Source organism: Eleutherodactylus coqui, chromosome 6 (assembly GCF_035609145.1).
Source record: "Eleutherodactylus coqui strain aEleCoq1 chromosome 6, aEleCoq1.hap1, whole genome shotgun sequence".
Classification (NCBI taxonomy): Eukaryota; Metazoa; Chordata; class Amphibia; order Anura; family Eleutherodactylidae; genus Eleutherodactylus; species Eleutherodactylus coqui.
This window is the reverse complement of record NC_089842.1, coordinates 76,218,707-76,290,795: the sequence shown is the minus strand read 5'-3', so window position 1 is coordinate 76,290,795 and position 72,089 is coordinate 76,218,707. Positions and strand designations below refer to the sequence as shown.

At 45.4% G+C, this 72,089-nt stretch overlaps 2 protein-coding genes across 2 annotated transcripts in view; both read left to right on the top strand.

Annotated features, from left to right (window-relative positions):
- The window catches only part of ZPR1 (ZPR1 zinc finger), a 21,268-nt gene extending 4,423 nt beyond the window's left edge, over positions 1-16,845 (top strand). The window contains exons 4-15 of the mRNA XM_066606994.1: positions 706-796; positions 2,418-2,488; positions 2,987-3,073; positions 6,272-6,394; positions 6,504-6,557; positions 7,046-7,112; positions 8,443-8,513; positions 10,029-10,118; positions 10,653-10,763; positions 12,609-12,698; positions 13,399-13,464; positions 13,560-16,845. Coding sequence (XP_066463091.1) covers positions 706-796; positions 2,418-2,488; positions 2,987-3,073; positions 6,272-6,394; positions 6,504-6,557; positions 7,046-7,112; positions 8,443-8,513; positions 10,029-10,118; positions 10,653-10,763; positions 12,609-12,698; positions 13,399-13,464; positions 13,560-13,694 — 1,056 coding nt within the window. The 3' untranslated portion in view covers positions 13,695-16,845. The remainder of the gene's footprint in view (positions 1-705; positions 797-2,417; positions 2,489-2,986; positions 3,074-6,271; positions 6,395-6,503; positions 6,558-7,045; positions 7,113-8,442; positions 8,514-10,028; positions 10,119-10,652; positions 10,764-12,608; positions 12,699-13,398; positions 13,465-13,559) is intronic.
- A 3,382-nt stretch (positions 16,846-20,227) lies between these two features.
- Positions 20,228-49,703, top strand: BUD13 (BUD13 homolog). The gene is made up of 11 exons (XM_066606993.1): positions 20,228-20,384; positions 25,324-25,414; positions 25,872-25,956; positions 27,152-27,197; positions 37,858-40,013; positions 41,358-41,515; positions 42,882-42,981; positions 44,795-44,933; positions 47,449-47,633; positions 47,725-47,806; positions 48,558-49,703. Exons 1-11 carry the CDS (start codon positions 20,254-20,256, stop codon positions 48,649-48,651), a joined length of 3,267 nt encoding a protein of 1,088 aa, XP_066463090.1. The 5' UTR covers positions 20,228-20,253; the 3' UTR covers positions 48,652-49,703.
- The last annotated feature ends 22,386 nt before the right edge of the window (positions 49,704-72,089 follow it).

The window sequence follows — 72,089 nt, the reverse complement described above, 5'->3', positions numbered from 1 at the left end:
CAGGGTACTAGAGCCTCCATGCCACATGTATCACATCTTGTATCCAAGCTAGAGGCGGTACAACAGGGTACTAGAGCCTCCATGCCACATGTATCACATCTTGTATCCAAGCTAGAGGCGGTACAACAGGGTACTAGAGTCTCCATGCCACCTGTATCACATCTTGTATCCAAGCTAGAGGTGGTACAACAGGGTACTAGAGCCTCCATGCCTGCCTGTATCACATCTTGTATCCAAGCTAGAGGTGGTACAACAGGGTACTAGAGCCTCCATGCCTGCCTGTATCACATCTTGTATCCAAGCTAGAGGCGGTACAACAGGGTACTAGAGCCTCCATGCCTGCCTGTATCACATCTTGTATCCAAGCTAGAGGCGGTACAACAGGATACTAGAGCCTCCATGCCTGCCTGTATCACATCTTGTATCCAAGCTAGAGGCGGTACAACAGGGTACTAGAGTCTCCCTTCAGGTGTTCAGTTTTCCGCTATAAATTCTCCTTTTGCTCTGATGTTGGAATCTCTTACAATCACACATAAATGTCATCTGATTCTGACAACTCCTTCTAGGGGAGGGGATTGTCTTTGACAATAAGTGTGTATGTAATATATGGTCTTGCTCGCAGAGGACTTCTTGGATGTCTGTATCTGTCTTTTGGGTTGGGCATATTTAAAAATCAGATTTTTTTTTTTCTTTTCTTCTCTCCAGGATGTTAACCGTGAGGTGGTGAAAACGGACTATGCAACCACACGTATCCCTGAGATTGATTTTGAGATTCCTGCTTGTACCCAGAAGGGAGGTATGTATGTAGGTATAGAGTCTGTTCTGTGTACAGGGTGTAGCCTACAAGCTATGCTGTGGCTTATATATAGTGTATATAGGTATAGAGTGTTGTGTGTACATGGTGTAGCCTACAAGCTGTGCTGTGGCTTATTATATATAGTGTATATAGGTATACAGTGTTGTGTGTACATGGTGTAGCCTACAAGCTGTGCTGTGGCCTATTATATAGTGTATATAGGTATACAGTGTTGTGTGTATATGGTGTAGCCTACAAGCTGTGCTGTGGCTTATTATATATAGTGTATATAGGTATACAGTGTTGTGTGTACAGGGTGTAGCCTACAAGCTGTGCTGTGGCCTATTATATAGTGTATATAGGTATACAGTGTTGTGTGTACATGGTGTAGCCTATAAGCTGTGCTGTGGCTTATTATATATAGTGTATATAGGTATACAGCCTGTTCTGTGTACATGGTGTAGCCTACAAGCTCTGCTGTGGCTTATTATATATAGTGTATACAGTGTTGTGTGTACATGGTGTAGCCTACAAGCTGTGCCGTGACTTATTATATATAGTGTATATAGGTATACAGTGTTCTGTGTACATGGTGTAGCCTACAAGCTGTGCTGTGGCCTATTATATAGTGTATATAGGTATACAGTGTTGTGTGTACATGGTGTAGCCTACAAGCTGTGCCGTGGCTTGTTATATATAGTGTATATAGGTATACAGTGTTGTGTGTACATTGTGTAGCCTACAAGCTGTGCCGTGGCTTGTTATATATAGTGTATATGGGTATACAGTGTTGTGTGTACATGGTGTAGCCTACAAGCTGTGCTGTGGCTTATTATATATAGTGTATATGGGTATACAGTGTTGTGTGTACATGGTGTAGCCTACAAGCTGTGCCGTGCCGTGACGTATTATATATAGTGTATATGGGTATACAGTGTTGTAGGCTACACCATGTACACACAAGCTGTGCCGTGACGTATTATATATAGTGTATACAGTGTTGTGTGTACATGGTGTAGCCTACAAGCTGTGCTGTGGCTTATTATATATAGTGTATATGGGTATACAGTGTTGTGTGTACATGGTGTAGCCTACAAGCTGTGCCGTGGCTTGTTATATATAGTGTATATAGGTATACAGTGTTGTGTGTACATTGTGTAGCCTACAAGCTGTGCTGTGGCTTATTATATATAGTGTATATGGGTATACAGTGTTGTGTGTACATGGTGTAGCCTACAAGCTGTGCCGTGACGTATTATATATAGTGTATATAGGTATACAGTGTTGTGTGTACATGGTGTAGCCTACAAGCTGCGCTGTGGCTTATTATATATAGGGTATACAGTGTTGTGTGTACATGGTGTAGCCTACAAGCTGTACCGTGGCTTATTATATATAGTGTATATGGGTATACAGTGTTGTGTGTACATGGTGTAGCCTCCATCTGTGCCGTGGCTTATTATATATAGTGTATATGGGTATACAGTGTTGTGTGTACATGGTGTAGCCTACAAGCTGTACCGTGGCTTATTATATATAGTGTATATGGGTATACAGTGTTGTGTGTACATGGTGTAGCCTCCATCTGTGTTGCCCTGGCTAATGGCTTATTTTCTCCCAGCTCTCACGACCATTGAAGGAATCTTGGAAAGGACGGTTGTGGGCCTACAGCAGGAGCAGCCGCTCAGAAGGGTAAGGGTCTACCTCGTGATTGGGCTTATGTTAAAGTGCTTTACTGTAGGGATAGTGCAGCATTGCCTTGCGTGTAAAGGGGTGCTGCCACCATTGCATATATATGTGATTATGTAGAACACTGTTTTACACCTATGAAGAGAATGCTTACTTACAGAGCTGTTCACCCTAACTCTGCCGCTGGCACCTCCATATCAGTAAACCATGCAGGGGCCAGTTTTCTTGTAGACACAATTGCCGATTCGGTGTTGGTGACTAATGATCTCTGTACAGTCATGCAGTGGATTATAACCATTTTAAAGGGGTTGTCCCACTTCTTAGATTGTTCAGCGAGTCTCACTGAAGTGAATGGCCAATCTACAGTGCTTGTCTGCTTCCTCTAACAAAAACTTCTAGAACCCCGGCGATCAGCTGACTGGGGGGGACTGGGTGACGGACATCAGTTGATGACCTAAGTGTTACATGTGTTGGATGTTTTTTGTTTTTTTTTCCTTTTAGGCTGAGGATGCACAAGTTGCTGAGAAAATCGATGAATTTATCACAAAACTTCAGAGACTGAAAGATGGCGAGACTCCATTCACGTTTGTAAGTAGTTTGGTTGGGGCAACCCCCGACAGTATGCCTGATTTAGTACATATGGACATCGTAGCGTGGGGGGCTGCAGAGGCGCTAGTGGAGAGGTGTGCCGCTGTGCTTTGCTCTCTGGGTGAGAACAGAGCAGCGTTACAGTGTATCAGTGCATTTGAATGTACGGTGCCAACTTTTTTTCTAGATGAGTAACATCACAGGATCTCTACTGGAATGCAAAAATCTGCAGCGATCGCTCGCGTAGTGAAAACCTATTAAAAAGTGTACATGGGCTTTCTGCTAGATCCTAACTTTTCAGTACAGGATATCTTGTGGTGTATAAGCCAATTACACCTGCTGTTTAACCAATGCTGTCCAGTCAGAGCAGCATGTAGGGTCTTGGACTACCCATGCATACTAATATACAATGTGCATCAGGTAAGCAGAGAAGCAGTTCAGCCATCTTTATTTGTCCAGGCCTGGAGAGTCACTTTAAGCACACGGCCTAGTTAAGTACATTAAAATGATTGTTCTGAGTTGTACACGGACCCAATGAAATCAATGAGACTATTCATACATGTGATGCCCATCACATGTCCTATCACAGGTAGGACATGTAATGTACATTGACTAATGCCGCTTGCACATGCTTGTCTACATGAGGCCATAGGCGTACTCACAGGTCTGTTCTCTTACTGATCTTGATTGATGAACTGCAGCACCCATGTTCCATATACATACATGACTGCAGCCAGTCACTGACCTCAGCGGTCCCCAGCTGAACAACGCTGAAGCCAGTGATTAGTACTGCGGTCACATGTATATGTAACGTCACCTCTGCAGCAAGTATGGGAGTGGCGGTGCTGGACCAGCAGGGGAAATGGAGTGGTGAGTATGACTAGTGTTGTGGCTTTTTTTTTTTGTCTTTCTTCCCCTTAAAGGGGTGGTCTCGCGAAACCAAGTGGGGGTATACACTTCCGTATGGCCATATTAATGCACTTTGTAATGTACATTGTGCATTAAATATGAGCCATACAGAAGTTATTCCACTTACCTGCTCCGTTGCTAGCGTCCTCGTCTCCATGGTTCCGTCTAAATTCGCTGGCAGCTTGCTTTTTTAGACGCGCTTGCGCAGTCCGGTCTTCTCCATTCAGCACGAGCCGCTTCAGTGTGCTCCCCGCTACAGCTCTTCTGCGCATGCGCAGACGAGCTGTCACTGCTCGGGAGCGCGCTGAAGCGGCCATTCTGCACCATCCTCTGTTAGAGGAAGGTGCAGAAACTGGAGCTGCCCAGCGGAGAAGCCCAGCCCAGCCCAGCAGCCCCGAGAAGCCTCCCAGGTAAGTGATGGGTCGGGGGGCTGCCGCTGCGCCGGGCTGCGCCGGGGGGGCTGTCGCTGCGCCGGGGGGGGGCTGTCGCTGCGCCGGGGGGGGGCTGTCGCTGCGCCGGGGGGGGGCTGTCGCTGCGCCGGGGGGGGGCTGTCGCTGCGCCGGGGGGGGCTGTCGCTGCGCCGGGGGGGGCTGTCGCTAGGCCGGGGGGGGCTGCCGCTGTGATGGGGGGGCTGTCGCTAGGCCGGGGGGGGCTGCCGCTAGGCCGGGGGAACTAGCGCTGGGCTCCGGAACCTAGCGCTGGGCTCCGGGGCCTTCACCTGGGCTGAGGGTCTAGCGCTGGGGAGCCGGGGGCTAGCGCCGGTTACCTGCTGTCTGGTCGGCGGCTGCGGGGCGTCTGGTCGGCGGCTGCGATGCGTCCGGTTGCCATGGAGACACAGCTGGCGGCGTCTCGGGAGCGCGCACGTCGGGCTGCAGCGAGCGACGGGGAAAGAGCCGGCGGCCATCTTGAGGAAACTTTTATAAGTTGCTGAAACGCTGGAACGGTAAGTACGAACCAGCTAGAAATGTCATTTACAGGGGGGCTTTGTAATGTATGTTTAATGGGGGGGACTGGGCAAAAAAAAAAATTAACTGCTTCCTCGAGACATCTCCTTTAATCAAGTCTGCATTTTGAAAGCCATTACTTTTTATTTTTTCCTCTATGTAGCTTTCTGTAACCTTGCTCTTTGGATGAGATGTATTTTTAAATGGCACCACATTAGTGTACGTACAATGTATACATTTATTTATTTATTTTTTTTGAGAGTTTGTTTTCTGTGGCATTACTAATTTTATTGTGCGGTTATAAATTCAGCATCACTGTAATTGTATTTTTTTATTTTTTATTTTTTTCTTGGTTTGCACAATAAATTTGTTGTTTTTTTTGGAAAAATTCCTATGATTCTGCATTCAAAGATTAATATCTAGAGATGAGCGAGCGTACTCGGATAAGCACTACTCGCTCGAGTAATTTGCTTTATCCGAGTATCGCTGTGCTCGGGTCTGAAGATTCGGGTGCCGCTGCGGCTGACAGGTGAGTCGCAGGGGAGAGCGGGCGGGAGAGAGGGAGAGAAAGATCTCCCCTCCGTTCCTCCCCGCTCTCCCCTGCAGCTCCCCGCTCCGTGCCGGCACCCGAATCTTCAGGGACGAGCACAGCGATACTCGGATAAAGCAAATTACTCGAGCGAGTAGTGCTTATCGGAGTACGCTCGCTCATCTCTATTAATATCCCTTTTATTTAACTAATTGGGGTGTGTGAGGTTGAGTTCTGTGGGACATCTTGTAGTTTTCATCGCAGTCATTTTCTAGTATATAAGACTTTGTAAATCGCTGTTTTTCGGGGAGATGGGACAAAGAAAGCAGCAATTTTAGCATTGCTTACCTTTTTATTTCTAACAGAGTTTACTAAGTGGGCTAAAAATGGAGTTCATGTTATAGTAGGGGTCGTTATGAATGTGGCAGTGTATGTAGTTCAAATTCTCCCCACCCCCAAAGGTAAAGTTAATTTGTTTTGCTCTTTATTAGAGATGAGCGAGCGTACTCGGCCACGCCCCTTTTTCGATCGAGCACTGCGATTTTCGAGTACTTCTGTACTCGGGCGAAAAGATTCGGGGGGCGCCGTGGGTGAGTGGGGGGGGAGAGGGAGAGAGAGGGCTTATCCCCCCCCCCCCCCCCCCTGTTCCCCGCTGCTACCCCCTGCTCCGCCACGCCCCCCGAATCTTTTCACCCGAGTACAGAAGTACTCGAAAATCGCAGTGCTCGATCGAGTAATTACTCGAAATGAGTAGGTTCGTTCATCTCTACTCTTTATCTTTGTTCAGGGTTAATATACTTTTTCTTTCCTTCCTAGATCATTGATGACCCATCTGGGAATAGTTTTATAGAAAACCCATTTGCTCCGCAGAGAGATGAGTTGCTTACAGTCACACACTACAGGAGAAGCAAAGAGCAAGACTCTTTACTAGGGATAGAGGTGAGTCCCTACATACGGGGATGTGCCGCTGTACTCCAGTGCTATAAAGTTGCTGATTATTAGGATTTGCCATTTCTTTAAGACTAGTGATTTATTGTTACTTATTTAGAGCCTGGATGTTCAGAAGAACTCTGAAGAGAAGCTGGAAGATGTGAGGGATGAGGTAAGTGGTTGTTAGGGCAGTCCATATCATTCACACTTGGCATGCTTCATATTGCCGTAATACTGTTAACCCTTTCCAATCTGCTGTCTGACGTCTGAAGACATTATGATTTAAAGCTGTACAGCTCCGATGTTTGAAGATGTCCGTTACGGCTCTCTTACTGTATACTGTCAGCCTCTCTGCTGTCAGAGCCTATCCAACGTGTCACCTCATGCAGTACTGGCTTTAGCCAGCATATAGCGCCGTTGTATAACGGCAGAAAAGAGTAACCCCCCCCCAGGAAAACCAGGGTACGAATTGGAAAGGGTTGATATGGTCTTGGGGTACTAGTACCAACATTTCCTCTGAGTCCTTTTAGCTCTTCGTACGTCTTGTATATAGTGCACAGTGAGTGTTGTATCCTTATAGAAAAAAACCTTATATAGTTACTGATTTTTTTATTTATTTTTTTTTTTAATTCATTTATTTATTTTTTAATCCTCTTCCAGGTTCTTCAGTTCCAGACTAACTGTCCGGAGTGCAATGCTCCTGCAGAAACCAATATGAAGTTAGTGCGTATCCTTTAGGATTCTTTTGAAAAAAAAAAAAAACTCCATTATTCCCCCACCCTTTCCCCTTCCTTACACCTGAAAAAAATAAAATAAAAAAAGCACAGACAGTTTATATATAAACTCCTGTCCACCCAGACCGGCTCTTGGGTCACTCTCATATGCATACAGTTTACAATATGGGCAGTCCCTATCACTCATGCAGTGAGTAACATCAGACTGTCAAACACATCTATCGCTCATTGAGAGTGAATGAGGAGTACTGCCCACTTGACATATTGAGTGAGTCAGGCAAAGCAAGGTGGGGGGATAGGTGTGTGGGGGTGTAAGATAGGTTATGCAGGGCCACAACTGCAAAGCCATGCTGCTAGCTTCACTGGTTGGTTGTCTTTAAGAGGAGAGCTCAGAGTAGGCAGACTCGTCCTGATCAGTGCCTGTGCTTCCTGCAGGTCTGTTTACCTTGGGTGGTGATATGATGCACATCCATATGACTGCTTCAGCCAATCAGCATCCAGTCCTGCTTGATTGATGCTCCTCTGTGCTTGTGATGTCTGTTCTGCCCGCCCATGCTCTTTCCATATCCCTTTACTACTACACTCAGCATTGCACATATGAAACCGAGCTAGATACACCTCCATTCACTGCGCTTGACCATAATATACAATTGAATAGAGTGGGAAGCCGCATGGACAAGTTAGTGCTGGTGTCACGAGCAAAGGGGGGGGTGTCTATCAAGCAGTGACCCATCTCAAGTGCTAGTGCCGCCAACACCAGTCCAGCCTTCATCTAATTGTGAACCATTGTCCAGTGCTGAAACAAACCGTCGCTGATGTGCAAACATGTCACCACAGAGAGTTCAATGCTGCCGTGTAGCTAATGCAACTTGCATGACACAACGACAAGCCACGATGTGACCTCCGCCCCCAGCTGAAGTTTGTAAATCTTGCACAGTAATATTTTGACCAACTCCAATCCCTTTCATTATATTAGTAAGTGGTGCATTGAAACGCCACCAGAAACACTGATAATAGAAAAACAAATATGGGCTGGATGGATGTAGCTGTCCTGGGTTCATGCTGCCCGTGGTTCGGGCGGCATGAACCCGGTGGGAACCTCCTTTTTAAACAATGACTGCAGAAAAAAACTATGGCAACTGTGGGATGCATAATGTCCTGAGACGGTCTTGGGCAGATCACTGTTAAACTTGACTGTGTAGATGAAGCAGAAACTGCAGGGTAGTCTCATTATAAGTGCGTGACTGGGATTACATTTAGTGATGTAATGCTCTGTGTAGAATGTGAATCCACTAGTAGATAACTTCCTTAACTGATTCTCAGAAATCCCTCACTTTAAAGAAGTCATTATCATGGCCACAAACTGTGATGCCTGCGGCCACAGGACCAATGAGGTGAGTGTTACTTCTTATTTTACCTAATTAGAACTATGAAAACTCCAGTCAAAATAGTTTTATTACAGATGAGCTGATCAGCAGGTTAACCGCTTGGCATCCTTTTAGGCCAATAAGATGCCAAACTACTAGATTTCCTGTTGAAAACACTCCAAACTGCTGTGGCCAATGCCTGCACGACTTTGCCAATAATAGTGACCTTTAACCGGTAAAATCAAGTGGCCATGGTGTGTAGGCATTGTCTTGGAAACATGGGGCTGCTGCACTGCGGTCACCCAGTCTAAAGGAATCTTCCAGTGTTATACAACTATGGCAGCTTTGCCATGGATGTTTGACGGGCACCAGTCTGACCACTGGAACTCCTTCTGATTTGAGAAAGTGGATGTGCGCCTGTAACACAATGTCCGCTTAGCTGAACTCTGACACGTGGATGGGCGAATATAGCCAATTGTTTTGGCAAGTGATATGTTAAATGTGTCTTATTGAAAAGCCCCTTGGGCATATTCAAGTTCAATGGGAATTGTGGCCAACTATACGTCAGACACCAGATAATGTTGTTGGCTCTAGGGCGCTCTATCTTGGCTTTATCGATCTGTAAAGAAAATCTAAAACAGACTGAGCGGTAATCTTTTAGAGCTGCCCATACAATTTAATTAGATGTCGGCCAAATGCTCGTTCTCCTGACGACTGTTTCCTTGACTCCCCCAAACCTGTGAACGCTAGTCTTGGCTTGGTGTTCATGTGTTTAGGGAGGCAAGTTGCAGCTCTGGCAGTAGCTTATCTCTGCAGGAAACCAATTCATCATGCCTGATCCTTCTTTCCCCATCATGGGGGAAAATTGAGAGGCCCACATAAACATACAGGAGTTGGTGGGCTCAGACACCTATTCCGTAACCCCTTAGTGACCACCTTATTTTGTGCCTTAAGGACCAAGCGATTTCATCTTCGCATTGCAAGAGCTGTAACTTGTTGACCTTTTGGCAATTCCAGCATTACTTTTTTTTGGTGTGGCGCTCTCCCTGCGAGATAAATATAGAAATATTTTCATTGATCGCTAGGGTAGTATATTGTATTACTTATGTAGTGGATTCTACTATGCCTAGGACATTAGACTCTGCAAGAGGAAAGGACTAATAGGCTGAGTTACAGGGCAGAAACTGAGGTCTTTGTCAGGCTTCAGCTACCATGGATAACTATTGGTACCTTGTTATCGTATTATGGGGTGCTGATGGGTAGCAGGAGGAGCCCCCCTTCTGTCGTCTGCTTACATGCTGCAGTTTCTATTGATTCATGGCATGTGAGGGGCTAAACTGCCAGGATCTCGTGTTTCTCCATGCCTGGCTGTCAGCAGTCGGTCAATCCACCGCCTTAAAAAGATGTATGTGCAGGTTTAAAGCCCATTAGTAAGATCAGCGAAAAGGTGTACAGGCTGTCATAAAGGGGCCAATCTCTATGGGGGCCTTAAGTGGGGCTGTAAGCTGAAGCATTTGTAACTGTACAGCATATTTATTCTAGGTCAAATCTGGAGGAGCGATTGAACCTCTCGGTACTAGAATTACTCTTCACGTAACAGATCCGTCTGATCTTACAAGAGATGTCCTCAAAGTAAGTAAATAGTATCTTATCTGTACAACACTGGCAGACATGCAGTTACATTCTACGCTTTATCCTCAATTTTTTATTAAAGAGGTTTTCCCAGGGAGAATACTATTGATCTATCATCAGGATAGGTCATCCATAGTTGATCGGCTGGGGTCTGTCACTCGGGACCCCGACCGATCAGCTGATTCAGCGCATGCTGTCAGTGCCGCAATTACACAAGGGTCGGAGCGGAGGCAGCGGAATTCTCTGCTCCAACCTTTGTGAAGTGGCTGGTGCTTGTAACTGCAAGTGCAGTTCATTGGCTTGGTCTGACTGCAGCCTGTAAACAAACAGCACAGTGCTGACCAGTGGAGAGCAGCGGGTATGAGCTCTTTATTATGTTTACACACTGGGAGACCCCTTTGGAAAGAAACTCTCTCAGACAACCTCTTTTAACACATCTCTTGTATATTGGCAGTAGTCCCTTTACTGTAGTTACAACACCCATAAACATGGCATTTGTAAGAGGATAATTTTGCTATTTTTTTTACCCTACAGTCCGAGACCTGCAGCATAAACATTCCAGAGCTGGAGTTCGAAATGGGAATGGGAGCTCTGGGGGGAAAGTTTACCACTCTGGAGGGACTCTTAAAAGACATCAGAGACCTGGTAATGGATGACTTGTATTACTGTATGGTTTTGATTCATTAAATTAGGTGGCGTCCTATAAGGGACCCATTACTACAAAAGGGGTTTGCCAAGTTTAGCCCCTTAACGACCGCCCCATCGGGAAACTACGTCCTGCTGTTGCAGGGCGTGTATGGAGGGAGGTAGCGGCGCTATCTCCCTCCATACAGCTCGGGCGTCAGCTGTTTATTACAGCTGACACCCGCGGGCAATAGCTGCGCTCGGCCATTAGGCCGATCGCGGCTATTAACCCTTTAAATGCCGCTGTCAATTCTGACAGCGGCATTTAAATCCCCCGAATGCTAATCAAAGCATCGCATGTTAAAGTCCCCCAGGTGGACTTCAAAGTAATGTAAAAAAAATAATCAATAAAGTTTTTTTAATTGTTTAAAAAAAAAAAAGTTATAAAAGTTTAAATCACCCCCCTTTTGCCATATCCATTCTTAAAAAATCTAAATCATAAAATAAAAATATATGTATTTGATATCGCTGCGTCCGTAAAAGTCCGAACTATCAAAGTAGTGCATTATTTTTCCCGCACGGTGAACGTCATCTGAAAAAAAAAAAATAAAGACTGCCAGAAATACACTTTTTTTAGTTACCCTGTCTCCCAGAAAAAACTCAAAAAGTGATCAAAAAGTCGTATGTATTCCAAATTGATACTATCGGAAACTTCAGGACATCCCGCAAAAAATGAGCCCTTGCTCAACTACATCGACGAAAAAATAAAAAAGGTATTGCGCGCACAAAATGACCGCAGAAAATAATTGAAAAAAATTAAATATCTTAAAAAATAAAGTACTACAGCAAAAAAAATACTATACAAGTTTGGTATCGTAGTAATCGTACTGACCCATAGAATAAAAATATCAGGTCGTTTTTGTTGCAATTTGTGTGCTCTAGAAACAGGACGCACCGAAAGATGGTGGAATGTCGTTTTTTTTTCCATTTCTCTCCGCTAAGAATTTTTTAAAAGTTTTTCAGTAAATTATATGGTACAATAAATAGTGCCATTGAAAAATACAACTCGTCCCGCAAAAAACAAGCCCTCATACAGCGACGTCGATGGATAAATAAAGGAGCTACGATTTTTTTAAAAGGGAGTAGGAAAAAACAAAAATGGAAAAAAGCAAAAAAGCTCCGTCACTAAGGGGTTAAAACTTATCCCTTTTGTCTGTTGGATAGCTGCTAAGTGTTTTATCTGTATGGGTCCGACCACTAGGAACCAAATCGATCACAAGAACGGGGTCCCTGTTAGTGGAGAGAGGGTTGAACATGTGCGTTGACACTCCATTCATCTCTATTGACTGCTGAAGAGAAGTAGATTAACAAGTGCTTTGCTACCTCCTGCAGTGCCATAGAGATGAATAGAGTTGCAGCACATATGCTTGACTGCTGCTCCATTGACAGAGACACTCGGGATTCCCAGATCACGAGACTATCGGTCCTGCAGATGGAGAAGTGTGAAACTTGTAACGCTATAGAATCGCCATACAATGTAATGCTATGTGAGTCACTGCACTAGTGCACATTCACGCAGTCCGTAAAGCCCGTGTTATAGATCTATGATGATGTTGGGATTTTTGTCCGTAATACATATTGTGAAATCCGTCTTAAAATCTGTTGACTTAAAATAATGGGAAAATATTGTTAGCAGTATTCTAAATGGGGAACGGAGGTCGTTGGAATTCACTGATCCTACATGTCATTGCCTCTGCTCTCTCTGTAGTGTCATTAGTCATATGTGGTCTCGCTCACTCGATATCTAATGCAGAAAATTAGTTTTGTAACTTTTATCCTTATTTTGCTCATCTTGTGCTTTTGCAGGTGGTTGACAAAAATCCCTTCACCCTTGGCGACAGCACTACATCAGACAGGAAGGAGAAGCTGCAGGAATTTGGCAAAAAAATTGACCAGGTAAGAATATGGAGCGCCCGAACCTCCGCTATACATGTGGCTATGGCACCTTGTAGCTGGAACAGGACTCTGTTATATATGGGACCTGATTACAAGTAAATGAGATGTAATTTCTAGATGTGTCGCTCCTATTACTGGATGCCAGGATAATATGACCAGGTTAGGGCTCATTTATACTGGCAATTTTGTCCTCCATTTTGGAGCCGAGAGAAGGAATTAAACAAAAAAAAACTTTTTTCTTTTTAAAATGTGTATATATATTTTTTTTTTTTTTTAGTCGATGGAATGGTGGTAAAAACTGAACCAGTTAATTCCTTCTCTCTGCTACAAGATCGGAAGAAAACCGCTAGTGTGAATTGAGCTTTTAAGAGGCTTTATATTCATTTAGGGTTTTTTTTTTGCCTCTTATTACTGCCCTTTAGGTATTGCAATCTTAGTAATGCTCTTAGGGGTCTGACCATTTTTTTTTTACCCATTTTTGTATTGAGGAAGTGATCTCGCTGATATAGATGCTTGCTAAACCATGCAAGTAGCGTTAAAATATTGCGTCATGTGTTCAGTGAAAAAAAGGAAACCAGTTTTCCTATTCCTGAGTTCTGTGGCGTTTTCTATCATTGCAATTCAAGGGGGAAACAATACAGTATAATGGATCCATCATGGGTGTTAAAACAAAGCTGTTCTCCCTTTTTTCCCCCTGCAGATCTTAGAAGGACAGATGAAGGTTCATTTTGTGCTGGACGATCCTGCAGGGAACAGCTATCTCCAGGTAACTCCATAAACGTTCCTAACGTGTAACAATGCAGGTAGTTGATGATTTCTGGCTGTATCGAGCTTACAATGATGTAATTTATTTACTTGCAGAATGTTTACGCACCAGAGGAGGATCCTGAAATGAACGTGGAGAAGTACGAGCGATCATTTGAACAGAATGAAGACCTGGGACTCAATGATATGAAAACAGAAGGCTATGAAGAACAGACATTGAAGAGTTGTTAGCAGTCTATGATCATAACTTCAGTCTATGGTAAAAAGTAAAGGGCCATTGTTACTTCCTATGATCTGCTTCTATAGCAGAAGTCCAACAACTACCTCGCCTTGTGCCGGATGTCAAGAGGAATAGCTACTCGGGAGGAGCTGTTGACACTTGTTGTATAATATCCTATACATCCCTAAGGATAAGGGTGTGCTTTATTTTCTTGACCTTTTTCATACACCCCCCACCTTCACCTTTTTTTTTTAAGAACAGTAGAGCAAGATCATGGACTCTAAAATGCCCACAGCACTTGGGGAGGGTTTGTATTTTGTTTCTGTTCACCTTTTTTTCAGCAACTAAACACTCCTTCATTATAGCAATCAGCAGCGGTCCCAGAGATGAGCGGACATTGGTGGCATTTCTTAATGATGGGTCACTATGCCTTTAAGACATATTTGTTCTTTGTGTGGAGAATACAGTTGTTGGAGAGGATTCCCCATTTAACAACATTTGCTGTTGGACAGTGCACTTAATTTAGGGCATATTTTCTAGGACATTGAAGAGTAGACTGGACTGTAAAGGGAACTTGTCGCCTTCCTACAGCACAAAAAACTTAAGTTAGGGGAGGTGACAGGGAGCCGAGTGATGTATTTTTCTTTTGCATACTTGCCCACTCTCCTGATTCCGTGCTGTGATCATTGAAGTTCGTTCTTGGCACAAAAACCGGACTCTTCCGATTGCCATGTGTGCGCTCTCCTGTAGATGTCTATGGGAGAGCGCACACATGGCATTCTGGACAGCCAGATCTTTGTACTGCAGGTGGGCGAGTATACAAAATAGATCACCCAGCTCCCTGTCACCAGTCCTAAAAGCACCTTAACCTAAATTGGATGTTATAGGTTCCCTTTCAAGGTGTATTCCCATCTTGTACAATGATGGCCTATTGGTAGGATGCCCAGCAATTCTGCAAATCAAGGGGCTATAGCGCTTTAATCACTTTTTTTTTGTTTTTCTGGACAGATGTATAGCTAAAAGAATTACTCCATCCTCTGGATGCACCTTATACCTCGGCAACTTTGTTCTTTTCTCGCAACTATCCAGTATCTTGCGGAGGTGCCCCAACTTATCCATTCAAGAAGAGCTGTTAAGTATTCTTTCTAGCATCTTTCCTGCCCAGTGCAACCTTGCCAGGCAAGCACTACTTAAATTTGATCTTTGTGCCTGTTGCTTTTTGGTTGGTGGTCCCCTGCGCTATGAAGCACTTTTATTTCTATTCAGACACCCAGCCCCCCTTCCACCGATCAAGTGATGGAATATAGCTATTATATACTATCCCTTTATAAGATTCGAATACCCCTTTAGACAACCTTAAGACTGTGCGTTGGAGAACTATCTTTTTTCCCCCTCTTCGCTGGTCCACTACATAGCGTATCACAATCTCCTTGCCCTCTGAAGCCGGAACACTGGAAAGTCTGACATGAAGGGAGTGATGCTGGTGTGTGGGCAAGTTCACCTTCAGTCTACCCCATTCTGATTGGTGCCGTTTTCAGAAGCAGGAGGCAGTTTGATTTTAGGGGGCTTTTTCAATACATGAAGTCTTCAGTAAATATAAAGTGCGCTGTCTGGTAACAAATATATTGTTAGTATAAAGGAGATGCACTTGGTTTGTTATAGCAAAAAAAAAATGGTCAGCCAGGATTTCCTGCCGTTAATGGTCCTGGACTACTAGTGGTTCTTACTGCCTTAGTTTAAAGGGAACCTGTTATCAAGTACTTTACCAATGCAATCCATGATAAACCTTTAACGGTGCTGCTATGGAGATTTCCTCATCGCTATTTGGTTTTGTCTTCAAACACTTCACATGTGCGGCGGCACCACGATCAAAATCCCACCAGGGGAGAGCAGCAAAACTTTACCCTCTCTCGCACGCTCTGTAAACCGATCCGCTTTTGTAATATGTGTCCTTGTACCTTTTTACAATCTGCTTTTGAGGTTTTTCTGCGCTCCATTCTAATGAGCTTAAGGCTGCATCCGCACGGGCTACAAAGTGATCGCTACCATGTGAAGCTCATGGTTTACAGTGGGTTCTTTCACATGAGCGATATATTTTTTTATTTTTGTAGCCCATGCGGATGCAGCCTAAGAGTCAGATTTTTTTTCCTGAGCACCACACCAGGCACGCTCTCTTCTTGATTGGCATGCATACTAATTTCTGTTCTTCGCTGCAATCCCACACAGACACCACAAGCAAACCCTGCCTGTGCCTGCGCACATCAGCTGCAACTTATGCATATCCGTAGAGGATAGTTACTCCCAATGTGTCTGAAGTCAGATGACCGTTGGAGCAATGATCTTCAATGCGCAGTGCGCCGCTGAAGTCTCAGCAAATAAGGGAGAGCTGAGGTTCGCAGGCACGAGCAGGATTTGCTATGGCGCCTGCATGGGACTAGAATGAAGAAAAGAATCTGTATGCATGTCAATCAAAAGCTGGCACAATGCTGAGGAAAGTGTCAGACGCTGCAACTTCTTTTAATGGCCCGTATTGCAAAACTAATTAGCGGTAAGGAAATCTCGTTAGCAGCGCTGTTGGAATGGATTCACACAGGGCGTGCTTGCTGCGGAATTCGCTGCGGCAAATCTGCCTGTGGCTGCTAATCCTGGAATTAGCCAGCCGTGTGGACCAGATTTGTCAAAAATCTCATCCACACGGGGCAGACAATCTGTCGCAGCAAAGCTGCGTATCAAATTTTTTTTTTTTTTCCCGTTATGGCCTCGCTCCTCTCTGCGAGAGCCGGCTGGAACGGAAAAGCATGTGGCGAAGCCGCGGGTTTTGGAGCTGCACCTAACCTGTGGAAATCTCGCGGTTTTTCGCTGCGGCAAAACCGTGATATTTCTGTGGCGAAACAGTCCTATGGGAACCCAGCATTAAAGGTTTATTGTACATTTTATATTCAGGGTTTATTCTGAGGAGAGTCCATCAGTTTGTAAAACCTGGCTCAGCCCTTTGGCACATGTAGTAGCGGGGGTCCCACCTAAGTGTGACATGGCCCTGTGGAAGGTGGGTCTGTCACTCCCAGTGTGTACTGTCTGATGAAGAGGACGGATTATTTTCTTTTATGTACACAGGGTCATGTAACTTTTTGTGTTGAAATAATAAACAGATTTTTATGTTTTTGTGAGACTTGTTACAGTTTGTGGGCCATACCTGTATCCTCTGGGTAGTGCGTGTTTTGACCAGTTATGAGTGTTGAAGTATTTGGTTTTGTTACATGCAACAGGTCTTGAAATTGAAATAATTTACAATGTGTTTTTTATACGGTTTTCAAAGTTTCTTTGTTCAGTAGATTATCCCCCGTCACTAATAGTGACACAAGAATCCTCCAGCACCCCGTAGTTTGGGCCTCCCACCTATACTGCATCAGGTTTATTATTCATCTGGCACCTCCGGGCGTTGATCACACTTCTAGGATGTCACAGGTGTTAGCAGTTGATGTTTTAGGCTGCATTCACACACAGTAGTAGTCGGCTATGCAGCCACATGGGAGCTGTAGCTCTTCTGTGATGCAGGTTTTGGCTGCTTGATTTTTCCTGGTGCAACACGCTACATGTTTCTCCTGTGTAATCTGTGCACAAATGGCAGTAGTCTGTGCATCCAACCTTAAAGGGAACCTGTCACGTGCCCATAGCACCATAAACTAAATCATGGTGCTGGTAGGGGACGTGACAGGAAGCCAGGTTTTTTTTTTTTTTTTTTATCCCAGCCCCCCCCCCCTACTCTCATGATCCAGCGTGGTCACTGGGTTAATCTAACTCTTCCATGCATGCACTCTCTTGTAGACTTATATAGGAAAGTGTTCACAGATATAGATTAAAATATAATGACTTTTAATGAAATATTCTAAAAATGTGGGCTCACATATAACACTTATAAACGATATGTAGGAAAGACAGGTAACATATAGACAAAGAATAGGCCCTTGTTCATGTATATAAGACCACGTATCTCTCAAATAGATATTTAGAGATAACTACCACTCATACAAGTGAGAGAGAATAGAATTTCCATATGGTGAAAGAGTGGTCTCCAAGTCTAAAGATTGTTTGTACTTGGGTGTTAATGTGGTCCAGGAATTAGGGCACAAACTTCTAACGTGTATTCTTGTTGCTAGAACACTTTTTAATAAATTCCCATTGATAGCCCAGTTACCGTATGTACGGGCACTAGACACATGAGCTCGTTGTGTGTCAGTTATGCTGACCAGGACGTTTCGGAAAGCTCGCTCGACGCGTTTCTCTACCCGTGTAGGGGGCAGTTCTTCAGGAGCGCGGGTAATTATTGCCCGAAAAAGTATATTAAGATGGTAAAGCAACAGAATTAGTGTGTCAGGATTTAGTCCTGCTGCAGTTTAGTACTGTTAAGGTGATGTCACCTGTTCAATATTCCCCGTAAAGTTACGGTTACCCCTTCTTCCCTGTCAATTCCCCTTGCGGTATCTGTATTGGTACCGCAATCGGGTTCTCTCTTTGAGTAATTAGAGAAGGAGAGGGTCACTCATTCGGTCTGGCATATAAGATGGTATGTATCAGTATTCGAATGCGTCAGGTAGCACTTCTGCGTAGCAGATGGCGCCCTTAATTTTTGCTCCCTGACAACAGTAAAAAAAAAAAAAAAGTAACTGCAATTGTACAGTTTTTTTTTTTATTGTGCGCAAAAATAATGCATCACACACGTAAGAAAACAACAAGACCTGGCCCATATACAACACAAACGTTGCTGTTGGTCCATTTTTCAGGGTCTGACATCCCATATGTTTGAGTGAATAAACCCTAAATTACAAAAAAAATTAATCAAATGCATCTCGTTTCACCATGCTGTGGGCTGCGTTCACATGAACGTATATCAGCTCGGTTTTCACGCCGAGCCGATATACATCGTCCTCATCTGCAGGGGGGGGGAGGATGGAGGGGGGGGAGGATGGAAGAGCCAGAAGCAGGAACTGAGCTCCCGCCTCCTCTCTGCCTCCTCTCCGCCCCTCTGCACTATTTGCAATGAGAAGAGGTGGGATGGGGGTGGGGCTAAGGTCTGAGAATTAGCCCTGCCCCCATCCCGCCTCTCCCCATTGCAAATAGTGCAAATAGTGCAGAGAGGGGGCAGGAGGTCAGTTCCTGCTCCTGGCCCTTTCATATCCTCCCCCCCCCCCGAACACGAGGACAACGTATATCGGCTCGGCGTGAAAACCGAGCCAATATACGTCCGTGTGAATGCACCCTTAGACTGCAGCTCAGATAGCAGTACTTAGCAGTCACTGCATGTAATGCTTACACTATGGGCATTAGCCCCTTACCGCTCCAGGATGTACATTTACGTCCTGGAGTGTTGGCGTATGTATCTCTGCATACAGCAGGGGCATCAGCTGTTTACTACAGCTGACACCTGTGGGCAACAGCGCGATCCACTGCTGGCAATTCTGTAATAACATAATAAAAGTTTAAATCGCCCGCCTTTTGTCATATCTGTAATTAAAAAATCTAAATCATAAAATAAAAATACATATTTGGTATCGCCGCGTCCATAAAATCCGATCTATCAAAGTAGCGCATTATTTATCCTGCACGGTGAACGTCGTCCGAAAAAAATAAACGCCAAAAATGCATTTTTTCCAGTTACCCTGTCTCCCAGAAAAAAACGCAATAAAAACCGATTGAAAAAGTCCTATGTATTCTGAATTGGTACTGACGCAAATTACAGGACATCCCGCAAAAAATGAGCTGTAGCTCAACCACGGCGCTGGAAAAATAAAGTTATTGCGCGCAGAAAATGGCTGCAGAAAATAATTGAAAAAAATTAAATGTCTTTAAAAAAAAGTAGTATAGTAAAAAAAACCTTTATCAGTTTGGTATCGCAGTAATCGCACTGACCCATAGAATAAAGTTATCAGGTCATTTTTGTTGCCGTTTGTGCGCTGTAGAAACAAGACGCACCGAAAGATGGCGGAATGTTTTTTTTCCCATTTTTCTCCACCTAGCATTTTCTAAACGTTTTTCAGTACATTATATGGTACAGTAAACGGCACCATTGAAAAATACAACTCGTCCTGCAAAAAACAAGATCCATACAGCGACATCGATGGGTAAATAAAGGAGTTAAAAAAAAAAAGTTGTAAGGGTGGTGGGTGGGTAGAAAGAAAAGGGAAACAAAAGGGCCGCATCATTAAGGGGTTAAAAAAAAAAAAAAAACTCGTGGGACTACAACTCCCAGCCCTGTTTGAAGCTAAGACGTTGGAGAAGTGCAGCTTGCACAACCTCTCCTCTGTATACAGGGCGCACACAGTCGGCTCCCACACAGTAACCAGGCCTCTATGACTATACTATAACCATGGGGGCCCACACAGCGCCGTGGACTGTACCACTATGTAACCCCCTCCCAGTTTGTAATGTAACAGTCCGACGCACTGACTACACCACCTACGCCGGCTGTGACGTCATCAGTTCGCGCCGTGCACAGATAGAACCGGAAGTTATATTTTCCCAACCCTACTATGCCGGAAGTGTTTGTCAAACTTAACTTCCGCCCCAGGTAACATGGCGGCGCCCGCAAGTACAGTGCAGGGAATCTCTAAAGCCGAATACTTGAAGCGTTATCTGGATCCGGGGAGCTTAGATGATGGACCCGCCAAGAAGAAAAAGAAGAAGAGGAGGCCGGAGGGGAAGGGGTAAGGCGGGCAAGCTGGCCACATCAGTGTGTATAGAGATCCGTACAGTGACTGAGCTGCTTGTTATACAGACATGTAGTTTAGTTCCACCCAGACCTCGGCTCTGCCTTAGATCATTATATGATCTGTGTTACACATGAGGGCGCCCCCTAACGTCTGACTTTGTCACTCTGCAAATGTCCTCATCCAAACCATGCCAGATCCAGCAGGATTGTGGGTCCTGATTTTGAAGGGGTTTTCTGGGTCTTTTTGGTTTTCTTTTTTCTATTCATCACCTGTCTAGAGGGCAGATAATAGATGATTGGCGGGGTCTACCGCTTGGGATCCTCACCGATCAGCTGATCTCCGCTGTCACTACGGTCAGCGCAGGCAGTAGATTGCACGCTCCGTGGTTTGATACTGCAGGTGCAGCGCCTATTGAATTCACAATTGTGCCTGTAATAACAACCCAGGCCGCTGTGCTTGGTGCGATCTTGCTGCATGGTCCATAGTGATGGTGGCATTAAAAACAGCTGATCAGCAGGGATCCTGAGCGCTGGACCCTGCCAATCATCTATTGAGGACCCAACTTCACAGGTCATAAGGACAGAAACATCCAAAAAGTCCTGGACAGTCCTTGTGTCCTTGGGGTGGGGATCTAGTTGTATGAAATGGTGAAACAGGAAGCCGCCAGCAACTACTGCATCGTGCACCTCATCACCATCACCCATGGCAGCAACGTTCTCCTGCTGAGAAATGTAAACAATGCCTTTAAGTTCGACAATACCCAGAATGCAATTAGCCGGGATTCTTTATGTGTCACATACACTTTTTGTGTAAAAAAAAAAAACCAAAAAAAAAACCCCTCCTATAGAAGAAGTTGTTGGAATGGAATGAAACTTTCTATGTGGGATTGTAATATTGATTTAAGTAAGGCCAGGCTCACACGGGCGGACCGGATTCTGCATGCAGAGGCCGTGAGCCTGCCCCACATACCTTATTTTATTGCATTACCATGCTTCCCCGAAAATAGGTCCTACCCCGATAGTAAGAACTATCGGGTTTTTGGGGAAGCCTTGAAATATAAGGCCTCCCCTGAAAATAGGACCTATCAATACTCACATGGTCAGCCATGACATCACTGAATGGCTGTGATTGACTCGTCGAGCGCCGGCTGTGATTGGCTGCCAGCGCTTGATTAGCTAATCACAGCGCTCGCTTTGCTGCAGGCGGGGTATTCAAAGCCCCGTCGCCAGCAGAAGGCATCTGTGAGACGAGGAGGACTCCGCCGCCGCCGGACACCATCGGGAGACACTGTGCCCTTTTTGGGGCAAAAAAAATAAAATAAGGCAGTGTCTTATCTTCGGGGAAACACTGTATTAATAATCTATTTTTGTATAGCGCCAACTTTTTCCACAGCATTTAGTATTGCAGATGACTGCGGAGGCTCACCGTCGGTTTTTTTTTCCTCCACTAGTGGAATACACACAATTCGTATCCATGAGTGTGAGCGGAAAAGCGATTTTTACATGCTTTTTAATGCCTGCGTTTTTTCCACAAGTACTGCAATTTTAGTCCTCCCGTGTGAAGCTGGCGTAAGCGATTACAATGTCAGAGCAAATGGAGAATTTATTGTAGAAAACTGAACACTTGAAAGGATGCTCTAGTACCAAAAAGCATGGAAACGTTGCAACAGACAGAGGCCTGTAACCATGGCGCCCCCTGTCTCTGGATGGTGGACAATGAAACAGTTGGAGCTGCTCGTGCTTGTCAGATTATCAGACTATCCTCTCTACTGGTGGTCTGTGGAGGACATCCTGAACCCGGCTGCCTTGTGTGTGTGTCCTCACACATCCACTGGTCCTTACACCTACTAACAGTCTGGTCAGAACGGCCCAAGTGGCGGGGAATTCATGGATACGACCATCCAGCTTCTGACATTCTGATAATGCGCCCCTCCCAAACTCTGATAACTGGGCGAAATCTGTTAGATTGCATTGTAGAGGCGTCTAGTGGTCATCAAGCTCTACACAAGCGGAAGAAGGAGGAGCCTCTGAGAGCCTTTTTATAAGCCAAGGATGGAACCACCGTTATGGCTTCTTATGGCAAGACCGTTCATCTAATCATTTGCATATCTGCCTGAGATGTAACTGCATGCCGGGTCTTGCTGCAAAACGCTAACTCCTTGTATGTTCTTGACTTTCTTTTGACAAAGTGTACATAATGTATCACACATCTACTCAGTGATTTGCAGCTGGAGACTTCGGAGTCATTGTGCCACTACTACCACCATCACGCCTTCAGAGTTGAAGAATGATGAGATGTTGGAAGTTGTAGTTTCTATTAAAGCCTGAGAATGAATTTTCCGCCGCGCTGGTGTATCTCCGTCCTCTTCCATGGTTTTGCCTGTCCTTCCTTTGTACAGCATTACAGGGGTGGTCCAGTTACCAGTAAACATTCTCTCTATAGCTCCAACTGTGTTAAAATAACCACAAGAGCAGTGTTCACACCTTCTCTGCTGTCGTTGGGATCCAGCGCTCGTCAGCTGACCATTGCAGCCAATCATAGTCTACAACTTCATCCCCCATTTTCCTGACATCAGTTCCCACATTCTGGGCGTCATGCTGCCAGGAATCTAGAACGGTGACGCTGTAGCCTCTGATTGGCTGTAGTGGTTAAGGGACTTCTGGTGTCGTCTTCTTCCGCAACAAAGACCAGAAGGATGGCGGGGCTGCAGTGCTGGATCCCCGCAGCAGAGGAGGGTTAAGTATTGCTCTTTTGTTATTTTAGCAGTTAGTTATAGGGGGAATGTTGTCCAGTACCCCAACACTGTTTACATTAGTGCTGCGGCCTTTTTATTCTCAGAATTGTTGGGGGTCCCTAAAGTTCGACCTCCACTGATCATAAAGTTCGAGAATGTCCTAACGATGTGCCATCACTTTATCAGATGGGAATACTCCCATGACAAAGGGTCGTTAAAGCATTTTGGACTTAAGCATTCTAATTTTTTTTTTATTTTATAGTTTTCCTTTTTAGATCTTATAGGATTAAAAAGGAATTGATATATTTTTGATTTGTCTGCGGTTTATCGGAACTATGGACACAAAATTCGAAGAAATCTTTTTTTTTTTTTACTTTGTTCTCCCCCTTGTTTTTTGATGTAGTTGGTGTAAACAGTTATATTTGCCACATAGAATAATCCGCTAATGACGCTGAATATAAATGTACCATGTATACACAGGTCTCGAGGGGGCGCTTAGCGGGAAATTGCTCAGTGGGCGCTGTGTTTCACCGAAACTAAAGGCCTTTTTAGACACGATCATCGCTCAAAAGATGTCTTTTGAGCGATAATCGTTGTGTCATTTACATCGCAACATGATCGCTCAAACGTTGAGCGATTGCCTGTTTACAGTGAATGGAGATGGGCGGCTGGAAGAGATCTGTTGCACGCTACATCGTCATTCACTGAACGACTCACTCCTGTGGGCAAGCACAGAAGCGATAGTCGTTAGGACAACTGTTACGTGCTTATGCGCCAGGCAGTTGCCCTGTGCAAAAGTACCTTTTAGCCGAGGTTCACATGAGTGGGTTGGATTCCGCATGCAGGAGGCCTGCACCGGATTTCGGCTGTGAGCCTGGATGGTGACTCTGTGTACCTCCTGCAGAGGTTCACAGGCCGTTTTTTTTTTGTTTGTATTTCCTGTGATGACGCGGGTACCCGCAGCCCATACACAATGGTAATAGGTTGATAGCCTTCATTGACATCAATGGGTACAGATACTCTTGGGTTATGTTCGCTCAGGGTGGATTTGCCATGTACCATAGAAGGTTCACATAATTTACCGTAGCAGCAGAGTGGATGAGATTTTCAAAGTCCCTTTCACACGCACTGGGAAATCCATGCAGAAATTAACTTGCGATGTGCGTTTTAAAGCCGTAGCATGTTAATTATAGCAGTGGAAAATTCTGTGCGGATCCCACCTCTTCACATGAGGGGGGCATTTCCACACCAAAATCGATATTAAAATCTGGGCCAAAATTCCACCCCATGTGAACATAGCCTTAGGGTTTTGAGCTCGTCAGCTTATCGCCACAACAGACCAGTTCAGAGAATTACAGCATTCTGTTAAAAGTAATCAGCCATTAAACTTCTGACTTAAAGATTCAGATTGTAGACTTTAAAGGGTTAGAGGGCCACTCCAGGGTGGGTGGGGAAACATTTTCCCCATCTCTGCCCTCCCAACCTGATTGCCTGTTTCTGGACATTTCCTATATATATTGCAGTCACTTCCATGCAGTGCAGTGTCCTGTCTGATACTTATCAGCCATCGTCTTAATGCTGAGATTTCTCCCTGCTGATTTTCTCTATGCTCTGCTAAAACTCCCATGATGCATCAGAATAGCATTGCATGACCATTTGGAGCCAGTACCATCTATGCTTGCTGGGAGGACACTGACATTACCTTCTATATTCACCCACTGAGTAAATAATCATACCATAAACTATTAAGCAGTCATGAGGATGAGCTGTGATCTCCTTCATTATAACTGTGTAACAGAAACCTCTAATCATCATCAGTAACTGTGATAGGAGTTTCTGTTGTCGTGGCCTCCCACACCCCACACACACATTAAGATTTTGTGTGGTAGAGTCTATGTATTACACAGTAATAATATTGACTGAAAAACTGACTTTGTGAGGACCTAAACCAAGGTAAGACTAGCCGATATATATATATATATATATATATATATATATATATATATATATATATATATATATATACTGAGGAGCTAGTTACATAATGAATATATAATAAGGTAATACTTGCTCACTTTATAGATACTGGTGGACTAGTTACATCATGAATCCAAAAACATCACCACAGTGGCCCTTTAAATCAAACTCTGGTAATCATTTTAACTTTCGGTAGTGCAGTAATACTTCTCTTACATTTAGGATGCGGATAGTAGATGATGATCCAGACGACTGGAAGAAGGAACCTGCACAAAAGGAAGAACCTGTGGAAGAGGCTGAAGACCAGCCGGTGGTGAGTACCTGTGATTCTGTCCTCTATCGTGTTCTCTTCATTAGAGAACACAGGAAACCGTGGCTATAGGCTGCTGCCACTAGGAGGCATGACACTAAGGAAGAAAAATTAGCTCCTCCTACACAGACTATATGACTTCTTCAGTAGTCAACGGGCCCTTTCACCAACCTCTCTAATAATTGCTGTAGGTCCAACCCGCTGCCTTTTCCTTAGCTTCCCCATTCTCCCAGTAGTACATTAGGGCTCCTCTTCCCAGTAGTCACACAATGGTGACCTGGTTTGTCTAGACCTCCGCTAGAGGAAGTTTCCACATCTCAACATTTTACTATTCACAAACTTCCTTTGGTGTGATAAAATGGTCCACGTTGAGCCTTCCTTGGAGCATCCCAGACATATAATAAATTCCGACCTCATTATGTAGCTAATTGGCTGATATCATTCTTCTTGCACTGTGCAGGTGGCAGAGTTTGTAGATGAACGTCCGGAGGAGATCAAGCGTATGGAAGAGTTCAGGGACACCAATAAGTGGAGAGTGATAAAAGGTAAGAGACTAGAGTAATCATACACTAGAATAGGTCTTCTACATTGAATGACAACTTTATTTAGAGACACTAATAGCGAGTTGGGCCTCCTTTGTCCTTCAGAACCGCAGCAAGTCGTTGGGGCGACCATACACAGGTATCGGAGGACTCGAGCGTGCCAAAAAATTACTTCCCACACCATTACTCTACCTCCATCAGCCTGAAATGTTGACAGCTGACACGAAGGGTTCATCGATTCATGCTGCTTACGTCAAATTCTGCCCCTTTTATCAGCATCCCGCGACAGTAATCTGGATTATTTTGCTCACTAGATTTTTTTTTTACCGCTCAGTGTTGCAATTTTAGCACTTTTTCACCCGCTGGAGTCTCGGCTTTCTCTTTTAAAATAGACAACAATGACGCTGGAACTGGTCATTTTCTGTTAATGCCCATCTGTGCAAAGGAACGATGAGTTGTACATTCAGACTAGTTAGTTGGAGCACTGTTGATTGTATTCAGCTACAGTTTGCTTGACTGTGCATCGCTTGTTCATTAGATCGATCCTCCTCTGAATTCACTAGGAGCTGTACCTGCAGTACCAAATCGAGCCACTGTAATATGGACAGTACTATCTGCTTCCTGCAATGTCAGTACTGACAGCAGGCCTGGCGATCAACTGATTGGTGGGAATCCTGAGTGGCACACCCCCTCCATACTGAAGAACCCCTTGAAAGGGAACGTATCGCATCTCCACATCACCATAGATTACGTTATGGTGGTGTTAGGGAATATGACAGAAAGCCGGGGAGGTATTTTTTTTTATACGCTGTCACCCAGTGAAGTCGACATATGGCATGAAAATCTAACTCTTTTCAGAGTCCTGTGCATGTGCTCTCCCATGGGGGGTATGGGAACGAGCGCACACGGGATTCTGAAGAGAGTTGGATTTTCATGCCATTGCACCTATTTTATAGGGTGACCTCATGAGAGCAGGCGAGTATAGAAAAATACCTCACCCGGCTCCCTGTCACTTCCACTAACAGCACCATAACTGAGTTTATAATGCTGTGGGGACATGACGGGACCCTTTAAAGGGTCGATGTTCTCTACACCTAATGAGTGTATAGGGAAGAGGCTGAGGAGACCTCTACTTCTAGTAATACTGTACAAATGCGAATTATAAGGAAGATATTAACACTTGACTGATTTACTGTAGGTGATGAGTCTCCAGAAGATGACGGATCACGTGAGCAGGATCCAAGGTAATGTAACGCAATGTGTAAATAAAGCACGCAGCAATTATTTGATTCAAACATTGCAGATGTTCTCTAAATGTTAGTGCCGTATATGTGAACGGAGTGGAACAAACGTTTTTACAGACACGCAAAAAATTGCTGCAACATAAAAATTGAAACACTTTATTTTTCTACTAAAGCCATGCAATTACAATAAAAGAATGTGACCTTTAGAGATGAGCGAGCATACTCGGTAAGGCGATATACTCGAGAGAGCATTGCCTTTTTTGAGTACCTGCTGGCTCGTACCTGGAGATTCGAGGGGGGGGGGGGGGGGCTGCGGGGGTGAGCAGGGGGTTGCAGAGGGGATCGGGAGGGAGAGAGAGGGATCTCTCTCACTCTCCTCTGCGCCGCCCTCGCCCCCCGCCCCCCCACGAATCTTCAGGGACGAGCCAGCAGGTACACGAAAAAGGCAGTGCTCTCTCGAGTATATCGCCTTACCGAGTATGCTTGCTCATCTCTAGTGACATTCCCTTTAGGCTAGTCAACACAGATTTTGTTCATGCGGTATTGCAACATCGTAATGTTTGTGATGGCGTTGCAGTACTACAGGCGATGTGATGTCACTGTATCATTACAGTTGCAGAAAGTAAAATCTGCCAGCTTTGTGGTCTTACAACATGGCAGAGTTTTTCTGGGGTGGCGCAAATCCTAAATTGCATGTAAGTCGTAAGCGAATGACTTTCTAAAATAGTCATCAACTTCAATGTAACAGTGAATTGTAGACCAATCTTGCACTTTTTTTTTAGTGCGTGATGTTGCTCAATCAAATTTGCATAGTACCCTAGCCGCTGAGGGCTGTGCGCCACAAGAAAATCTGGCTCTTCAGATTGCAGGGCACGTGTGCTCCTATACAAGTCTATGGGAGAGCACGCATGGCAATCTGAAAAAAGTTAGATTTTTATGCGGCGAGCTACTTCAGCGGATGAGTATAAAAAGTACATCATCCGTCTCCCCTAACAGTAACATAACTTGGTTTATGGTGCTGTAGGGAGGTGAAGGAGTTCACAGACCCATGATGGTTATTAGAAAAGTAAAGGCCTATATGCCACAGTGGTAAAAAAAAGCAAAAACAACCCAATTAAAATGATGACTGACATCACTAAGCTTTGCTGGTTATCTGAAATACCCAGTGTTTACATGGTTTATTGCATTTCATAAATATATATCATTGCTATGATCTTTCTTTGCCACTAGATGCTGTAGTTGGACTGTAAAAAAAAATGTGTTAATGAGACACCATCTCTCTGATTTTTGTGCGAGGAACTGCACTGTAAAACCACACATTAAATACATTGACTTGAGCCGTCTGAACACCATGAGGTGGCCAAAGGTCTTCATCACTCTCCATTATAGTCTGAGGGACATTCAGAAACAGTCCAGTGAGTCACTCCGCTTTCACTATTTCACCATTCACCATGATGAACACAGTCACCTCTTGCTTAAAAAAAAAGAGGACAAAGGTGGGATAAGGGGGCTTTTCCATTAAACGGGGTTGTCCCGCGGCAGCAAGTGGGGTTATACACTTCTGTATGGCCATATTAATGCACTTTGTAATGTACATCGTGCATTAAATATGAGCCATACAGAAGTTATTCACTTACCTGCTCTGTTGCTGGCGTCCCCGTCTCCATGGCTCCGTCTAATTTCAGCGTCTAATCGCCCGATTAGACGCGCTTGCGCAGATGGCTCTTTTCCCTTCGGCTCGGTCCGGCAGCAGCGGCGTTCTGGCTCCGCCCCCTTCTACACGTCATCGCGTAGCTCCGCCCCGTCACGTGTGCCGATTCCAGCCTCCTGAAGTGTATAACCCCACTTGCTTTCGCTAGACAACCCCTTTAAGCCACTTACACTTCAGGATTATCAATCTGACCTGGAAGGATGCAGAAGCAATTGTGAATCTACAGCCTCAATTCCCAAAAACTTGGGACGCTGTGTAAGATGTAAAGAAAAAAAGAATGCAATGATTTCGAATTCTCATATAACTTTCTTTTATTCACAATAGTACATAGAGCACACATCACAAGGTGAAAGGGAGACATTTTTTTTAATTAAAAAAAAAAGTTAACCCATTTAGAAATCGATGGCAGCAACACATCTCACAAAAGTTGGGGCAGAGTTAACAAAGGGCTGGAAAAGTGACTATAAAAAGAGCATGTTAAAGAGGCAGAGTCTCTCAGAAGCAGAGATGGTTAGAAGTTCACCCATCTGAAAAACCACCTAAAAATTCTGGAACAGTTTTAGAAAAAATTTTCTCAATGTAAAATGGAAAAGTCTTTGAATATCTCACAATATACAGTCGATAATATCATCAAAAGATTTAGAAAATCTGGAGAAATTCACGTGCACATAGGGCAGAGCTCGAGAACTACAAGCCCTCAGGCGGCACTGCATTAGAAACGGGCATGATTCTGTAATGCAAATCACTGCATGGGCTCAGGAATACTTCTGGAAATTACTTTGAACATAGTTTACCATGTAAACCAAAAATGCAATTTAAAGCTGTATCATGCAAAGAAAAAGCCATATATCAACACAATGCAGAAACGCCGGCGTCTTCTCTGGGCCAAAGCTAATTTAAAATGGACTCAAGCAAAATGGAAAACTGTTCTGTGGTCAGATGAAATAAATTTCAAATTCTTTTTGGAAACCACGGACACAAAAGGACAGCACACGGTCTAAAAGCATATCTCTCTGCTGGTATAGGGTTGCATTAGTGCTTATATATCGTCAGCTTAAAGATCTTGATCGGCACTATCAGTGCTGAGCAGTATATAGAGGTTTTAGAACAACATATACTCCCATCCAGACAACGTCTCTTTCAGGGAAGGCCTTGAATATTTCAGCCAGGCGATACTAAACCACATACTGCATGCATCGCAACAGCATGGCCTCGCAGAAGAGTCCGGGTGCTGCACTGGCCACCTGCGGTCCAGATCTTTCACCAGTATAAAGCATTTGGCGCATTACAAATTGAAAAATCCTGCGAAGACGACCCAGGACTAGAACCCTACATCAGACAAGATGGGACAACATTCCTCTTCCAAAACTCCAGCACTTGTTCTCCTCACCTGCCAGATGTTTACAGACTGATGTAAACAGAGAAGGAGATGCTACACAATGGTGGACATGGCCCTGGCCCAACGTTTATGAGATGTGTTGCTGCCATCCATTTCTAAATTAGTTACATTTTTTAGTTTCATTTTTAAAAAATTATCACGGAGCAGATACCGGGACATGGGGCGTTACACGAGGAGAGGGACAGCGCCATAGAAAAGCATCAACCCACCATCAGAATCAGTGTCTACCCCTTTTTGTGAGGGGGAACAGGAGGAGCCCGGCAAAGATTCCTACAAAATGACCACCAGTGGACTACTGGACTGCATGTTTCTGACTGAACTGTCAGATATAGAGTCCATAAGGGGCCATGGTCCTGTAGTGGGACCTGTGCTCACAGCCCAGCACTGTGCAGCTCACTTGGCATTCGCTGGAGAACACCAGAATCATCAGGACCGCCATAGTCACATGATTTTCCTCACAAACGAGAGCAGGTTTACTCTGAGCACATGTGAAAGAGTCTGAAGACTCCATAGTTGACCAAGGTCCAGCTATGCTGTAGACTACATAAGTAATACAAACCAAAGGTTTTTAGGATATATATTTATGGTGTACATTATGAAGGACTTATCCACCACACAATCACAACACATGAAGGGTGTATGGAGCAGGCTCGGGAGCAGAGTCCGCTCTATACTCGGCGGCTATCGGCTGTTTTTCACAACCGACTGCTGCTGGCATCTGCCATGACTGGAGTTGGCTATGATCACAGCAGTTAGTGGTTTAGATGCCGTGGTCAAGCGAAACTTTCCTGAAGTATTGCAGTACATAGTACAAGCAATCAGATAAATAGCAAGTTCAAGTCTGCGGTTGAGCTAATTAAAAATGTACAGAGAGGTTCAACAGCGTTTTTGAACAGTAAAAATTTTTTTTAGAAAAGTAAAAGTTTTAATAAAAAACCCTTTTCCCATTTTTCTCATAAAATTTTTTTAAAAAGCCCCTGGTGGCCGAGTTCTTTTTCTGTCACATACAGGCACAGCAGTTCAGAAAGGATTTCTCCACCCAAGAAATATATTGCAAAAGAAAAAATAGTTTTCATTTAGGAAAAATAACTAAAATCTGTATCGATAAATTGAGAACAATAAAATTAATGATCGTGTCCATTAACCCCTTAGTGACGGAGCCACATTTTGAAAATCTGACGTGTCACTTAACATATCATAACTCCGTAAAGGCTTCACATATCCAAGTGATTCTGACATTGTTTTTTCGCCACATGTTGTACTTCATAGAGGTGGAAAAAATAGACTAGAATAGATTAGAATTTATGAATATTTATTAAAAGTGCCAATATTTGGAAAATTTTGAAAAAATTGTCTTTTTTTTCACATTTTTAACTGTAATTACGCAAATATGTGCAAACATACCGTACAAATTTTTGCTAAGGTATATATTTCCATCAGTTTACTTTATTCTAGACGCACATTTGAAAAACTTTCGTGTTTTTTTTTTTTTTAACCATTTAGGAGACGTACAAATTTAACATTACTTTTCAGCATTTTGAGAAACTTTGTTTTCCTGCACCAAGCCAAGATTGCAAAGGCTCATGGGTGTCAGAATGATAGATACCACCACAAATGACCCCATTTTAAAAACTACACCCCTTAATGTATTCACTGAGGGGGGGTCAGGAGTATTGTGACTGCACAGTTTATTTTCAGGAGCTAATGCAATTTAGAAGAGAAAAAATAAAAATTCACATTTTTGCAAATATGTCATTTTAAAGACATATTTTTTTTCTATAGTGCACATGAGAATAAGGAGTGACACCCCAAAATAAATACCCCTGTTTGTCCTGTGTTCAGAAACCTACCCATTGTGGCCCTAATCTTACGTCTCGATGCACAACGGGGCCCTAAATGAAAGGAGTAGTCTGTGGCTTTCAAAGCAGAAATTTTCCTTGAAGGCCTTTTCGGCCCCATAGCACACTTGTAGAGCTCTTGAGCGGCCAAAACCATTGAGGACCCCCACAAATGACCCCATTTTGAAAACTAGACCCCTTAACGAATTTATCTAGGGGTGTACTGACCATTTTGACCCCACAGTTTTTAAATGAATTCAAGCAAAGCAGAAGGAAAAAATTGGGATTTACATTTTTTTTGGCAATTCTGTCATTTTAAAAGCAGCTTTTTTTTTTCTTCAGCACACATATAAATGAAGACTAGCACCCCAAAATGGATACCCCTGTTTTTCACATGTTCAGAAACATACCCATTGTGGCCCTAATCTTATGTCTCGATGCACAACGGGGTCCAAAATGAAAGGAGTATTCTGTGGCTTTTAGAGCAGACATTTAACTTGAAGGCCTTTTAGGCCCCATAGCTCACTTGTAGAGCCCTTGAGTGGCCAAAACCATTGAGAACCCCCACAAATGACCCCATTTTGAAAACTAGACCCCTTAACAAATTTATCTAGTGGTGGACTGCATATTTTGAGCCCACGTTTTTTGAATGAATTCAAGCAAAGCAGAAGGAAAAAAATCAGTTTTAATTTCTTTGGCAATTGTGTCCTTGTAATAAAAAGTTTTTTTGTGCAGCACACATATAAATGAAGACTGGCACCCCAAAATTGATACCCCTGTTTGTCCCGCGTTCAGAAACATACCCATTATAGCCCCAATCTGTTAACTGGAGACATGGTGAAGCCTGTAATGGAGAAAACACCCATTGGATTTCAGGGCTCAACTGAATAAATTCCAGGCCTCATTGCTCACTTGTAGAATCATTAGGCCTCATGTCCACGGGGAAAATCAGGCCCGCTACGGATTCTCCATGGAGAATCCGTAGCGGGTCCCTCCTGCCCCGCGGACATGAGGCATAAAAATAAGAATAAACTCACCTCCCGCCCGCTCCGGATCCTTCCTTCGCCGCGGCTCCATCTTCTCTCCGTCGCAGCCGGATCTTCTTTCTTCGGCCCGGCGGATGCGCAGGATGACGTCGGTGACGTGCCCCGCGCATGCGCCGGCCCGAAGAAAAAAGATCCAGCCACGACAGGGAGAAGATGGAGCCGCGGCGAAGGGAAAAACCGGAGCGGGTGAGTAAATTCCTATTTTGGTCTCCCGCGGATCCGGACGACTTCCATAGGCTTCAATAGAAGCCCGCGGGAGCCATCCCCGCGGGAGACCCGCACGAAAATGGAGCATGTCCGGATTTTTTCATGCTCCATTTTTTTAAAAATCACTTTTATTGACCATCCGCGGGTATTTATCTACCCGCGGGTGGTCAATGCATCCCTATGGGATGCGGATCCGCGGGCAGGAGAAGAGTTAAAATCCGCTGTGGATTTTAATTCTTCTTTTGCCCGTGGACATGAGGCCTTAAACTGCCAAAAGCAAAGAGAACCTCTACAAATCACCCCATTTTGAAAACTAGACCCCTTAACGATTTAATCTAGGGGTGTACTGTGTATTTTGACTCCACAATTTTTAATGAATTTGAGTAAAGGAGGAGGAAACAAATCACAATTTTCATTTTTTTGCCAAGCATGTCATTTTAATAGAAAGGTTTTTTGTGCAGCACACATATGAATGACGACTTGCACCCCAAAATGGATACCCCCGTTTGTTCCGTGTTCAGAAACATAGCCTAAGTGGCCCTAGTCTTATGTCTGGATACACAATGGGGCCCAAAATAAAAGGAGTAATCGGTGGCTTTCAGAACAGAAATTTTGCTTGAAGGCTTTAGGCCCCATAGCACACTTGTAGAACCATAGAGGGACCCCACAAATGACCCCATTTTAAAAACTAGACCCCTTTAACGAATTCATCTAGGGGTGTACTGAGTTTTCTGACTTCACATTTTTTTGCAATACCCCCATTATAGCCCCAATCTGCATACAGGACACATTGCTAGGCCTATAATGTAGGGACCACCTATTGGATTTCAGGGCGCAACTAAAATAAAAATGACTCCCTAAAAAGAATACTCCCCCCCCCCCCCCCCCCCCCTCCTCCTTTTGGCGTTTCAGGACAATAAGTTATAGGGCGGCATCAGTGATAAATAAATTAAAAGAATAAATTAATAATTTAAAACGGTATGGTATGTTTCGAAGCAGGGGTAATTACAAAGGCCTGGGTGGGATGGGCACATGGGGCAATAAAATCGCGTATCCCTCCTCCTCCCTTGTTTGCTGCAGACGCGACACTTTTTTTGAGGGTATTTTTTACCGGCAGTTTCAGGGATGGGAGGCAAAAAACGGCGCTCTGTGAGCCTTCGCACCTCCTCGGATTGCAATGCATCTTGAGGTGCGGTGGTCTCAAATAAAAGAAATTCACTGAGCCCCTCCTGGAACTGGAGGAAGCTCAGCGTGCCCCCAGATGACTTATAAACGACGTGCGCGTTATAGGTAGCGATCTGTATTAGGTAGATCGCTACCTTCTTATACTACGCTCGCGTCTTGCGTTTTACAAGATATGGCTGTAGAGCCTGGTCGGACAAATCGATTTCCCCCTCCCCCAGCATGAATTTGTTATAGTCCGTGACACAGAGCGGTTTTCTTTTCTGCGTTGCAGCCCCCCTCTCCCGCTGTGTGCACGGTTGACAGCATATACACGGCTTTTTTTTGTCACACCATTTTATCGCAAGTAAGGGGTCGTTTGCCAGCGCGTAAGACGCTCTTCTGTCCACGCGTCTGGACGTCAGGGATTGTGGGAATCCCACCCTATTTTTGCGAACCGTTCCGCAGGCACCTGTGTCTGCGTCATGTAATGCCATGTAAAGGGGGATGCTGGTGTAATAATTATCCGTATATATGTGGTACCCTTTATTTAAAAATGGGCCCACAAGCTCCCACACGATCTTTCCACTTATGCTGATATTTTCGGGACAGTTGGGGGGATTCAAATGCGGGTCTCTGCCCTCATAAATAAAAAAATCGGATGTATATCTGGTCGCGCTTTCACAAATTTTTTAAAGCTTAATGCCATATCTAGCGCGTTTGGAGGGAATAAATTGGTGAAAGGCTAGACGGCCTTTAAAACTTATAAGAGACTCGTCCACCACCAAATTTTTCTCTGGGGGTATAAATGTTTTTTTAAAAAAGCATCTTTTAATAAAAAAATAAGGGGCCTCAACGTGGACAATCGGTCGTACTCAGGGTCATTCCTGGGGGGAATTTGTGTGTTATCGGCGAGGTGGAAAAATCGCATGGTATTTTCAAATTACTGGCGGGGCATTACAGACGCAAACACAGGTGTCGCGTGAACGGCGCTAGCGGACCAGTAGGACCGTATGGACGATTTTTTTAGCAGTCCCATTAAAAGGACAATTCCCAGGAATTTTTTTAGCCCTGGGATATTAATGGGGGTCCATATCCTGGAATATACTGACGTGGGGTGCGCTGTAATGTACTGTCCGCCATAGGTGTTCGTCTGCTGGACAATAAGCTCCAGGACGGCATCAGTAATAAATAAATTTAAAAAATTAAAAGGCGTAAAATTTGCGACCTCCGCATTGATGCCAGGTGTGGCGGTAAATTCGGGGATGCGGGGCAAAAATAAATCTACGGAACTCCACACAGTGACAGGCGCCGCATTACTTGGCCCTGCTGCCCCAAACCCTTCCTCAACCTCCATGACACTAGAGGCTGAATCGTCGCTATTAAAACAAACCTCCTCGTCTGCCTCAGTTGTGGTATCGCTACCAGAACTGGAAGCGAAGAGCAGCGCCTACGATCCATTTTATAATTTTTTTTTTTAATGGATGTAGACAAAATGAAAAAATAATATAACCCCCCCCAAAAAAACGGACGTGGGTATAGCGGGGTAATTAGGGTATGAGGGGCGGTGAAGACGGGGTGAGGAGGTAGACAAAATTGAAAAAACGTAATTTCCCCCCCAAAAATATAAAAAACCGGACGTGGGTGTAGCGGGGTAATAAGGGTACGAGGGGCGGTGATTATGGGATGAAGGCGGGGCTTTTTTTTTTTTCCACTTTCTATATCGGACACGGTTTTTCGCTGCTATCTCGCTCCTGTCATAAATCTCTCTCAGTGACAGGAGAAAGATACGCTGGACTAACCGTGTCCGATATTTACTAAACAAATGATATGGATGGCTGTGATAGGTGTATCACAGCCACCCATGTCAGCAGGGACCAATCACTTTGGTCCCTGCAAGTTACTATGCCAAAGGCAACTTTGGCATTAGGTTCTACTGCGCAGTTCTGCCGTTATTTTCGGCAATTTTGGGGCTTTGGGGACTTTTGCGGACTATCTTCATCTCCCCTCACGGATCCGATCCGTGAGGGGAGATGAAACTTTACAACTCTAAACTTTTTAGAAACTTTTTCGTGATTGTTGCTATCCATGGGATAGCGGCGATCACGGAAGCGGGGACCGCGCACCACGGTTCCTGCTGACATCTACTGGCGCCCCGCTATCTGTAGATAGCCGGGCTCCAGGAGATTTTAAATCTCACGGGCGATCCGGGCTTCTGCGCATGCGCCTCCATTTTTCTATGGAGCGCATGCACAGAAGCCCACAGCAAGGGCAGATCGCCGCGGGACATCTCGGAGGACGGGGGTGAGTATTTTCACCTCCCCTCATGGATCCGATCCATGAGGGAAGGTGAAACCTTTACTTTTTAAAACTTTTTACAACTTTTTCGTGGTCCCCGGTGGCATCGCCTGTCTCTCGGCTACCTGCAGCTTGACAAAGGCCATAGAGATCTTGGCCGAAACGTCGCTGCTGTAAGATGCCAGTTTTTATTTAATAAAAGTGGGGAGGTTACTTTTAACCCGACTTTTTCATGTTTTCTGAATGAGAGATCCCATTCACTTGCTGCCTTTCCTTGTGGATGAAGTTTGTTCTGGATAAGTGGATCCTTGGTGTCCGGGTCCGGATTGAGGCTTGCAAGGCGAGTACCATTAACTGCGTGGTGCTGCTGTGATTTGCATATTACCTCTCGGCTACCTGCAGGTAGCCGGGAGACGGGAAATTTTAAATTTCCTGGGCGATGATGGCTTCTGCGCATGCACCACCATTTTTCTCCTGGCGCGCATGCGCAGAATACGGCAGAGGGCCCGTCACATCACCGGGGACCTAGGTGAGTAGTTTCAGCGCCCATCATGGTTGCGATCCATGAGGGGAACTGAAACTCCATCTTTTTTTTAACTTATTATTTACTTTATTGCGATCGGCGCTATCCATTGGATAGCGCTGATCGCATTGCTGGGGGGGACTGCACGCTGCCGAGGATGACAGCTCCATGCTGTCGGCTACCTGCGGGCACTGACAGCATGGAGCTGTCACGTCCAGAGCCGGAGGGGCTTTAATCCAAAGAGGATGCATATTTCTACGTCCTCTTGGATTAAAGCCCACTCAGGCAGGATGTAAAAAGGCAATGGGACTGTCACTAAGGGGTTAAAAAAAATAAAGGTAACACAGTTTAAAAAAAATCAGTTCTTCATCACAAACTTTCTTGTTTCTCGCTTCCATTAGTTACTAGAAAAAATTTTGGTCTGTGATTTTGTAATCTTGGTCTTCAGTTTGTTTGTTTTTTTAATTCCATCTATAGGGCCAGAGAAGATTTATCTGTTACGGTTAAAAAGACTGGTTCTCCTGCATCTTCAGACCGTTCTCTAAAAAAGGGGAGGCATGACTCTCCAGACCCTTCTCCACCGCAAAGGGCCAGGCATGACTCTCCAGACCCTTCTCCCCCACGAAGGGCCAGGCATGATTCATCAGACCATTCATCTTCTCCAAAAAGGCAACCGACTCCCCTAAGAGGGAGGAGCAGACATGACTCTTCAGATGCCTCACCTCCAAGAAGGGGCAAGCGGAGCTCTTCAGATGCCTCACCCTCCAAGAGGAACAAACGAAGCTCTGAGGATGCCTCTCCTCCCAGGAGGGGCAAACGAGGCTCTCCAGACATCTCACCTCCCAGGAGGGGCAAACGAGGCTCTCCAGACATCTCACCTCCCAGGAGGGGCAGACGAGGCTCTCCAGACATCTCGCCTCCCAGGAGGGGCAGACGAGGCTCTCCAGACATCTCGCCTCCCAGGAGGGGCAAACGAGGCTCTCCAGACGTCTCGCCTCCCAGGAGGGGCAAACGAGGCTCTCCAGACGTCTCGCCTCCCAGGAGGGGCAAACGAGGCTCTCCAGACGTCTCGCCTCCCAGGAGGGGCAAACGAGGCTCTCCAGACGTCTCGCCTCCCAGGAGGGGCAAACGAGGCTCTCCAGAAGTCTCGCCTCCCAGGAGGGGCAAGCGAGGTTCTCCGGGCGGCTCTCCTCCCAGGAGGGGCAAGCGAGGTTCTCCGGGCGGCTCTCCTCCCAGGAGGGGCAAGCGAGGTTCTCCAGGCGGCTCGCCTCCCAGGAGGGGCAAGCGAGGTTCTCCGGGCGGCTCGCCTCCCAGGAGGGGTAAGCGAGGTTCTCCAGGCGGCTCACCTCCCAGGAGGGGCAAACAAGGCCCTCTAGACGTTTTACCTCCCAGGAGGGGCAGACGAGGCTCTCCAGACGTCTCACCTCCTAGAAGGGGCAGATGGGATTCTCCAGACTACTCTCCTCCCAGAAGGGGCAAACTGGATTCTCCAGACTCCTCCCCACCCAGGAGGGGCAGACAGGATTCACCAGGCGCCTCTCCACCCAGGAGGGGCAGACGGGATTCTCCAGGCGCCTCCCCACCCAGGAGGGGCAGACGGGATTCTCCAGGTGCCTCCCCACCCAGAAGGGGCAGATGGGATTCTCCAGCCGCTTCCCCACCCAGGAGAGGCCGCTGGGATTCTCCGGGCGTCGCCCCACCCAGGAGGGGCAGGTGGGACTCTCCGGGCGCCGCCCCACCCAGGAGGGGCAGGCGGGACTCTCCGGGCGCCTCCCCACCCAGGAGGGGCAGGCGGGACTCTCCGGGCGCCTCCCCACCCAGGAGGGGCAGGCGGGACTCTCCGGGCGCCTCCCCACCCAGGAGGGGCAGGCGGGACTCTCCGGGCGCCTCCCCACCCAGGAGGGGCAGGCGGGACTCTCCGGGCGCCTCCCCACCCAGGAGGGGCAGGCGGGACTCTCCGGGCGCCTCCCCACCCAGGAGGGGCTGGCGGGACTCTCCGGGCGCCTCCCCACCCAGGAGGGGCTGGCGGGACTCTCCGGGCGCCTCCCCACCCAGGAGGGGCTGGCGGGACTCTCCGGGCGCCTCCCCACCCAGGAGGGGCTGGCGGGACTCTCCGGGCGCCTCCCCACCCAGGAGGGGCTGGCGGGACTCTCCACCCAGGAAGGGGAAGCAAAACTTTCCAAATGCCTCCCCACCCAGGAGGGGCCAGCGGGATTTTCCAGACGCCTCTCCTCCCAGGCATAGCTGGCGGGATTCTCCCCCCAGGAGGGGACGACGTGGCTCTCCAGATGCCTTTCCATCCTGGAGAGGCCAGGGGGACTCTACAGATCCGTCCCCTCCTCGAGTAGTCGGCAGACTTGCCCCTTCTCTACAAAGACAAAAGCATCTCAGTGCCACCAAAAACACCACATCCTACCATAGAGACTCTTCTCAGAAGACTCAAAATATTTCTCCCGATTATTCCCAAAAAGAAAGGCTTGATGCAAGTTTCGACACGAAGTCCAAACGATCAAAACATAATCTAAAGAAATCTCGAATTTCTCCACATTCCTCCTTGCGGCATGATTCTGATTCTGACCTTTCTCCTCCTCGTAATAGAGCATTGTCACCACCACGAAACAATGTGAAAAAAGGTGCGTATCTAATGTATACATTATGAGTAAAGCCTTCTTTAGAAGGGAGACCTGAGTCTAAAGTCTTGAATGCAATCTGATGACTTTGAGACTTTAGATCACTCCTGATGCACATTTATTTTTTTGATTGACAAAAGCTATATGGCCACATTTAGTGACCGTGGCCCTGAGATAGTCCCATGAAAATATTTTGCAAATTCCATATACACTGCTCAAAAAAAAATTAAGGGAACACAGAAGTATCACTTAACCATCAGGGATATCAATCTGTCCAATTAGGAAGCAGAGAGTATGAAACCATTTCATCTGCTGTAGTCAAATGAAAGTTGGCAGCAGGAGTACTGGAGAGGCAACAGCAAGACAACCCCCAAAAAGAGAATGGTTTTGCAGGTGGTGGCTACCGACCATTCCTTTCTCCTTCCTGAGTCTGTTCTAGTTTTGCTAGTGCCTTTGTCACTACTGGTAGCATGAGACACTACCTGCAGCTCAATCGGGTTATACAGGTAGTCCTGCTCCAGGACGGCACATCCATAAGTGCCATTGCAAGAAGATTTGCTGTGTCCTACAAGAGTCCTACAAACTGACCTCTGCATCTTTTTGAACAGAAACGGTCAGACTCCTTGAGGGCTCGATGTCCTTTAGTGGGACCTGCACTCACAGCCTAGCAGCTTGATTGGCATTTACCAGAGAACACAAAATTAGCAAGTCCATTATTGGCGCCCCCTTCCCTTCACAGATGAGAACAAGGTCTGATATGTAATTTAAGTGTTTGTCCAAGTTAAGGGAAACCCCTTTTACAGGGTCCCCCATGATATAAAATAACAAATGAGTAGTTACTTGCCTCCTCCTCCCTGTTTGTCCGCCGGCACCGGTCTCCGCTCTCTGTTTTCAGACGTCTGTGACGTTCCGTTAACCTGCTGCAGCAGCCAATGACAGCACTTCGTCATGATAGCTGAACGCTGTCATTGGCTGCTGCAGATTCTTTGACAGGGAGACCAAAGCTGGTGGCAAAGGATGAATAGGGGAGAGGTGGATAACTGCTCACTTGTTGCTTTATACTATGGGGGACTCTGTGATGAGTTTCCCTTTATTCGGACAACCCCTTTAAAGGGGTATTCTGGTGACATTTTTAAAATCTTGCACAGCCTCCAGAATACCCCCCTTTTTTTTGAGCAGTGCTACAATGTTGTGTCTGGCTGTGACACAGAATTGTTGGCTCCACACAGTTACCTGCAGTCCTGTTAGTCACATTACTAATGTGCTGAGCCATAGCATTTCTATGTTTTATAGCTGTTTCGACTGCATTGAGTTCCATTTTTATTCATCCACCCCCTATTTTTTCAGCTATATTACAGAAGGATCCACCTCGAAGGGGTACACAGTCTAAAGATTCAGACTCCGACTTGTCACCTCCTCGTCAAGTACAGAGAAGAGGCTCTGATTCAGACTTATCGCCACCACGGCGCAGAGTTGAATCTGAAAAACGGAGCAGAGAGTCCCAGGTAATGATATGCAGGGTTATGTGATCTGTACAGGGGACATTTAGGGTCACCATACACATTTAACTTTAGATGTCCAAATCTGTCAATGACAGTTGGTCCAGACAACTGTCTGTGTATAGGGGTGCTCAACTCTTCCCCCAATAGATTGTCAGGGGAAATTAGCATTGGGGTCATTGAATTCCAGTGCCTGATCCTATTGTTCCCAGGGAGATAAGCCAGCTCTGTCTGGCCGAGGATTACCTCCCTAAGCACACGAACTTCCAGCCAAGCCAAATGTTTGTGTGTATGGGGGAGCCAGGGGAAACAGCTGTCAGATGAGTGATCGCTCATCTGGCAATCATTAAATGTGTACGGGCAGCTTCAGAATGGTTGTAACTCTTTACTGTGAATGGAGTGGCCCTCCTGCTCCACCTCCAGTAATTGAATGACTACTGCTCCTGTATAAAGCACAGGCGTAAGAGTTGGGTAGTTACCCGTGGGACTTATGCGTCCGACCGTTGCCTGTGTAAAGGGACCTTATGTTTATTACTTGGAGTTTCACTGCTGAGACCCCCCATTAAGCTCATCTGTAATCTGTGCGGGAGCTTGCCAGACAGCAAGTCCCACTACAGGGGTGCACTGTAGTTAAAAAAAACAAAAAACATAAAAAAAGTAAGTGAATTTCCTGGATTTCTACTTTGATTCCTAATAAAATGTGGTCTAATAGGGCCTGTCTATAATTGGGATGTAGATACCAATCTAAACTACTAAGACAAACAGTTGTATCCTTCATGTCCTTATGTAGACATCCACGGGGCAGTGCACGATAGCTGATAAATGTATAATCACTGGGGGTTATCCAACAGAGATCATGAGAACGGTGCACCCCCAAGTCCCGTTAGTGAATGGATAGGGGAGTGGGGATGGGGGGGGGGGGGGGGCATCTGTAACCATCGCTCCATTCACTTCTAAAGGACTGTGGGAGATGGCTATTTCCATGGACAGCAAATGAGCAACAGGGAGAGTGTATACTTCACACATGGTCTGCTCTGCACCCCACAATTGTCAAAGCTTTCATCGCAGTCCTGACAAGATCACTACGAGATATATAAAATAAAGTGTAAAATGGTCTCCAAATACATGTATAGTAGAAAAAGGGATAGAACCGCTGATTGTTTCTTCCTAGTAATTGAATGATAGACCTAAATTTTAAGTGCAGACATTTTTTTTGTGGTGCCAATATGCACTAATGTACAAATCCATTTTGACTCCTGTGTATTGTAAGTAAAATGATTGGTGGTCTGTTGTTTTTGGATATATGCTTTTAAATATTGTATGCAAGCAAAGGTGCAACTAAAAGCCTCTCCTCAAATCTTCTCCACTTTAGATGCTGTCGGGTGGCAGAGCTGGCCTGCTGTCTGCAAAGGTGCTGAGGGAAGAGAAAGAAGAACAGAGGAGAGCGGAGAAGAACAACAAGAACCTGGAAGGTGATATTGCTGTGTGATTGCAGATTTATAGAACTGTGTCCAGATGACTCCTTAGGGCTTTCGTTACATTTTTTGTTATGTCTTTGTAATACAATGGGTGACACGGAAGGTTTTATTAATACAAGAATCCAATTTTAGGTGCGTTTTTGACCAATAGAGTTATTTTAGAGGGAACGTTCCTACTAGACTGTGGGATCCCATCTTGGGATTACGTCACATGTGCCAAAAACAGCATTGTAAAGGAACCCCCAAACGGAAGCATTCACTGTCATTAGTGAGACGGACATCACTTTGGTGTCCTTCCAACAGTTTGTTTCCATTATATAGATTAGTGCAGGCAATAATGTTATTCTGTACTCCAAATATAACAGAAAACCTGTCAAACTGACACCAGAGTGAAGTCCCTGTCACTAATGACAGTGAATGTTTTCCCTTTGGGGGTTCCTTTACAATGCTGCTTTGGGACCCCCAGTGTATTGGAAACACTGTGAGAACGCTCCCTTCTAGATGGCCACAACTATTACGATCATACAATAATAAGACTTCTATTAGGCTTCACACTCTGTGTTATGGAGCTCTTTAAAGGGAACCCGTCACCAGGTTTCACTGCACTGAACTGTTTGCACCGTTCTTTCATCCCCGTAGCCCTGCATACCTTACAAAAAGTAGTCCATAAAATTCCTGTGCGGTGTACCAATAAGCTGTTGCTAGTCTGCTGTGCACATCTGGGCTGTGCAGGCCACCTGTTATATTTGCCCTAAGCCAACCCCTCTTCTTTTAATTAATGTGGATGATGTCCGCCAAGTCATCCACAAGCCAGTCGTAATCTTGTGCTTGTGTCACACTGCATAGGACCGACACATATAACATTTGTCTTGCCCTGTTGTGGGCAATGGCATCATGTTTCCTTTGCAAATGCCCCTGGCCTGATGTCCCAATATTTTGGCTGGCTTGTAGGCGACGTAGGAAGATAATTCCCATCAATTAAAAGAAGAGGGTCTGGCTTAGGGCAAATGGTATTGACCAGATCGGTATTATTAGCTGTGCTGTCCAATACATTTAAAGGGAATCTGTCACTTCTCATGAGCCCCATAAACTAAGGTCAACTAATTGGGGAATAAAGAAATGCAGACTCTTTATAAGCAGAGAGATAGTGAGGGAACACTTAGCTAACTTAAATGAATTCAAGTCTCAAGGTCCAGATAAATTACATCCTAGGATACTAAAGGAAGCAGCAGAGGTCATTGCTGAACCACTCGCCATAATTTTTGAAAGTTCCTTGAGAACAGGAGAAGTCCAAGAAGATTGGAAAAGGGCAAATGTTGTCTTTATTCTCATTTACACAAGGAAAGATCAGAAGCAATGGGTTGAAACTGAAAGGGAGGAGACACAGATTAGATATTAGACAGTGAGGGTGATCAATGAGTGGAACAGGTTACCACGGGAGGTGGGGAGTTCTCCTTCAATGGAAGTCTTCAAATAGAGGCTGGACAGACATCTGTCTGGGATGATTTAGTGATCCTGCACTGAGCAGGGGGTCGGACCCGATGATCCTGGAGGTCCCTTCCAACTCTACCATTCTATAAGGTGCTGAGTCTGGGAATGTGACTGTCATACTCGCCTTCTTTATGGATTTCCTCGCTGTTTGCACACACATCTGTTCTGGTGTATTGCACTTCTGACTTCTAGCCGATGATATTGCACTTGCATGGTGTAATTTTGCCCCCATGATAGCATAGTCATGAATTTGCTGCCTGTGATGTTTGATCTGCAGGATTGCTCTACAACTGTTCCTTTTCATGTTTCTGTTCAGATGACTCCAGGGCCACGGAGACCGTTTTTCGAGACAAAAGTGGCAAACGCAGAGACTTAAATTCTGAACGTGAGCAGCAACTTCAGAAACAGGCCATGCAGGAGAAGAAAGACGCCATGTATGCCAGATGGGGCAAGGGGTAAGTTATAAAGTGAAGCGGAGGTTTGATGAGAAGCTTTAGGCCTCTTTAATGCTTTAATTGTTGTATTTTTTGCAGGAGGTTTCTTGGAAAAAAAATGTTTTTCAGGTTTTTTTACTGCGTTTTAAATGCATTTTTTGTTTTGTAATGCTTTAAACATTTTGACTGTCTTAAGAGTTCTATAGAGAAACCTTTGGGAGAAACGCCAGAAAAAAACACCAGACCTGGAGCATGTTGGGTTAAATAAAAAAATGGCAAAAACAATATAAAAAAACAAGGGAAAAAATGCTTTGCCTGTAGTACTTTTCATAATATGTCATCAATTTTAAAATGAGCTGCCAAAACACAGTGTAAACCACCAAAAATGCCTATTAAAAAATGTGTGAAACTACCCTTAAAGCGACCCTCTGAGATGCTGTTCGGCCATCTTTGTTTCTACAGGCCTGGAGGGTCGTTTTAAGGCCATCACATTCACACAATGTTGTTTTTTGCAGTAGAATCTGCTTGGATCGTGCATCAAATCCATGGGAAATCCATGTCCCTTTACTTATAATGGCAATTGAATTGGATTAGAAATCCGCACGCGAATAGTAACATGTCACTTGAAGAAGATTCCACACCGGGAAATCCACATACTGATTTGACCATTTGAAAAGGACTAAATCCACCTGTCCGTTTTGGGACATATCCATGGCAGAAAAATCCAAAGCAGATTCAGGCCGTATGAACATAACTCAAAGAGATTTTCCAGTGTAAATTAAATAAAACTACAACACACAATATTTGGGCCCACATTTATCAAAGGAGCAGTCATTTTACCGCATGTCTAACTCAAAGAGGAGCTGCCACGTCTCGTACGACTGCAACTTGTTGCATACCCTTGGAACCGTCTCTCCAATGATTCCAGGGTTTTTATTTCTCACCCAGCTCCTTTTCCGTTCACCACAATCGGTGCTGTTAGTTTCGGCACACAATACTAGTAAATAGTTAGGTGGGCATGATTAGGTGGTGTTTCAATTATACTATGCAATGGAGAATAGCCCACCTGACAATTTGCTAGTATTGAGTGCTGAATCAAACGGCACCCGTTGCAGATGGGTGGGAGGGGAGCTAGAAGAAAAATTTTCTGGAATCTGTGAAGAAATTGCTGTAAAGGTATGCAAGCAGTGTCCGCTGTGTGAGGATGTGACAGGTCGTCTTTAATACCACGCTAATTAAGTTATCTGTTTTGTGACAAGTTTAGTACTGAACGTGACCTATTTAATACATCTGGCACAACGTACATTGCTGCATTTAAAGGGGTTGTCCCGCGAAAGCAAGTGGGGTTATACACTTCTGTATGGCCATATTAATGCACTTTGTAATGTACATTGTGCATTAATTATGAGCCATACAGAAGTTATTCACTTACCTGTTCCGTTGCTAGCGTCCTCGTCTCCATGGTGCCGTCTAATTTCAGCGTCTAATCGCCCGATTAGACGCGCTTGCGCAGTCCGGTCTTCTCCCTGGTGAATGGGGCCGCTCGTGCCGGAGAGCTGGTCCTCGTAGCTCCGCCCCGTCACGTGTGCCGATTCCAGCCAATCAGGAGGCTGGAATCGGCAATGGACCGCACAGAGCCCACGGTGCACCATGGGAGAAGACCCGCGGTGCATCGTGGGTGAAGATCCCGGCGGCCATCTTGCTAAGGTAAGGAAGAAGTCGCCGCAGCGCGGGGATTCGGGTAAGTACTAAACGGTTTTTTTTTTAACACATGCATTGGGTTTGTCTCGCGCCGAACGGGGGGCCTATTGAATAAAAAAAAAAAAAACCGTTTCGGCGCGGGACAACCCCAATAAGGCACTTTGTTCTCAATTGCAAGTTTTTTTTGTTTGTTTTTTTTAGAAAGTTGCTTGATTTGTGTGTCTAAATCCTGGCCAAATAGTAAAAGCCCTTTTACATGCAACGATTATCGCCCCAAATTCATTAAAACGGCCGAAAGTGAGCGATAACGTTACATGTAAACATGGGCAGTCGTGCACTATTCATTAAATTGTCCTTTAGCGCTGGTTTTTAGCCAGCATAAAACCATGATTTGACTGCTCAAGAGACATTCCATTTGATTGTAATTTGTTCAGTCTTTTGAAAGCTGCTTTCCAACTTGAATGGTACTCATTGTGTTTGCCTTGCATACATAATGAGTACATTATTAAGTCATGCCAGGAGAAGTCAATAGAATCTCGCTGGGCAGATAATTCCTCGCATAAACACCCGCCCATCCAAACAAACAACTAATAATGAGTTTACTTTAGCTAATGAGGAAATGGAGATGATCAAAAACCATTATCTGTACATGTAATTTTATACAAAAATGTTGTCAGTCGTTCGTCCATTTGAGCGATAATTGTTGCGTGTAAAAGAGCCTTTAGTCACACACTCTTTTCACTTCACTGTTCAGCTGAGGCTGTTTTGAGTTAGTGTGTAACTAATCTTTTTGAAGCTCCGACTCATGCAGTAATGTTATTGCTTCTTTCTTCAGTTTGGCCCAACAGGAACAGCAGCGACAGAATATAGCGGATGCTGCCCGAGAAATGACAAAGCCTCTTGCTCGGTACATTGATGATGAGGACCTGGACCGCATGTTGCGTGAACAGGAGAGAGATGGAGATCCTATGGCAAAATTCCTGAAAAAGAAGGCGACTAAAGAAAGTGAAGGAAGGAAAGGTAATGTGCATATTTATGTGGATATTTGCCATAAGTAAGTGTAGTATTGCATTGATAATGTGTCTCTTTCTTTAACTTTACACTGTTCTAGAGCGCCCAAGGTACAAGGGTTCTAATCCTCCAATCAACAGATATAACATATGGCCAGGGTACCGCTGGGATGGTGTGGACAGGTAAGTGAAGGTTACTGAAACTGCTTCCTTTAACTACACTTTAAAAGAAAAACTTCTGACCTGTCAGAGAGACTTATCAGAGGTATTGATCGTAGGTTTTTATGAAGTTTAGATAACAGGTGTGATTTCAGGAATAGAAGTATATTAAGCAAGTTTCTAAGTACATAGGCAAAGTTTCTCACACAGGATTTAGGTATTCACATTTTGCAGTGGTATCTTGGTTTTGCTGATGTACAACATGTGAACACAACTTTATTTGCTTTAGTCCCTTTTTGCGCCCTCATGCACCTGTACATGATACTGGGCTCGAAGGCACAGGAGCTGTGCCCACGAGCTCAACCACTATTCTGGATGCTTCAACCCATCTCACCTACCACCAATTATGGTACTGCTAAAGGCAGAGGGCTCCGTTCCAATAACGATCATCAGGATCAGTTTAGGCGTTACTAGAAGGATATCCACCAATTGGAGTTTGGACAATATTGGAAATTGCAGAGTACGGCCACTCAACAATTTTCAATACTGTCATTGAATTGAATGGAGTGGCCACACGCATGCTCGTCCTCTGCTCCATTCATGCAAGGACTGTTGTGGATCCCCATTATGGTGGAGGTGCCAATGGTTAGACCTCTACTGATGATAAAGTTATTCCCTATCCTGTGGAAAGGAGATCCCTTTGGGTTTTGTTAGTCTTTTTCATTTCTGAATATGATCTGACTTACCTCCTTCTGTCTTTTTATCTGCTCTGCAGGTCCAATGGCTTTGAGAACAAGTATTTTGCAAGAGTGGCTGAAAAGAAAGCTACCCAAGAGTCTGCTTACAAGTGGAGCGTAGAAGATATGTGAATTCACGTTGTATTTTTGGTTAAAGCACTAGACAGGACCTCGTCATACAGGAATGCTCTGAATCCAGAAGATTTATCCACAGACTCTGTATTAAAAGGAAACTGTCATCAACTAGAAGCACCATAAACTAAGTGAAGGTTCTTATAGTTTAGGTGATGTGGAGTCCGGGGAGTCTCTTTTCGTACTCGCTTGGTACCCCATTCCTGCGATGAACTCTGGAAGAGTCAGCACATGCACAGCAGGCTTGCCTCTTTTCAGAAGGCTGTGTGCGCACCCCATAGAGATGAATGCGCATGTGCATAGCCTTTTGAAAAGCGCTGACCTGGTGTGTTTGCGCTGACTTTGCCAGAAGCGGAGGATTGGGCGAGTATGGAGGCTCCCTGGACTCAACATCACCTAAACAATAAGCACCATAACTTAGTTTATGGTGCTTATAGTTGATGACAAGTTCCCTTTAAGATAGATGTTTGTATAACACAGAAGCTAGCTGTTAGTCCTCACTGGATGTGATTACTGTAATGTTATGTCTTGTCCTCCTGGTTGACTTAAGAGCCACTGTCTTTTTGTTGTATTTTTTTTTTTAGCGTTCTTACGAATACAAGTTGTTTTTAAAAACAAGTAGTTATCCATGCATTATCTGTCTTGCTTCTGAAACATGTGATAGACTTTTATATTACGTGTGTTTACTGATGGACAATTGTAGAGCCGTGGTTTATCTACCCCATGGGTACGCTTCACTACATGGGTTCCTGTGAATTCCAAGAGGATGTGATTCGGTTTCTTTTAGTCAACAGGAAAAATAAATTCAGGAATTATTTTGTAAGTATTTTAGCCACATTCCCTTCCCCAAAACTGTTGCTTTGATGGGGGGAGAGATAATGTCTCCTAGTATGCAAGGTTTTCGTATTCCTGTTCAAGTATACCTGTGTTCTTGTTTTAAAATGTTTGATGGCATCAATAGATTGTTTGACCTGCAAACTTCTATTTTCTTTCTTGTTTTTAATGAGAGAATACATAAAGAAAAATTAAATTCTTTGTATTATAACAATGTATCTCTGTCCCCTCCTTTTTGTAATAACCAATCGGTGCGCCGGTAAGGGCCAGTTCACACTAACGTTTTTGTTTTCTGTCTAGCGGTTCCATTGTGGAGGAGTTTGAAATGATTGCGTTGTTGGAATGAAATACTACAGACAGATTAAACGAATGTCAAAAGAAAAGAAAACTTGGAAGTTTTAAATCTCGAAGTTAGTGGGAGTACATACCCCTAGGGACAAGAGTATACAAGGTCGCAACTTTTTAAAGCAAAGTGCAGTGTGTCATGTGACTAGCAAATTTTGTAACTGTGACTCGTATGATCACACCGAGAAAATAACATTCGACATTGGGATAGACAGTTGAAAGGGAAACGGGGAAACCTACTGGACAATCCGTGGCCAGGAAGACCATCCGCTAGTGATGAGTCAGTTGAAGACTTTGTCATTTCTGATGTTCCTGTTTGAGTATGGCAGGAAGTGGAATACTGCTTAGATGTTTCAGAGCCAGTGATGGAGCCCACTTAGAACTTTGATAAACATGTGAAAATCTATTTCAGTTGTTGTTCAACCTGTCAACCCTTAAGGGTGTACATGTACGCCCTCCAGGTGCAGGGTTTGTATGGAGTGTGATCGACTCACACCTGTTACAATTTTTTGAATGTGGGGAGGAGAAGCCAAAAATCAAAGGAAAAAAAGGCAGCATTCCTAAGGGGTTAATTTTCATTCATGTTGAAAAATATGCACAATGTTCTGTTTAATAACATTTAATCATTTGAAATCCCACCATCACTTTTGGGGCACAAACTTTTAAAATTTCGTCTTTCATGTAACACCAGTGGATGTTGTGTTTCCATCCAACAACCTAATCATTTGAGACCTAATCATGACTTTTGGGACACACTGTATTGCAGAGGAATTTTGGGAGGCTAGAGCTGAGAAATGGCAAATGTAGTTTAATATGGACAAAGGTAAGGACATGCAGTAGTAAACACTGTGTAAGGCCCCCGGTCCACAGCATGATTTCGCCAGCGAATCACGCCGTCTGAAGCTTTCCATTGCATTGCTATAGAAAGCGCCGGCCCCCTGTCCACGAGCGGAGAATCATTGTGATTCTTCGTCTGCGGCAGGCAATTTGCAGCATTCTGCGAATTGCCCCCGATTCTCCATGGTCAGCCTATCTGTCTGCGGCTCCGGCTCCCGTGGCGGAGATCCATTTATAGTCAATGGCATTTGTTTGGTGCTATTCAGTTCCATCGTAAGACAGATCCTTTAGCCTGGGGATTCCCCTTTACCGCTCCCAAAACAGAGCAGGAGAACGGAACCCTCGGATGCTGATGTGAACATAGCCTGAGGGCTGTTTTGCATGCATTGATTAGAGCTAAAAATTCTTTCAAACAAGCGAAAGTAAGTGATAATCGTTACGTGTAAACGTGCGGTCGTCCTCCACTATTTGCTCACTTGTCCCTTATCGCTGAGTTTCAGCCTGCATAAAAATGGACGCTAGTTCGCTTGCTTTTCGCTTAGTTTAAATGGCATTTCTTAAAGTCCCTTTAGACAGGACGAATGTTGAGCAAACGATGCCCGACACTCGTCCCTATGTGTCCTCGATCCCATGCTGTTGCACGGGAGCTGGTATCGCTGGCTAGCTCACAGATCGACCAGCAGGGGGCAGGGAGGCTGCAGGAGATTTCAATCCTCGCTCTCCCTCGCCCCTCTCCATTGATTCACATAGTGGCCGTTCAGTACTGAACAGCTGCTATTTACACTTAGCGATGAGCAATCAGCTCATCGCCCATCGTTTATACTACAACAGCACAGGAGCCAACATGTGCGGGAAAGAGTGTTGGGCATCGTTTGCCCAACAGTCGTCCCGTCTAAATGGGCCTTTAAGCTGTTTGAAAAACTTGAGGGGAGGGGTGTTTGCCCTGCTAAACACAATGAATCATGTGACCGTAGACCATGGCTAATCTATGCAATAATTAAAAGCCTCTTAGGCAGAGATTCCTCGCATAACCCACGCCCACCTGAGCAATCAACATATACAGCGTTCACTTTAGCTAATGAGGAAAATAGAAAGGATTTCAAACTATTATCTTTACGTGTAGATGTTCAGCATTTTATGCAAAAAAGTTGTTCATTCAGTCATTCGGTCGTTGAAACGATGATCGTTACGTGTAAAAGGGCCTTTAGGAGTGGTCTAATTACAATGTGCAAATATATAAATGGACAGTGCAGAGATTTGTGTAATGATCTTTTTACACCTAGGCCCAAATCCATGACAAAGGGTCATTCACTACATTTATAGGAAAGAAAGTTTCCCCATTATCGTAGATGGGATTATTTACTGTAAGAGCAGTGAGACTATGGAACTCTCTGCCACGTGGTGGTGTGATGGCTGAGTTCTTCCTCAAATATAGACTCATTAGGGGAATGAGTAAAAATGGTGGGACCAGTTTGTAATATTTACGGACTCCGCTTACTAGACATGCTCTTCAGAAGTTTACTAAAAAAGAAAGTTAACTGTTAACATAAATACTGTACCGATAATAGTAGTAATAATACTGATCCTGGCTTAAAGTCCTTTAGACTATTTGCAGTCTGGGAATTCTAGTCTTCAGGCCTCCGGCACCCTAGCATTGGGCAGAAAGCCAGTCTATGTGCTGTCCGATTTACACAGAGGACGTTGGCATGTCCTATTTCTTGTCTGTGAAATGGATGGTAATAGGATATGGCATGAGTTTTTTCATGCTTACCATCGGTCAACGTTCATAGATTCATAGTCCTACAATAGGACTGTCTATCTGTGGAGTAACACTGACAGCACTTACAGCCCCAAATACAGTAGTGTGCAGCTGGTCTTACACCAAGATTTGCTGTCTAGACAATCTCCCTGTAGTATATGAGTTCAACTAAGCCTGTGTTTCCCAACAGGTCATGTTTTCAGGATTTCCTCAGTGTTGCACAGGTGATGTAATTATTGTCGGGGCCCCAGACATTGCCACAGGTGTTCTTACTATAGGATATCCTGAAAACATGACCTGTTGGGGGTCCCTGAGGACTGGAGTTGGGAAACACGATGTCAAGTCTGTCTCTTAGGTGTCACTCTGCATGCAGTCTCTCCCTGCTGTCATTCTATGTGAAGTCTGTCTCTCTCAGCTGTCACTCTGTATGCAGTCTCTCCCTACTGTCATTCTATGTGAAGTGTGTCTCTCTTAGCTGTCACTCTACATGCAGTCTCTCCCTACTGTCATTCTACGTGAAGTGTGTCTCTCTTAGCTGTCACTCTGCATGCAGTCTCTCCCTGCTGTCACTATATATGCAGTCTCCCACCTCACTCCATGTAAAGTGAGTCTCTTTCTCAGGTGTCACTCTGCATGTAGTCTTTCTCAGGTGTCACTATATATGCAGTCTCCCTCCGCTGTCACTGCATGTAAAGTCTGTCTCTCAGCTGTCCCTCTGCATGCTGTCTCTCAGCCGTCCCTCTGCATGCTGTCTCTCAGCCGTCCCTCTGCATGCTGTCTCTCAGCCGTCCCTCTGCATGCTGTCTCTCAGCCGTCCCTCTGCATGCTGTCTCTCAGCCGTCCCTCTGCATGCAGTCTCTCAGCCGTCCCTCTGCATGCAGTCTCTCAGCCGTCCCTCTGCATGCAGTCTCTCAGCTGTCCCTCTGTATGCAGTCTCTCCCTGCTGTCATTCTATGTGAAGTCTCTCTCTCAGCTGTCACTCTGTATGCAGTCTCTCCCTACTGTCATTCTATGTGAAGTGTGTCTCTCAGCTGTCCCTCTGCATGCAGTCTCTCAGCCGTCCCTCTGCATGCAGTCTCTCAGCCGTCCCTCTGCATGCAGTCTCTCAGCTGTCCCTCTCTGTCAGTGTTTCCCAACAGGTCATGTTTTCAGGATTTCCCCAGTATTGCACAGGTGATGTAATTATTGTCGGTCCTCAGACATTGTCACAGGTGTTCTTACTATAGGATATCCTGAAAACATGACCTGTTGTTGGTCCCTGAGGACTGGAGTTGGGAAACACTGAGCTAAGCTAAAAGAGTTGCCTGACAATGAGCTTGATGACTGTTTCCAATAGCGACCAGCAACATCAGGATGAGAATAACCTTCAATTAACTTAAGAATGTGACCCTTTTTTTTCAATTGTTTTCAGTTTTTTCTCCACACTTTCAAAAAAATCATAACTGCTTTATGTACCCATCAACTTAGCTGCCTGAGGGCTTGTTTCTTGCAAGAAGAATTGTATTTTTCAACGCTACTATTTAATGTACCATATAATTTCCCAAAAACTTTCACAAATTTCTAAGCGGAATAAAATGGGAAAAAAGGAACGAAATTCCTCTATCTCTGGGGAAGGGGGGGGGGGGGCTTGCTTTTATTGCATACACACTGCTGCAAAATACCTTTTTATAGGTCAGTACTATTTATTTTTTTAAGTAGTAAAAAAAATCTTTGGAAAAACATACATTTTTTTTCTGCCGTCGTTTTCTGACAACCATAATTGTTTCCATTTTTCCTTTAACATAGTTCTGTGAGGACTCGTTCTTTGCGGGGTGTTCTGTAGTTTCTATTGTTTGCATTTTGGCATACAAACACCTTTTTGATCGCTTTTTATTAAATGTTTTCCTGGAGACAGAATGACCAAAAAGCGCAATTCTGGTGTTGTGTATTTTTTTTCCAGACGATGTTGATTGTGCGCAATAAATAATAATTAACTTATGGACCTGACTTTTATGGACGCAGTAATGCCAAATATGTTTTTGGTTCTTTTTGTTTTTATTTTTTCATCATAAATATGGGACTTGCACTTGCGATTGTTTGATCACTCGTACAGTATAAGGTAATATATTATTACTAGAGATGAGCGAACGTACTCGGTAAGGCCGATTTCGCAATCGAGCACCGCGATTTTCGAGTACTCGGGGGCGCTGTGGGTCGGGGCGTGGCGTGGTGGAGCGGGGGGTAGTAGCACGGAACAGGTGGGAGCTCTCTCCCTCTCCCCCCCACTCCCCTCTGCAACCCCCCGCTCACCCACAGCGCCCCCGAGTACTTTTCACCCGAGTAGTGAAGTACTCGAAAATCGCGGTGCTCGATTGCGAAATCGCCCTTACCGAGTACGTTCGCTCATCTCTAATTATTACATTATACAGTGATCTGACAGGCAGCTTATCAAGCCACACTGCAGGCTGCCATGGTAACCAAACAGCACCTTGCAATCTCTTTGCAAAGGGGGGGGGGGGAAGGGGGTTGTTCTGGACCCCACAAAACCAATTCAGGGATTTAAATACCGCTGTCAGAACTGACAGAAGCACTTATAACGCGCTGGCGAGTGTCAGCTGTGAGAAACATCCGGCACCCGCTTTGTATGAAGCAGAATCGACTCCTGCTACACCTCCATACAAACTCCTACCACACGAGACATAATGTACATCCTTTGTTATTGTAGCATGCCGTAGTAGGAGCAGGGTGGCTTCCATTCATAACCCACAGCAGACTGCACTACAGTAAAGTAAGGGGGGCTCGATGTTATGTGCTGTTCTCTTCTCCTGGGGTAGATGTTGCAGTGTAACATGATGCAGGTCTCCCATTGGAAGGGGCTCCAAGAGTCGCTTAACAGCAAAACTTACTTTTGTTGAAGCTTCAGGCAAACAGTGACTGTCCATACAGGTCATTTCCATATATCCATGCTCTGAGTTGGTGACTGGAGATACTGCTGGCCATACACACATATACCTCTACTGCTTGTCTAGGTTTCTCACTAGGGTGCTGGGAAGAATATTTTCAACATTGTGTCCGGTACACTTAGTAATGACCAGTCTTGGTCACTACACCGTTAAAGGGTTAAAGAGATCCCATTAAAGCAAGATATGCCTTATGCACACAATACAATCCAACTGCTGATTTCCCCACTATCCCAATAACAGGGTTCCAGTGCTCCCAGGAGCAAACAAAGTGGTTGTTGCAAATGCGCTGCTGTTCCATTCATTTCAATGAGACTACCAGAGATAGCTGAGCATTTTAATTCGGTGGTCATTTTGAAATGAATGGCGCTGTAGTGTGCATGTGCCACTGCCTCTCCATTCATGTCACCTTACCCCCATTCGTTGGATCTGTCAGGGGGGAGGGGCTCAGTAGTTGGATCACCATAGTCAGCAAGTTATTTCCTGTCCTGCAAATAGGGTATCAATTTACGGGACAACCCCTTTGAGTGATCAGGGTATCACAAGGGATGTCAACTGATCATCAGCCACAGCAATGGCTATCACTGATACTAATCTGAGTATGTCCGAATTGCTGACTTTTTACATTTTACATACGAGGGCAGTAATGTATTGGAGTACATAGAGATTCCAACACATTACAATAAAAACTAAAAGTTAAAAGGAAAGTAGACAAAACTGTATTTAAATTAAGCTCATTAAAAATAATCTAGAAAAAAGCATGAAAAATAGAATAAACACGACTATTTTTCATGAACATTTTTATTACATACTTTATAAAGCACTAATTGTTACAACCCGATCAGTAAATTTGAAAACTAATTTAAGGTGTTTGAAGAACTGGGAAAAATGCCCACAAAATAAAATATGGCAGAGCAAAACTTTTTGCATACTCTGCTCAAAAAAGTTAATTTCAACTAGAAACTAATTTTTATGTATCAAAAAAGTGAACTGTAAAGATCGGGTTCAGGTTTGGAGCCTCTAGTTGCAACCAGTGTGGGTCGGTAGTGTTGTCAGTGAAAGCCAGAGGTCTGTGCATATGTAGTATTGGTTCGCACTACAGAGGAGCAGGCACTAGTGATGAGCGAACGTGCTCGTCCGAGCTTGATGCTCGGGTGAATATTAGGGTGTTTGGGATGCTCGTTACTCTTAACGAGAACCACGCGGTGTTCGGGTTACTTTCACTTTCCTCTGTGAGACGTTAGCACGCTTTTCTGGCAAATTGAAAGACAGGGAAGGCATTACAACTTCCCCCTGTGACGTTCAAGCCCTATACCACCCCCCTGCTGTGAGTGGCTGGGGAGATCAGATGTCACCCGAGTATAAAAGTCGGCCCCTCCACCGGCTCGCCTCAGATGCCTTGTGAGTTAGCTGAGGGAAAGTGCTGCTGCTGGTGCTGCTGTAGGAAGAGTGTTAGGAGTGAGTGTAGGCTTCAAGAACCCCAACGGTCCTTCTCAGGGCCACATCTATCCGTGTGCAGTACTGTGGAGGGTGCTGTTAGCAGTGTTGCACCTTTTTGTTTTTTTCAAAATCGGCTGTCTGCAGAGCATTGCGCCCTGCAGTAATAGTCCAGGGACAGAAGTGGTGGTTAGGCAGGGAGAGTGTTAGGAGTGAGTGTAGGCTTCAAGAACCCCAACGGTCCTTCTTAGGGCCACATTTAACCGTGTGCAGTACTGTGCAGGCTGCTGTTAGCAGTGTTGCATTTTTTTTTTTTTTCAAAATCGGCTGTGCAGAGCATTGCGCCCTGCAGTAATACTACAGGGAGAGAATTGTGTAGGCAGGGCCAGAAGACATATATTATTGATTGAATATAGTCAGTGGGCCTTCCCTTTAAAAAAAAAGGGAAAAATTCTATTTGGCCTGCCTCTGTCAGTCCACAGCGTTCTGTGTACGTGTGTGGTGGGTGGAGATATTAAAAAAAATCATACGCAGCCAGCTACGTTTAACAGCAGTCTTGCGTCAATTTATTTCCTGCCTGGGAAAAATCACCGCTCTGCTGCACTTCATATAACTGCATTGCTGTGGAACAGATTTCTTATCTGATTGAATATAGTCAGTGGGCCTTCCCTTTAAAAAAAAAGGGAAAAATTCTATTTGGCCTGCCTCTGTCAGTCCACAGCGTTCTGTGTACGTGTGTGGTGGGTGGAGATATTAAAAAAAATCATACGCAGCCAGCTACGTTTAACAGCAGTCTTGCGTCAATTTATTTCCTGCCTGGGAAAAATCACCGCTCTGCTGCACTTCATATAACTGCATTGCTGTGGAACAGATTTCTTATCTGATTGAATATAGTCAGTGGGCCTTCCCTTTAAAAAAAAAAGGGAAAAATTCTATTTGGCCTGTCTCTGTCAGTCCTCAGCGTTCTGTGTACGTGTGTGGTGGGTGGAGAACGTAAAGAAATCATACGCAGCCAGCTACGTTTAACAGCAGTCTTGCGCCAATTTGTTTCCTGCCTGCCTGGGAAAAATCACCGCTCTGCTGCACTTCATATAACTGCATTTCTGTGGAACACATTTCTTATCTGATTGAATATAGTCAGTGGGCCTTCCCTTTAAAAAAAAAGGGAAAAATTCTATTTGTCCTGCAGGCTTGCGCCAATTTATTTCCTGCCTGGGAAATCACTGGTAATACAGCATGCTGAGGGGTAGGGGTAGGCCTAGAGGACGTGGACGTGGCCGTGGCCGTGGTCGTGGTCGTGGTCGTGGTCGAGGACGCGTAGGCCCAAGTGAGGGTGTGGGCACAGGCCGAGCTCCTGATCCAGGTGTATCGCAGCCGACTGCTGCGCGATTAGGAGAGAGGCACGTTTCTGGCGTCCCCACATTCATCGCCCAATTAATGGGTCCACGCGGGAGACCTTTATTAGAAAATGAGCAGTGTGAGCAGGTCCTGTCGTGGATGGCAGAAAGTGCTTCGAGCAAGCTATCATCCACCCACAGTTCTGCGCCGTCCAGTGCTGCAAATCCGAATCCTCTGGCTGCTGCTCCTCCTTCCTCCCAGCCTCCTCACTCCACTACAATGACACATGCTCAGGAGCGGGAAGACTCCCAGGAACTGTTCTCAGGCCCCTGCTCAGATTGGGCAGCAGTGGTTCCTCTCCCACCAGAGGAGTTTATGGTGACTGATGCCCAACCATTCGAAAGTTCCCGGGGTCCGGGGGATGAGGCTGGGGACTTCCGGCAACTGTCTCAAGACCTTTCAGTGGGTGAGGAGGACGATGACGATGAGACACAGTTGTCTTGCAGTGAGGTAGTAGTAAGGGCAGTAAGTGCGATGGAGGAGCGCACAGAGGATTCGGAGGAAGAGCAGCAGGACGATGAGGTGACTGGCCCCACCTGGTGTGCAACGCCTACTCAGGACAGGTCTTCAGAGGGGGAGGCAAGGGCAGCAGCAGGGCAGGTTGCAAGAGGCAGTGCGGTGTCCAGGGGTAGAGGCAGGGCCAGACCAAATAATCCACCAAGTGTTTCCCAAAGCGCACCCTCGCGCCATGCCACCCTGCAGAGGCCGAGGTGCTCTAAGGTCTGGCAGTTTTTCACTGAGACGCCTGACGACCGACGAACAGTGGTGTGCAACCTTTGTCGCGCCAAGATCAGCCGGGGAGCCACCACCAACAGCCTCACCACCACCAGCATGCGCAGACATATGATGGCCAAGCACCCCACAAGGTGGGACGAAGGCCGTTCACCGCCTCCGGTTTGCACCGCTGCCTCTCCCCCTGTGCCCCAACCTGCCACTGAGATCCAACCCCCCTCTCAGGACACAGGCACTACCGTCTCTTGGCCTGCACCCACACCCTCACCTCCGGTGTCCTCGGCCCCATCCAGCAATGTCTCGCACCGCACCGTCCAGCCGTCGCTAGCGCAAGTCTTTGAGCGGAAGCGCAAGTACGCCGCCACACACCCGCACGCTCAAGCGTTAACCGTCCACATAGCGAAATTTATCAGCCTTGAGATGCTGCCGTATAGGGGTGTGGAAACGGAGTCCTTCAAAAGTATGATGGCGGCGGCGGCCCCGCGCTACTCAGTTCCCAGTCGCCACTACTTTTCCCGATGTGCCATCCCAGCCCTGCACGACCACGTCTCCCGCAACATTGTACGCGCCCTCACCAATGCGGTTAGTGGCAAGGTCCAATTAACAACGGACACGTGGACAAGCACAGGCGGGCAGGGCCACTACATCTCCCTGACGGCACATTGGGTGAATTTAGTGGAGGCTGGGACAGAGTCAGAGCCTGGGACCGCTCACGTCCTACCCACCCCCAGAATTGCGGGCCCCAGCTCGGTGGTGGTATGTTCGGCGGTGTATGCTTCCTCCACTAAAGCACCCTCCTCCTCCTCCTCCTCAACCTCTGTCTCGCAATCTAGATGTGTCAGCAGCAGCAGGACGTCGCCAGCAGTCGGTGTCGCGCGGCGTGGCAGCACAGCGGTGGGCAAGCGTCAGCAGGCCGTGCTGAAACTACTCAGCTTAGGAGAGAAGAGGCACACGGCCCACGAACTGCTGCGGGGTCTAACAGAGCAGACCGATCGTTGGCTTGCGCCGCTGAGCCTCCAACCGGGCATGGTCGTGTGTGACAACGGCCGTAACCTGGTGGCGGCTCTGCAGTTCGGCAGCCTCACGCACGTGCCATGCCTGGCCCACGTCTTTAATTTGGTGGTTCAGCGCTTTCTGAAAAGCTACCCACGCTTGTCAGACCTGCTCGTAAAGGTGCGCCGGCTCTGCGCACATTTCCGCAAGTCCCACATGGACGCTGCCACCCTGCGCACCCTGCAACATCGGTTTAATCTGCCAGTGCACCGACTGCTGTGCGACGTGCCCACACGGTGGAACTCTACGCTCCACATGTTGGCCAGGCTCTATGAGCAGCGTAGAGCTATAGTGGAATACCAACTCCAACATGGGCGGCGCAGTGGGAGTCAGCCTCCTCAATTATTTTCAGAAGAGTGGGCCTGGTTGGCAGACATCTGCCAGGTCCTTGGAAAGTTTGAGGAGTCTACCCAGGTGGTGAGCGGCGATGCTGCAATCATTAGCGTCACCATTCCTCTGCTATGCCTCTTGAGAAGTTCCCTGCAAAGCATAAAGGCAAATGCTTTGCGCTCGGAGACGGAGGCGGGGGAAGACAGTATGTCGCTGGATAGTCAGAGCACCCTCCTGTCTATATCTCAGCGCGTTGAGGAGGAGGAGGAGGAGGAGGAGCATGAGGAGGATGAGGAGGAGGGGGAAGAGACAGCTTGGCCCACTGCTGACGGTACCCATGCTGCTTGCCTGTCATCGTTTCAGCGTGTATGGCCTGAGGAGGAGGAGGCGGAGGAGGAGGAGGAGGAGGAGGAGGAGGATCCTGAAAGTGATCTTCCTAGTGAAGACAGCCATGTGTTGCGTACAGGTACCCTGGCACACATGGCTGACTTCATGTTAGGATGCCTTTCTCGTGACCCTCGTGTTGCACGCATTCTGGCCACTACGGATTACTGGGTGTACACACTGCTCGACCCACGGTATAAGGAGAACCTTTCCACTCTCATTCCCGAAGAGGAAAGGGGTTCGAGAGTGTTGCTATACCACAGGACCCTGGCGGACAAGCTGATGGTAAAATTCCCCTCCGACAGCGCTAGTGGCAGAAGGCGCAGTTCCGAGGGCCAGGTAGCAGGGGAGGTGCGGAGATCGAGCAGCATGTTCAGCACAGGCAGTGCAACACTCTTTAAGGCCCTGGACAGCTTTATGGCTCCCCACCAAGACTGTGTCACCGCTCCCCAGTCAAGGCTGAGTCGGCGGGAGCACTGTAAAAGGATGGTGAGGGAGTACATAGCCAATCGCACGAACGTCCTCCGTGACGCCTCTGCCCCCTACAACTACTGGGTGTCGAAGCTAAACACGTGGCCTGAACTCGCGCTGTATGCCCTGGAGGTGCTTGCTTGTCCTGCGGCTAGCGTCTTGTCAGAGAGGGTGTTTAGTGCAGCTGGGGGAATCATCACGGATAAGCGTACCCGCCTGTCAACTGACAGTGCCGACAGGCTAACACTCATCAAGATGAACAAAGCCTGGATTTCCCCAGACTTCTCTTCTCCACCAGCGGACAGCAGCAATACTTAAGCAATACGTAGGCTGCACCCGCGGATGGAAGCATCGTTCTGTATCCCCATCCAAAACGGTGACATTTCTGCTTCAGCAATCTGTGTATAATATTCCTCCTCCTCCTCCTGCTCCTCCTCCTGAAACCTCACGTAATCACGCCGAACGGGCAATTTTTCTTTGGGCCACAAGGCTCACTCATATAATTTTTCCGAACAATTTTTATACGTTTCAATGCTCTTACAAGCGATGAAACTTTAACTTGAACCAATTTTTCGTTAAACTGGGCTGCCTCCAGGCCTAGTTACCACTTAAGCCACATTAACCAAAGCGATTAATGGGTTTCACCTGCCATCTTGGTTGGGCATGGCCAATTTTTTATGAGGTACATTAGTACTGTTGCTACACCAATTTTTTTGGGCCCTCACCTACAGTGTAATCATTGTAATTTCTATGTTCTTCGCCTGCACTCATGGTACAGAAAGGTGTGTGGGGTTGGCCTACACTTTTGCTACATAAATGTAACTGGGGCTTTGTCTATACTGCAGCTACTGAAATGTGAAAGAGACTGTTATCTCCCTAAACTGCTGCTTCGGAATTGTTACTGGGGCTTGTCTTGAGTGCTACTATTACTGAAATGGAACTAAGACTGCGCTCCCCCTATACTGCTGCTAGTGATATGTTAGTGGGGCCTGTCTCTAATACTACCGCTGAAATGTGAATAATTCTGGGCTCTGCCTATACCGCAGCTAATGGTATGTCACTGGGGTGTGGAAACAGAGGCTTCACAAAGACATGATGGCGGCGAGGCCATTTCCCACCAACGCTGTTACTGTTAAGGTGCATATAACCACGGACACGTGGAGAGGACACATAGTGCCTCCAAAACATCCCCCTCCTCCTCCAACAATGAAAACATTCTTGGCAAATACCTTTGCATTGGTCCGTCTGGTGGCAGTCCAAGAATTTCACCTTTAACGACACTACAAGAGAGCACCACCACCATCCCCCCGCCACGGCCCACTTAATCATGGCCACATTCTGAAAACCAACTACATAAAACCGCGCTACTAGGTCCGCAGTCACCACCACATTACCACCAACGAGGTTACTGTTAAGGTACATATTACCAGTCTGACTGGGGCATGCAGTGTGGGCCAAAGCCCACCTGTATTGTATCTGACGTTAGCTCTGCTGAGTAGGGGACTGCAATGGGATATATTTATGTACCACCGGTGGGTTCCAGGGAGCCACCCATGCTGTAGGTACACACGGAGTTTAACCTACATCTGTCCACTTCTAAAGAACCCCAGTCTGACTGGGGCATGCAATGTGGGCCGAAGCCCACCTGCATTAAGCACGACATTACTACCTCAGCTGTGTTGGGCAATGCAATGGGATATTTTTATGTACCGCCGGTGGGTTCCAGGGAGCCACCCATGCTGTGGGTGCACAGGGAGTTGTAACTACATGTGTCCACTTCTAAAGAACCCCAGTCTGACTGGGGCATGCAGTGTGGGCCGAAGCCCACCTGCATTAAACATGACATTACTACCTCAGCTGTGATGGGCACTGCAATGGGATATTTTTATGTACCGCCGGTGGCTTCCTGGCACCCACCCATGCTGTCGGTCCACAGGGAGTTGTAAATGCATCTGTGTCCACTTCTAAAGAACCCCAGTCTGACTGGGGCATGCAGTGTGGGCCGAAGCCCACCTGCATTAAGCACGACATTACTACCTCAGCTGTGTTGGGCAATGCAATGGGATATTTTTATGTACCGCCGGTGGGTTCCAGGGAGCCACCCATGCTGTGGGTGCACAGGGAGTTGTAACTACATGTGTCCACTTCTAAAGAACCCCAGTCTGACTGGGGCATGCAGTGTGGGCCGAAGCCCACCTGCATTAAGCACGACATTACTACCTCAGCTGTGTTGGGCAATGCAATGGGATATTTTTATGTACCGCCGGTGGGTTCCAGGGAGCCACCCATGCTGTGGGTGCACAGGGAGTTGTAACTACATGTGTCCACTTCTAAAGAACCCCAGTCTGACTGGGGCATGCAGTGTGGGCCGAAGCCCACCTGCATTAAGCACGACATTACTACCTCAGCTGTGTTGGGCAATGCAATGGGATATTTTTATGTACCGCCGGTGGATTCCAGGGAGCCACCCATGCTGTGGGTGCACACGGAATTCCCATTGCGGAGTTGTACCTGCCTGTGACTATTTATAAAAAACCGCGGTCTGACTGGGGCGTGCAGACACCTTGACAGAATGAATAGTGTGTGGCACATAGGTTCCCCATTGCTATGCGCACGTGTGCAGCTCCAGATGGAGGTGGCACAGGATTGGATTTCTGATTGCTTCTGTACAGCATTGTGGGCTATCGCCCCACCCCTTTTATGGGGGGGGTCGCTGCCTAGCCATGCCAACCCTCTGCAGTGTGTGCCTGCTTTTCCTGTGGCAGACGCACTTATAAATAGACATGAGGGTGGCGTGGCATGAGGGCAGCTGAAGGCTGGGCAGGGACAATTTGGTGTACGCTGTGGACACTGTCGTGCGGGGGGGAGGGGTTGGGCAGCATGTAACCCAGGAGAAGTGGCAGCGGAGTGTCATGCAGGCAGTGATTGTGCTTTGTTGGAGGTAGTGTGGTGCTTAGCTAAGGTATGCCATGCTAATGAGGGCTTTTCAGAAGTAAAAGTTGTTGGGAGGGGGGGGGGGGGCCCACTCTTGCCGGTATTGTGGCTTAATAGTGGGACCTGTGAACTTGAGATGCAGCCCAACATGTAGCCCCTCGCCTGCCCTATCCGTTGCTGTGTCGTTCCCATCACTTTCTTGAATTGCCCAGATTTTCACACATGAAAACCTTAGCGAGCATCGGCGAAATACAAAAATGCTCGGGTCGCCCATTGACTTCAATGGGGTTCGTTATTCGAAACGAACCCTCGAGCATCGCGAAAAGTTCGTCCCGAGTAACGAGCACCGGAGCACTGTGGTGCTCGCTCATCTCTAGCAGGCACATAGCATAGTCAGTGTTATATAGGGTGTGCAATCAGAGAAACGGGGTGGAGCAATCAAGGAAACAGGAAGTGGATAAGAGCTAAGAACATGGGACAAAAACAAGGTTTAGCAGGGGAGCTTGTCAGAGTGCTGGATAGCTCAACAGATAGAGCTACTACCTGAAACACAGGAGCTCTTGGGTTCAAGCCCTGACATCAACATACCATGATTTCGAAGAAACTGTACAAAGAACAAGGATTTTGTCTTCAAAAGAAATGCTTAGAGTTCAGTGGATAAGAGTTTGATTTCAGCAGCATTTGCAAGGGCAAAGAAAGTAATACAACGTGACTGCATAGAAAGAAAATAAAACAACCAAGGGGATCCTCAAAGATTCCACTTGAGTCTTATCAAGACTTGCATGCCGTTATGCGAACAGTTCTTTAAAAACATTAGCTGGTCCGATCACAAGACAGCAAAAATAGTTCCACCAGAGCTACACTGTAGTTTTCGAAGGGCAAAACCCCTAAAGAACTGCAAAGCGCCAAGCAAAGTGAGAGCAACTAAAAAGAACCACTTGCACCATGATCAATTCTTTCCTGACCACCTCGGATGTTTTAGGTGCAGCAAAAAAACAACTGCAAGTGTTGCATGAATATCGTTGACAGAATTACTGAATTCAGCAGCTAGACTACAAACAAAAAATGTTAAATATTCATTAACCAATTGTTCCTCTGTCATTTATATGCTACAATGCCCATGCCATCTTCAATATGTAGGTCGGGCAGCACAGAATTTGAGATGTAGAGTCAATCAACAAAGATCCAACACTACAAAGGACTTTTTAAAAACCCAGCGTTCCAAGACACGCAGCATTAAAACAGAACAATGTCAATAGTTTTTCAATTGTACCACTAGAACAAATTTATGTTGAAATCCCAGATAGATTGGATGTGGAGAAGGGAGATGTACTGGATGTGTAAACTTAACACCCTTGCCCCAGTGGGTCTGAACGAAGCTTGGGAAGCATTTGGTCAGTAAGAGATGCATCCACAATATGTATCTATCTTCATGTGCAATCCCATGTTATTATTACATTTTATTGTATTATTTTTTATTTATTTCTATGTATTTGAATTTTTATATATATTTTATATATATTTACCTAGATCCTGCCACCCCTTGCATCATCAGTACCGCTTTATTAACAATTTTTTAGTAGATCAGTATTTATTGTTTTGCCTTACTGCATTTTGTATTAATTTACTATATATTATGAAACATAATAGTATAATTAATCTGCTCCACTAGTTAACTTTGTTTCCACCACCTAACAACCATTAATTTGACCTACGAGACATCATAGAGACATTCTGCCACTCTGTTCTCGGTGGCTGGGAGAAGCACAGATGCTCTGATGTCATTCTCCCGCTGTTTGTATCATTTAAGTACCATAAAAGGAGATGGAGAGCTCTCTGCTCCTCTCCAGAAAAGAAAGATGGAACAATACCTCTGCAGTACCACCTATTGGATGGCAGCATTCCTTCAAATCAATGCTTGACCCTTTATACAGGTCTGTATAGCAATGATTTGGAATTGAAAACCAAGCCAGAATCCATACACAGACAGCTGTTTCAGGGTGTTTGCTCCTCATCGGTCTGTGCAAAAAAAAAAGCGCTCCACGCATTAGCAAAATGCGCGTGACCATGGCTCTGTGCCCATTGCTTTCAATGGGGCCAGCGCTGCCTCTGCTTGGCTGAGCGCTGTGACTAATCACAGACAGCACTCAGCTGTCATTCAATGAATGGCTGAGCGCTCAGCCAATCAGGCACAGCCCTTTATGGAGGCGTTTTGTTTTTTTTTAAATCCCTGCCTGCTGAAAGAGCTTCAGAACAGTGCCTAGGAGCCAATAGACAAGTTGCGCCAGACTCCCGAGAGTGGTGAAGTGAGAGAATATATATATACATATATATATATTTTTTATTTTTTATTTTATTTTATTTTTTTTTTATACACAAGCTAGGGATGATTTTCAAGGACTGGCTTATATTTCAAGCCCTTCCCCGAACATCACTGCAGGGGTTGCCTGCTGTCCACTGTTTTCAATAAGGGGCCGGCCGCAGTGCCGGCCCCATTGAAAGCAATGGGAGAAAATTGTGATCCTCTGCCACAGCTGTGACAGGGGATTCTTTCATCCCCGCAGGGAGTCCCATCATCACTGAACACTGTGACAGTGCTGTCACAGTGTTCAGTGATGAGGGGACTCCCCGTGGGCAATCTTTATGAGCCACACGGATCTTCCCGGCACACGGATGTCTTATCTCTTGCAGTTGCAAAGTTTGTGTGCCTGTAAAAGATGGACATCTGAACACATCACAGGGAACCAATGGTTCTATCAGACGCGCTTTTGTTTGCGCTCATAGGCGCGCACAAAAAACACTCGTCTGACTTCGCCCTAATACTACATATTATCAAATAGCCGTATTCTTTTAATGAAATACATGTCGCCCTTCCTATTTTCATGAGAACATTTTTTAATTGATTTCTGTTCTTTTTATTTTTTTTTATCATGTTTGTCATTTTAGCAAGCTCTAGTTTTTATTGGAACAATGCGTAATATGTGTAACAAGTTTAACCCTTTGCAATCCAATTTTGGATTCAGGGTTTCCTAGGGGGCTTTCACTTTCTGCCATTATACAATGGTGCCATCTGCTGGCTAGAACACGGTTTTTATGCAGATATACTATGTATCACCATTATTTAATTAATTTGTTGCATATTTATTTATTTAGTTTTCTCTTTATTTCTCTATTTTTCTTTATAGCTATTCTTTTTGCATATCTGTATTTGATTTTATTCATACGATCACCATGCCATAATTTGTAATCCCTTCCACCCCCCATTCTATCGCTTAATTCAATATTGGACCACTCATTCATATACAGCGATACCAAGCATGTATTTTTTTAAATTCCCTTTCTTCTAAAACACACTAAGGAGAAAGTGCTTAAAAAGAGGGAGGCGGGGGGGGGGGGGGGGTGTTATTATTTTTGTATGCTTTTTTGGGGGATCTATTTTTCTTTACTTTTTTACACTTTTTTATGTCCCTGTCCCTGGCGGAGGACTGATGATGTCACAGAGGTAGCACCCGTCCTCTGTGAATCTCGTACATGATCATAGCATGTAAGGGGTTAACAGTGAGGATCAGTGTTCCCACCGATCCCCACTGTTAGAGAGGCAGGCCAGCTGTCAGTCACAACTGGCTCCCACTGTGCATGCCGCAGTCTCACCTCTTGAGCCTGCGCTATCCAAATGCTGTAAATATACAGCATTTTGCCCCAACCTCCTTCTCACCATGATGTATATGTACGTCATAGGGCATGAAGCGGTTAAAGGGGTATTCTTATCATAAACATTTAAGGCATGCTCACAAAGTCTGATAGTTGTGTGTCCCAACTCCCTCAGAAGTGAATGAGAATTCCCCTCCAAGGGGTGTATGGAGCGGAGTTTCCTCTCTGCATGAGAGTTTTTTTAGGGCAGTTTTGTGTTGTATGTCTGCAGTCCATGGGAAATGTGGAAATAGCAACTCACTATCGGCGGTCCTCGGCACAAGACTGTACTAGAGTCCAGCATAGGTAATAATGTGCACATAGGGATTCTAAGATATCGCGGTTATCTTGAAGGTTGACGCACTTCATATTGAAGGCAGCCTAAGAACAGCTTGAAATCCCAGTCTTAGTCACGGCTGCTATGAAGGAAGCTACAATACAGCTGATGTCGAGTTCATGTGTATTTTCACCATTTTACTTCTGTTCTCTCCAGCTCCATAATTTACCATGAAAATGACACAGTATTGATTTGTTACACAGGATGAGATCATTTACACAAGTGGAAACACTTTACCTACCTCCACCTGTAAATGAATTAAACCCGGTGATACAATTTAGTATACTTTCAACTGAATTGGAAAACGTGTGTCATGAAATGATTGCGAGAATAGAATGGGAAGATGTCAACGGGCTATTTGCAGCGTGATAGGGGAAATCGTATTCAGGTGCGCTAATGTATGCTTGCCTCAGATTTGTCATAATGGAAGTGCTAGTTACATAGTTATGTGAATCACGCAGTACATTTTGTAAGGATGACATTTTTCCCATGCTTCGTATGAATGGAGTTAAATATACTACAGATAACTTCCCAGTATCTAAAACAAAGCGGATATCCTCCCAAATCACAGCAATGATCATACAATATATCGGTAAATCAGATATTGGAGCAGAAACCAAAGTTTGATTATATTTCTTAAAGAGGTTTTCTTGGGACTAAGATATCGATGACCTATCTACAGGACAGGTCATCAATATCAGATTAGTAGGGTCTGCCGCTCGGGGCCCCTGCCAATCAGCTGTTTGAAGTGGCTTGAACAGCACCTCTTAAAACCCAGTCTGCTTTGAAATCTTTGTCTCGGAAAGACCTTGCTGATACAGTAAAACTACCTTGTTTGTCTTGTTGCTGTGCTCAGGCTTGTCACAGTATATGACCTGTGATATGAAACTGTCTTCCACAACCTCACCTTTGTAGCAGAGTTTGGCTGTTCCGCACCTAGTTTTCAGCCTCCTACACAGCTGTTTCTGTTTCATTTAAGGACTGTGTTTCAACCTACAGATGATGATCATTATCACCTGTTTGGTATAATTGGTTAATCATACACCTGACTATAATTCTTAAAAAAATCACTGACTTTGTGCAAGTGTACCTAGAAGAATTGATGCTGTTTTGAAGGCAAACGGCGGTCACACCAAATATTGATTTATTTAAATTTTTTTTTTGTTCATTCACTTTGGATTGTGTTAATTGACATAAATAAACACTTTTAGTTTTTACAGCATTCTTACTTTGCAGAATTTTTTTAACACCTTCGTAAAACTTTTGCACAGTACTGTATATCTGTGTAAATTAGCTTAATTAACGTTTCTTGTCCATTCACATGGCTGGGTGTGATGTTTTACCGAAAAAATACGTTGCAGCCCGGGAATCCCTCGCTCGGCATAAATCCTCAGAATTACTACAAATGCCTAAATAGAGGCACCTGTAAACTTTTAGTAGTGTTGGACACTGCTGAACTCCCTTCCTCTCCCTTTCATTTCCAGCTCCCATAAGAGTCTATGGGAGCCACCAGCGTATATCAGTCTAATGATAGATCCAGAACTATCTTTTTGCCCAGCGTATATTAGCAATCGCAGATTTTGGTCACGCATGTTCTATTTTTTATGGTGCAACATTTTTACATGCTGCAAATTCGTCTAAGTAAAAGAATGCATTGGAACCCAATGCCTCAGATGGTTGCGCTTGTCGGATGGCCGTGAAAACGCGGCTACATAGACGCGTATATACGCTCGTGTAAATAAAGTTTGCTGTTGTGAATTAACAGGACCTGAACTGCCTGCTGATTGGCTAGGTATAAAAGGCCAGTCTTGTTTCCGGGCTCTGGTGTGATTCAGCAGATTTTGCAGAGAGCCTTGTGAGGAGTAAGCTGCCTTAGTGCTGCTGGAGAGCTGGGTTTTTCTTTGGTTGTTTTCACATGAGTGTGGGTGTTTTTATGTTTTCTCACCGGCGCCGTAAAATCACGCGAAAGGGCTTTTTTTCTGCCAGGGTAACTAGTGTTTTCTCACCCATTCGCATGACCGTGAGTGTGGTTTTTAGCGAAAAAATACGTTGCACACCGGAAAACCCTCACTTGGCCTAAATCCTCTGAATGACTTCTAATGTAACCTGTAAGCTTTTCGCAGTGTTGGCCGTTGCAAAAATGCCCCCCCCTTTTTTTTACCCTGCTCCCATAGGAGTCTATGGGACCTGCCGGCGTATATTGGCCAAAAGATAGTTCCAGAACTATCTTTTTGCCCAACATATATGCATCAGCACATATTTCGGTAGCGTATGTTCCATTTTTCACAGTTCAATGTTTTGACGCGCCGTATATTCGCCCATGTGAACAGATGCATTGGAAGCCAATGCCTCAGATGGTCACGTATATCGACCAGGCGTTAAAACGTTGACGTTTATGCACTCGTATGAAAGAGCCCTCTACTAAAGAGAGAAACTCAGATTCCTGCAGTGGTGTTATCCATCTGCTTCACTGCAAGTGCCAGAGGGAGGTCTGTTAATTGTCCAGGGAAACATCAGATGCAATTTCTGACCACAAATGTTGAATCCTCACCAAGAGAGAAACCAACAGCAAGAGCAGATAGACCGACTGCCAATATCTGGATATTCAAATCTCAGTGGTGTATAATCGTGAGTACCATCACCTAGGCTCAACACCAGTAAAACAGATTATTTTTTACTTAATCACTGTGCAGTCTCCCCAAAGGTACTGTGCTAATAATTTTGTTCCGGGGGCAGTGACTGATTACCTCCAGTAGTGGATTGAGTCATTTATTTAACTGAAGTTTCTGCAAGACTAAGTTACTTCAGAGGAGGCTCCTATTTTTAAACACCATCTGTGGAGCTATTTACCCCTGGCCAGGGTAAACCATTTATTGACTGTGATAATTCTACACTGCGTGCACAATATTAAGGACACTCTATTCTTAGGGTGTGGACCGAGTTATAGTGTTAATTGAACAATAGCAAACTGCATTGTATCCAGATAAAACTGTTTATTGTACATTGTGGAACAGGTTGCCACGGGAGGTGGTGAGTTCTCCTTCAATGGAAGTGTTCAAACAAAGGCTGGACAAATATCTGTCTGGGATGATTTAGTGATCCTGCACTGAGCAGGGGGTTGGACCCGATGACCCTGGAGGTCCCTTCCAACTCTAACATTCTAGGATTCTATGAATATTCAGTTAAATATTGTTTGTTCATCTGAACTGATGTAAAGCTTCTCTGGCTTCATATTCTGCACCCATTACATATTCACATGCAGCAGATTTGTAGCAAACATTTCAATGACTGCCGCATTCTGAATAATGTTGCAGAAATCCATGTACATGCTGCAGAAATTACCCCCATTCAAATGCATTGAATAGAATGTTCAGTCTTCAAAAATTCTGCAGCAAATCTGCCACATGTGATCTTCCCCTAATATAAACAAACATGTGATTTAGGCTGGCTGCACACAACCGGGTCAGATTCTGCATGCGAGAGCCTGCAGCGGAATCCAACCCTGTGCCAAGCCGGCGTCTGCGCATACCTGTCATTAGGTCTTCTCTCCTATCCTGTGCACGGCTCGCTGTCGTGCTTGCGCAGTACAGTTTTGGTTTTTTTTTTTAAACCACTGCTTTTCCTGTATCATCACCTAGCGATGTCGCAGAATCTATGACCTTTTCACAATGTCAATTGTGGAAGGACCGCGAGTCAGACGGCTTCCATTAACTTCAATCTGCTCAAAAATAGAGCCTGCTGCGATTTTTTTTTTCTTTTCCTCCGTGAGCTGAAAATCGCAATTGATTTCCGCTCGTGTGCATAAAAAAGCGCTTTTCCATAGCATGCTATGGAAGGTATTTGCTATGGAACCCGAAGGAGGATGCTGGTCTAGATTCCGCAATGCAAATCCAATCATTTGCAGCTGGCCTTAACCCTTCATTGGAATCATAAGATAATTTTTTAAGGTCTCAGCAAA

Coding starts and splice junctions, on each gene's coding strand:
- BUD13 (XM_066606993.1), top strand. CDS start 20,254: ATGGCGGCGCCCGCAAGTACAGTGCAGGGAATCTCTAAAGCCGAATAC. Junction 41,516..42,881: donor AACGGAGCAGAGAGTCCCAG/GTAATGATATGC, acceptor TCTCCACTTTAG/ATGCTGTCGGGTGGCAGAGC. Junction 47,807..48,557: donor CGCTGGGATGGTGTGGACAG/GTAAGTGAAGGT, acceptor TCTGCTCTGCAG/GTCCAATGGCTTTGAGAACA.